Source organism: Euprymna scolopes, chromosome 26 (assembly GCF_053919585.1).
Source record: "Euprymna scolopes isolate OS-2025 chromosome 26, ASM5391958v1, whole genome shotgun sequence".
In the NCBI taxonomy this organism is placed as follows: domain Eukaryota; kingdom Metazoa; phylum Mollusca; class Cephalopoda; order Sepiida; family Sepiolidae; genus Euprymna; species Euprymna scolopes.
The window spans coordinates 6,120,971-6,193,059 of record NC_136507.1 but is presented as its reverse complement, the minus strand read 5'-3'; the positions used below and the strand labels follow the sequence as shown (position 1 = coordinate 6,193,059).

The 72,089-nt window shown below is 33.5% G+C and overlaps 1 protein-coding gene and 1 non-coding gene across 2 annotated transcripts; both read right to left on the bottom strand.

The window, feature by feature from the left end:
* Positions 1–22,337: 22,337 nt before the first annotated feature.
* On the bottom strand, positions 22,338–61,668 carry LOC145247908 (selenoprotein F-like). The gene is made up of 4 exons (XM_080109538.1): positions 61,512–61,668; positions 49,170–49,343; positions 27,968–28,031; positions 22,338–22,955 (listed from the first exon to the last, which is right to left on the bottom strand). Exons 1-4 carry the CDS (start codon positions 61,554–61,556, stop codon positions 22,780–22,782), a joined length of 459 nt encoding a protein of 152 aa, XP_079965664.1. The 5' UTR covers positions 61,557–61,668; the 3' UTR covers positions 22,338–22,779.
* On the bottom strand, positions 32,767–32,894 carry LOC145248554 (U4atac minor spliceosomal RNA). The gene has a single exon (XR_013863375.1). It is a non-coding gene; the product is annotated as a U4atac minor spliceosomal RNA (small nuclear RNA).
* Positions 61,669–72,089: the final 10,421 nt, after the last annotated feature.

The window sequence follows — 72,089 nt, the reverse complement described above, 5'->3', positions numbered from 1 at the left end:
ATTTGGGAAAATCTATGTGATCGGTTTTTGGCCAGAAATTTGGCGATTAAGGGGTCAAAGTTCAACGATTTGACCTTTGAGAACTCTACCAAACTCCTCCAACAATTACACACTTCAAATTTTAGATATAGTTTCCTTGTACATGGATGTTACGAAATAACTAGATTTAAGCCCAAAACAATAAATGTTAAGGGGTAAAAAAGGGGTCACACTTAAAAAAAAATTGACCTCTGCTGTCTCTTCCAAATTACTCAGACAATTTCTGGTCTAAATATTTGAAATTTTACATGAAGAGTATTCAGAGATAGGGCAAGCTTTTTCATCAGTTTGGGTCGAAAATTTTTAGTTACCAATATATAAATGTATGTATGTATGTATGTTTTCATGTCCACCTAAAATTTTCAATAAAGGCAACGGATTTTACCAAGATCAGTATCGTATTTAAGTTCGACGTTTCATACGACAAATATCGAAAAATTGGCTAAAAACATTAATATCTTCCCCTTCAAATAGACACTTTTCTACGGGGGGGGGTACTTTTTTCGCCGATATTTTTAAAAGTCATCCTCTCCTTTAGATTGTCGCTTCCGGTTTGGCGGTGGTCGTAACAGCATAGATGTTAGGTTTACCCCCCCCCCCGTTCTTTTGCTCCTTCGTGGTATGGGTTCGCGCCTGCCTTCCTACTACCATATATTTTTTTTTTTTTTTTTGCTTTTTTTTTTATTCAACAGACACAGCCAAACACCTGGCCATGGACGGGCTGAAATGCTAGTCTATCTATAAAAGTGAACGTATCTGTGTCTGTCTGTGTACATTTCCCTACGCTATTACTCTGTCAATTTTTAGTCTACAGACTCGAAATTTGATATACAGGGTACGGAGATTTGGGAAAATCTGTGTGATCAGGTTTCGGCCAGAAATTTTGCTGTTAAAGGGTCAAAGTTCAACGAGTAACCTTTCAAAACTCTACCAAACTCTTCCGACAATTTGGGGTCTAAACACTTGAAATTTTAGATATAGGTTCCTTAGGCATAGATCTAACTTAATAACTGGATTTGAGCCTAAAACAATAAATTTCAAGGGGTCATAATAGAGATCAAAGTTAAAAAAATTGTCAGTTTTTTTTTTGCTCAGCATAAACTTCCAAACGCCCCGGGCAACACCAGGCCGAAATGCTAGCATATCTGTAAAAGTGAAAGTGTGTGTCTGTTTATGTATATTTTCCTATGCAATAACTCTGTCAATTTTTAGTCTGCAGACTCGAAATTTTAATATACAGGGTACTGAGATTTGAGAAAATCTATGTGATCGGTTTCGGAAATTTGGCTGTTAATGGGTAAAAGTTCAACAATTTGACTTTTGAGAACTCTACCAAACTCCTCCGACAATTTTGGGTCTACACACTGCAAATTTTAGATATAGTTTCCTTGGACATGGATCTAACTTAATAACTTGATTTGAGCCCCAAACAATAAATGTTAAAGTGTCCTAATAGGGGTCAAATTTTAAAAAAATTGACCGTTTTTTTTTTTGTTTCGCTCAGCATACACCTCCAAACACCCGGGAACGCCGGGCTTAACTGCTAGTCTATCTATCTATCTATACTCCTATAAATTCGTTTTTCTTTTGTGTGTTTTGATATTCATATTAAAAACCCTATTTTCTATTTATTTAAAAAGAAAATACAATTTTCTAATATATGGGTTGTGGAATTGCATTCACTAGCAAAAGATCTAGCTAATTTGCATATTCTTTTAAACATTCATTTTAATTAATTCCCTATTATTTGATTCGGTTTTCTAATGGGATAATCATCTTTAGTTAATTGTTACATGTAATTATATTCAAGCAGATATTCTACAGGATTTATACTTGCATAATATTTGTGTAAAAAGTTTATAGTAAACACAAAGTTTTTTCCATATATATTTATGTATACGTATATATTTTTGTTTAACAAATGTTTCCTACCAAACTCCTCCTAGAGTGTTTGGTCTATAGACATTGAACTTCATATATAAGATATTTGAATCCATGCAAAACATTATATTTAGGTTTTAGCCCGGAAAAATCGGTACAAAAGTGTAAAAATTAAAAAATGAAATTTACCATGTGACGGTCGAACGCCGGCATTACGAATGCATGTCGTAGTAGCTATTAGTTCATGTTTTAAATTTTAGACTTGCAGTAAATATGTTTTCATAGCCCAGACATTGACGGCAGAGGCAAAATAAATCGTGAGCTGAACGTTTTGGTTTCGATTCTCGGTGGTGGCGCATGAGTCTTTTTTTTATATATACTTTTTAAATCATTAATGCATCCAATCTATCTATCTATCTATAAAAATGAACGTGTCTATGTGTCTGTCTGTGTACATTTCCCAAGGCAATAACTGTCAATTTTTAGTCTACAAAGTCGAAATTTGATATACAGGGTACTGAGATTTGAGAAAATCTATGTGATCCATTTTCGGCCAGAAATTTGCCTGTTAAGGAGTCAAAGTTCAACGATCTTACCTTTGAGAGCTCTAGCAAACTCCTCCGACAATTTGGGATCTAAACACTTGAAATTTTAGATCTAACTTAATGACTTGATTTGAGCACAAAACAATAAATGCTAAGGGGTCATAATAGGGGGTCAAATTTTTTTTTTAAATTTGACCTCTGCGGTCTCTTCCAAATTACTCAGACAATTTCTGGTCTAGATATTTGAAATTTTACATAAAGAGTATTCAGAGATAGGGCAAGCTTTTTCAGCGTTTTGGGTTGAAAATTTTTAGTTATAAATGTATGTTTGTATTCTTGCATGTCTGGCCAACACTTTCGACAGAGGAGACGGATTTTCTCAAGATCAGTATCATTTTGAAGCTCGACCTTTCAAACGAGAAATATCCAAAAATTGCCTAAAAACATTAATATCTTCACCTTAAACTGGGCACTTTTCCACAAGGGGGAGGGCGAATTTTTCGCCGATATTTTTGAAAGTCATTCTCTCCTTTCGATTGTCTAGCCTTAATTTTTTAGAATATCAATTCCGGTTTGGCGGTGGTCGTTAGAGCATAGACGTCAGGTTTTTTCCCCCGTTCTTTTCCTCCTTTGCGGTATGTGTTCAAACCTGGCTTCCTACTACCACTTTTTTTTTTCTCAACATACACTTCTAAACACCAGGGCAACGCCGGGCACCCATGCTAGTATGTCTATAAAAGTGAACGTGTCTGTGTATCTGTGTGCCTTTGTGTGTACATTTCCTTATGCAATAACTGTCAACTTTAAGTCTACAGACTTGAAATTTGAAATTCAGGGTACTGAGATTTGGGAAAATCGATTTGGTCAGTTTACGACCAGAAATTTCGCTGTTAAGGGGTCAAACTTCAACGATTTGACCTTTGAGAACTCTACCAAATTCCTATGACAATTTGGGGTCTAAACACTTGAAATTTTAAATATAGGTTCCTTGGACATGGATCTAACTTAATAACGTGATTTGGGCCCAAAACAATAAATGTTAAGGGGTTATAATAGGGGTCAAAGTTTAAAAAAAAAAAATGACCGGTTTTTTTGGTCTTTTTTGCTATATCTAAAACTAGAATGGGTGCCCGGCGTTGGTGTATGCTGAGCAAAAAAAAAAAAAAAAAAAAAAAAAAAACGGTTAATTTTTTTTTAACTTTGATCCCTATTATGACCCCTTAACATTTGTTTTGAGCTCTAATCAAGTTATTAAGTTACATCCATGTCCAAGGAAACTATATCTAAAATTGCAAGTGTTTAGACACAAAATTGGCGGAAGAGTTTGGTAGTTTTCAAAGGTCAAATCGTTGAACTTTGACTCCTTAACAGGCAAATTTCTGGCCGAAAACGGATCACATAGATTTTCCCAAATCTCAGTACCCTGTATATCAAATTTCGAGTCTGTAGACTTAAAATTGACAGAATTATTGTGTAGGGAAATGTACACACACAGGCACACGGACACTTTTATAGATATATAGATTAGATAAGTGCTATACTCAAAATTGTCGGAGGAGTTTGGTAGAGTTCTCAATGGTAAAATCATTGAACTTTGACCCTTTAACAGAACAATTTTTGGCCAAAAACGCATTAGAAATATTTTTCCAATTCTCAGTACCCTGTATATTAAATTTCGAGTCTGTAGACTAAAAATTGACAAAGTTATTGCGTAGGGAAATGTACACAGACACGTTCACTTTTTTAGATATATCAAAAGATATAATGTATATATATATATATATATATATATATATATATATATATAAACATAATAGCATGGGCGCCCGGCGTTGCCTGGGTGTTTGGAGATGTATGCCGGGCAAAAAACTTTATCTTTATTACCCCTTAACATTTACTGAGTATTTGACAGTACTGAGATTTGAGAAAATCTATGTCATCAGTTATCGGCCAGAAATTTGGCTGTTCAGGGGTCAAAGTTCAAGGATTTGACCTTTGAGAACTCTACCAAACTCCTCCAACAATTTGGGTTATAAACACTTGAAATTTTAGATATTGATGCCAGGAACATGGATCTAACTTAATAAAGAGATTTGAGCCCAAAACAATGTTAAGGGGTCATAATAGGGTTCAAATTTTAAAAAGCTGACCGTTTTTTTTGGTTTTGTTTTTTTTTTTGCTCCAATGCCGGGCTGAAATGCTAGTATATCTATAAAAGTGAATGTGTCTGTGTATCTGTGTGTCTGTCTGTGTGTCTGTCTGTGTGTCAGTGTACGTAATAACTTTATCAATTTTAAGTCTACAGGCTCGAAATTTTATATACTGGGTACTGAGATTTGGGAAAATCTATGTGATTGGTTTTTGGCCAGAAATTTGCCTCTTAAGGGGTCAAAGTCAACGATTTGAACTTTGAGAACTCTACCAAACTCCTCCGACAATTTTGGGTCTGAACACTAGAAATTTTAGATATAGGTTCCGTGGATATAGACCTAACTTAATAACTTGATTTGAACACAAAACAATAAATGTTAAGGGGTCTAAAAAGGGGTAAAACCTTTTTAAAAAATTGACCTCTGCGGTCTCTTCCAAATTACTCAGACAATTTCTGGTCTAAACATTTGAAATTTTACATAAATGGTATTCAGAGATAGGGCAAGCTTTTTCATCAGTTTGGGTCGAAAATATTCAGTTACCAATATATAAATGTATGTTTGTATGTCTTCCTAAAACTTTCAACAGAGGCAACGGATTTTACCAAGATCAGTATCGTTTTAAAGTTCGACCGTTCATACGATAAATATCGAAAAACTGGCTAAAAACATTAATATTTTCTCCTTCAACTAGGCACTTTTCTACAGGGGGTGGGTCACTTTTTTCGCAGATATGTTTTTAAAGTTATCCTCTCCTTTAGATTGTCTAGCCTTAATTTTAAAAAATGTCGCTTCCAGTTTGGTGGTGGTCATAACAGCATGGATGTCAGGTTTTTACCCCATTCTTTTCCTCCTTCACGGCATAGGTTCGAGCCTGCCTTCCAACTACCACTTTTGTTTTTTTTTACTTTTTTTTTTTTTTTGTTCAACAGACACATCCAAAGGTGATGATATTAATGTTTTTAGCCAATTTTTCGATATTGGTCGTCTGTAAGGTCGACTTAAAACGATACTGATCTTGGTAAAATCTGTCGCCTCTGGTGAATGTTTTAGGCACACATGCAAACATACATACATACATTTATATATTGGTACCTAAAGATTTTCGACCCAAACTGATTAAAAAGCTTGCCCTATCTCTGAATACCATTTATATAAAATTTCAAATGTTTAGACCAGAAATTGTCTGAGTGACTTGGAAGAAACCGCAGAGGACACCTTACATTTATTGTTTGGATCTCGTATCAAGTTATTAAGTTAGATCCATGTCCTAGAAACCCATATTTAAAATGTCAATTATTTATACCAAAATTATCGGAGGTGTTTGGTAGAGTCCATCAAGGACAAATGGCTGATCTTTGACCCCTTAACAGCCAAATTTCTGGGCGAAAAGGGATTACAAAGAATTTCCCAAATCTCAGTATCCTGTATATCAAATTTTGAGTCTGTAAACTTAAAATTAACAGAGTTATTGCATAGGAAAATGTACACAGAAAGACACACAGGCACACATAAAGACACGTTCATTTTATAGATATATCTATATATCTATAAAAGTGAACGTGGCTGTGTGGCTGTCTGTCTGTGTACAGTTCCCTACACTATTACTCTATTTTTAGTCTAAAGACTCGAAATTTGATATACAGGGTACTGAGATTTGGGGAAACCCTAGGTGATCGGTTTTCGGACAGAAATTTGTCTGTTAAGGGGTGAAAGTTCAACGATTTGACCTTTGAGAACTCTACCAAACTCCTCCGACAATTTTGGGTCTAAACACTTGAAATTTTAGATATAGGTTCCTTGGACATGCATCTTAATAACTTGACTTGAACTCAAAACAATAAGTGCTAAAGGGTCAAAAAAGGGGTCAAATTTTTTTTTAAAAAAGTGACCTCTGCGGTCTCTTCCAAATTAATCTGACAATTTCTGGTTTAAACATTTGAAATTTTACATAAATGATATTCAGAGATAGGGCAAGCTTTTTCATCGGTTTGGGTCAAAAATTTTTAGTTACCAATATATAAATGTATGTATGTATGTATGTTTGCATGTGTGGCTAAAACTTTTGACAGTGCCAACAAATTTTACCAAAATCACTATCATTTTAAAGTTCGACCGTTCATATGACAAATATCGAAAAATTGGCTAAAAACATTAATATCTTAACCTTCAACTACGCACTTTTCTACAGAGGTGTAGGTCACTTTTTTTTTGCAGATATTTTTTAAGGTAATCCTCTCCTTTAGATTGTCTATCCTTAATTTAAAAAATGTTGCTTCCGGCTTTTCGGTGGCAGTAACAGCATAGACGTCAGGTTTTTACCCTGTTCTTTTCCTCCTTTGCGGGTACGGGTTTGAGCCTGCCTTCCTACTACCACTATTTTTTTTTTACTTCTTTTTTTTTTGTGCTCAACAGACACATCCAAATACCCTGGCAACGCCGGGCTGAAATGCTAGTGCATCTATAAAAGTGAACATTTCTGTGTATCTGTGAGTCTGTGTGTCTGTTTGTGTGTGTACATTTCCCTACGCAATAACTCTAAATTTTTAGTCTACAGACTCGAAATTTTATATACAGGGTACTGAGATTTGGGAAAATCTATGTGATCTGCTTTCAGCCAAAAATGTGCAATTAAGGGGTTAAAGTTCAATGCTTTGATCTTTGAGAACTCTACCAAACTCTGACATTTTTGAGTCTAAACACTTGAAATTTTAGATATAAGTTCCTTGGACATGGATCTAAGTTAATAAATTGATTTGAGCCCAAAAGAATAAATTTTAAGGGGTCATAATAGGGGTCAAAGTTTAAAAAATTGACCGCTTTTTTTTTCTTTTTTTTTTTTTTGCTGAACATACAACTCCAAACACCGGGCAACGCCGGGAACCCATATTAGTATATCTATAAAAATGAACGTGTCTGTATCTGTCTGTCTGTATCTGCCTATCTGTGTGTGTACATTTCCCTACGCAATAACTCTGTCAATATGAAGTCTACAGACTCGAAATTTGATATACATGTAATGAGATTTGGGAAAATCTATGTGATCCGTTTTCAGCCAAAAATGTGTGGTTATGGGGTCAAAGTTCAACGCTTTGATCTTTGAGAACTCTACCAAACTTCTCCGACAATTTTGTGTCTAAACACTTGAAATTTTAGATATAGGTTCCTTGGACATAGATCTAACTTACTAACTTGATTTGAGACCAAAACAATAAGTTTTAGGGGTCATAATAGGGCTCAAAGTTTAAAAAATTAACCACTCCCCCCCCTCAACATACATCTCCAAACACCCGGGCAACGCCGGGCGGAAATGCTAGTATATATATATTTATATATCCCTATCTTGAGTTGAGAATATTGGAAATCATATACAAACTGCCATTAGCATATTAAGCGATGCTCTTTGTGTAAACAAATCGAGTGGAGGCATTTGAACTATGTCAAAACATCGTTTATTCATTACCCACACAGCAACAGCTGTATAGCGTAATGGTGAGAAGCCTTGACTGTCATTTGGACGGTTGGGTTTCGATTCTGGCTTGAGGCAGTTGCCTGTCTAGCCACTTTGATAAGTATTTGGATGACTATATATTTATGTAGAAAGGAATCACCACTTATCAAAGTCTGGGCCCACTCGAGGATAAGGCTCAACGAGTGTATAGTAGGCAATGGGAACATGTCGTAGCAATCATTAGTAGTGGATATTTTGTAAATTGGATTACTTAAGAGAAATTGATCACGTTGGACTTTAAAACCATATTGTAGTCAATTGAAAAGCAGGAAAACGGAATAGAGTTCCACAATCGTGCAGTTCTAAGAAATAAGCTTTGTTTATGGAATCTTGGTTTAGATTTAGACACAGATAAAAGGTGTGGGAAATAATTGATAGTGGTTTCAGCTAGACAAGTTTTTTCCATGAAAGTCAGGCCAGGGGAGACTATAGATTGGAGCTAAGATGAACACTTGCCATGAAAATAACGATAAAGCTGAGACAGGCTCACAAGGTTTCTTCTGTGGAGAACTTTATTTTGAACTCTGTCAAGACAAGATAAGCTGCTTCTAGCACCTCCTACCAAGAGGTGGCAACAGTACGCCATCCTTAGACATACTTGACTCTTATACAGGTAGAGAATTGCATCAGCAACTGGAGCAATAGAACGATCCCACCATTTTTCCAGCAGCCTTGGCAACAGATTTGATGCAGGTGTTCCATCTCAGATCAGGAGTTAAAGATCAAATCCAAAAGCTTGTCAAAACATAGAGCCTCCCCAAGACGAGAGTCATTCATTTCAGTTAATGCCATACGGGTATTAGAGCGTTGATGATGGAAAGATAGAAGCTTGGTTTTAGATGCATTAAAATTAACCAGCCACCTCTTTCCCCATTGTACCATGTGATCAAGATCAGAGGAGAGGGAGTCAGAGAGACTTTGGTGGTTTATGGCCTTTTAAGTGTTGCCATCGTGTCATCAGCATAAATGTCTACAAATGATCTTAGGATGTGATTTAGGAGATCATTGATGTAGATCAGGATGAGAGTTGGCCCCAGGATGGATCTCTGAGGGACTCCAGAATTAATACTAAGAGCTTCTGATTTCTGCTCATCAACCAATACTCTTATGAATCTATCAGTGAGAAATGATTTAATAATTGAAAAGATATTTTCAGCTATACAGTAGCTGGAGGTTTTGTGGCGAAGACTTTTATGCAATACTCTATCAAAGGTATCATATATTTCAAGGACAATTGCCCTAGAAAGGAAGCCTCCGTCGAGAGATTCACTAATCCTATGAGATATAACTGTTAGCACATCTGCAGAAAGAAAACCATATTGCATGTCACTAAGGAGGTTATTTTTGCTGAGATGGTTGACTACTTCTGTTTAACACAGATTCCAGCAACTTACTTATGATGCACAGCAGACTGATTGGTCTATATTGAGAGGGAGATGACCGATCATCTGAATTTTTAAATACGGGACATACTGATGCGATTTTCCAGTTGTTGAGATTTGGAACTTATAAAATTGCCTAAAAAAGGTGGTATATCTATATATATATATCTATATATTATATATATATATATATATATATATATATAATATATATATATAATATAATATATATATATGCTCATAGCAAAATTAAATATTGAAATGCTCATATCTTTGGTTTTATTGGACAAAACTACAGTGAAATTTGCTGGCTTTTTGGAGATTATAATACTATTCTATGGTTAAAATTTATGACAATTAGTAAAAAAGAATCAATATTTTCCAACCAATAAAATGTGCCCAAATTTTCTTAAATTTGTATATATAGCATCCTAGCAAGCCAACTTCACTTTTGTTGCTTTGGGATGAATTTTGCTTAGAGTTTTTTTTGTTTTTTTTTTTTTACTTGGCTGTCTTCCCTGTGATCTTGCCAAGCCACTTATAGATATAACACCTTTCTGGCAATTTTATAAGTTCCAAATTTCAGCAACTATTAAACAGAATTTAACAAATAAAGGCTCATTGGAAAGGTAATGACCTGAATTGTGTAGTGGGCTACATAAAATTTGTCCTTAAGGTCAAACATTCAGGGGATCATCCATCACTCAGAGCCTATTTTTGGCACTTTTTTTACAGCTATAAAACGTTTCAATCATAGTCATTTGTTTTCCTAGATTTGCATATGAATTACAAAATATTTTATATTTCCTCAAAACCTCTGGCCTTGAATGAGGTGAGATTTAAACTTGCTGCTATGATTCCAAATGATCTGAAATAACAGCAAAAGAAGACTTGATTCCAAATATTTCTCATGTGTTATATCTCTTCTCTTTGGTTTTCATACATAAAGTAAATGTCAGCGTATAACAGCTATTCGCTACTGGAGATATTCATAACCGTACCCTATTTCTAAAAGAATGGAGATATAACATATCATAACCGTACCCTATTTCTAAAAGAATGGAGATATAACATATGAGAAATATTTGGAATCAAGTCTTTCCTTGCTGTTATTTCAGATCACTTGAAACCATAGCAGACACTTTCAGTCTCCCCTTCATCAAGACCAGAGGTTTATGAGATATATATATATATACACTGGTAGACAAATTAAATATTGAAATGTTCATATCTTTGCTTCTATGGGACGAAACTATGAAAATTTGCAGGCTTTTTGAAGATTATAATACTATTCTATGATTAAATTTGAATTAAATTATAAAAAAAAGAATTTATGATTTCAAACCAATAAAATATGCCCAAATTTGCCTATATTTATATATATATATAGTGTCCTGGAAGCCAGCTTCAGTTTTGCTGTTTCGCTCCTTTGTAGCCTTGCCAGGCTACTAATATATATATATATATATATACCTGCAAGCTGCCTGGCATTGCCCGGTCGTAAAATACACTTAAATATGATATTTTTATTAATGCCGACTTTGTATTTATTATTATGTTATATTAGGCCCAATATATAGTAATGATCTAAAAAGTTTAAAAAAAAAAAAAAAAAATTATTTAGTGCACCACCACCAAGAATCAAAACCAAAACGTTTAACTTATGATTTACTTTTTCCTTTGCAGTTATGACTGAGCTATGAAGACATGTTTGCTAGAAGGCTAAAAATTAAAACATGAACCAATAGCTGTTACATTACGCATGCATATTTATAATGCTGCCATTCAACCTTCACCTGGAAAATTCCATTTTCCCCCCCCCCCCATCGATTTTACTTGGCTAAAACCCAAATATAAAGTTTTTGCATGGGTTCAAATACCCTACATTAAGTTTCATGTTTGTAGACCAAAAACTGAAAGAGGAGTTTGGTAGACAAAATTTTTTAAACAATATATACGCATACATAAATATATATAGAAAGAGGTTTGTGTTTACTATAACTTTTTTACACAAATATTATGCAAGTATAAATCATGTAGAATATCTGCATGAATATAATTACACGTAATACTTAACTAAAGATGATCATCCCACAAAAAAAACGAAAAAACTAATAGGAGATTAATTAAAATATTTAAAAGAATATGCAAATTAGTTAGATCTTTTGCATATGAATGCAGTTCCACGACCCATGTATAAGGAAGTTGTATTATTTTTTTAAATAAATAGAAAAAAAGGTTGTTGGCCTTTGGGCCAGGATTGAAGTATGGTATCTGTTCTGATGCTACACTTAAGTTAATTTGTTCTTGGTCAATGGAGGGAAAACCTCTATACTGAGACAATTATTTTTGGTCTCTACCAGAGTGCCTCTTTTGCCCTTCTGTTGGGGGACTGGTTTTCCCCCCACATTAAAAACGATCTTGTATCCCATTTTGCTTTCATGGGAAAGCAAATAAATACCAATAGAAAAAAAAAGGGTTTTATATGAATTTCAATACACAAAAAAAAAAAAAAATATAGGAGTGTATATATATATATATATATATATATATATATATATATAAGTTTAGTGGTTAAAGTTAAATTCTGAAAAATCAAAATATAAACACATATATTCGAATTAAGAATTTATTGTTTGACACAAGGAATATATTATTATTATATATATATTCCTTGTGTCAAACAATAAATTCTTAATTCGAATACATGTGTTTATATTTTGATTTTTCAGAATTTAACTTTAACCACTAAACTTATATTTTGCTCTATTTTTAAATATTGAATTTTACCTTTTTGGCTAGGATCACTCAGGAAGTATTACCTCAAAGTAATATCTATCAGGATATTTCACCTGATCTTTAATCTGCGTCTCATCTCGCTTATATATATATATACACTGAAAACCTATTGCAATGTTTTGTCACCCTGGGTAGTGTCTGTGTCACCAGGGTATTGGCTAGTTGCTTGCGACGGATGCAAGGACAAAAACATTAAAATCGATTCACTGACGACTCTTTTGTTTTCGGGTAATTCTCTTCTTTGTAATCAATTCTTTGTTATGATAATCCTAAGGTGTGTCCTTATTCGGTATGCTGAGTAAAGTAAGAACGGCGTTATTTTATGAATATGTTAGTACAATGTTGCCTGTCTACTTTCTAGTGCCAATGGCGTGTATGTCACTGATACGGACTATGAAATCGGCAAACCGAGATAAATTTCAAAATGACAATTAGATTTTACTTATGCACACAGGGTTCATTCTTTCAGCTCAGTGTCGTTTTTCATTGGTGCAACGCATTAAAAACGCTATTAACTGAAGCAATTTCGTTTCTATTGATGTGAATTTAGTATTGTCTCCTCTTCCCAATGTTAAGTCAATTTTGTATTCAGCAATGTAGCAGATATTTTTTATTCATTAATCACAAATATTATTTTTATTTGTATTTATTTATTTTAATCATGTTTTTCTTTTTACCTCAGTAAATTATTTTTCAAAACATTCCAATAAATATTTGTTACGCGTTTTATAACCAAATCTGGCAGCCATTACTAAAATTGCTGATAAAAATACACTGTACACTGTCCTAAAACGCTAGAAATTACCCGGAAATGGGTGATTCATTTATATTAAATTTAGATACGAAGCAGGTACCCCACTATAAATTCTGAAATAATTTACTTTTTATTTTTCTTTGCTAAGTTTTGCAAGGTTTTCACAAGTAATCGCCAAATCACTAAAAGTAGGACCAAGGGATCGGAAGGGGGGAGTTTGTTAACCTACAAAGTACTAAAAGTCTTGTTGCGGTCTTATTTTTTTAAGGTGAAGAAAATAAAATAACACCATCATGTAGGTTTTCCAACTACTCAACAGGACACAAATGATGAGTCATCACTTATCAAGGCTAAAAGCAACTCGGGGATAATGGTTAATGAAATAGCCAGTTGAATGATGAACATTATAATATGAGAAAACATTCAAAACAGTAGATAAAAAGGTAGAATTTGATTAAGAAGATAGTTCAACAAGTATTTTCTGATATTTGACTTGAAGGCGACAATGTTGTAGTCAACAGAGATGTAGTTTCATGATACTGTGTTCTACAGATGAGAAGTTTTAAGAAAGGACCTTTCTTAATAGAAGTTCCATTTGGATTTACGTACACAGGGAATGAAAAGTGGTGGTGAGTAGATGAATTTTTGCTGTGAATGTTTTCCAGAGGATGGATAAAGAGAGATAAAGAAAAGCATAGAGATGACTATGAAGCTTGGCTTATCCTTATTACAACCTGGATGATGATGGCTACCAGGAACTGAAGAGGTATATCATGATTCAGCTGGTGATGATGAGTGTTGAATTAATAAATTAATATTCAAATTATTGACATCGTTCATGGTCATCGATTCCTGCCGAAGACAGGTTCCAGAAAATAGTGTAAAATACAGTAAGACGATAACCATGACAACCTGGTCAACACATGGAGAATCCATATAAAACCATTTAGATAACTATAATAAAAATTATAGATATAAAAGGGATGTATCTTAAAGTTAGCTTCATTACATAATAATAAGATCACAGTGTAGTATCTGTTCTGGTGCTATATTTAAGTTAATTTTTATTTTTGACTACTTCCACAGTGCTTTTTTTAGGGGAGTTGGTTTTCCACCACATTAAAAACGACCTTGTGTCACATTTTTTTCTCATGTGGAAGCAAATAAATAGCAATAGTAACTATCTTGGTTGGCTTTTAAGCAAACCTTGATTCAATGTATAATTTTCTCAATTTTAAATAAATTGTGAAGAAAAAAAAGAATAAGAAAATCTGCCTATAGAAAATAATTTGTTATTGCCAACGAAAGATTAAGTGTTTGTACAATACAAAAATGCAGAGAATCTCAAGAACGTTCTGCTGAAAGAGAGATTGTTTTGTCTGTAAAATGAAGTTAAGTACACATGTTTGTTTCTTTTTTTTTTTTTATGGTGCCACAAGAATGATGTGCTGCTGTTTTGTTAGTTAGAGAATATATGTTCATTTCAGCTGGTGCCATGTGCTTTTACATGTGTATAAATAGGATAGGCATATGAAATTGTGCATATGTATATTAATGTGCCTTTTTTGTTAGTGAGAGTTATCTATTAACTTGTGAACAAGAATGTTCAGTTAATGGTGTATACATGCTGCTGTTCAGTATTCCATGAGTCATTATGCATGTGTTGCTTGTAGAGTTAAGTTGGATTGTGACATATACACTGTGTTGTCTCTGAAAGAAAAATAGAAAAAAAAAAAAGAAAATCTGTGAAGCTCAGTTTTATGATATGTGTTACAATTCTCTTATTGGCAGAATGAAATTGCTGATTGAAGACTTTGTCCAATCACAAGTCGATACATAATAACAATATTCACTCCACTGTTGCTCTGAATAAAACTAATTTCGCCATTTTCTTTTTAACTTCATGGTTTCTGGAAAAGGAAGAAAAGATCATTTTCAATTTTTGCTTTTCCACGAAGGTATTAAAAAGATATGACCTCTTCCATTTATCAAGTTGGTGCAAAAAAATTATTGCTAGTGTATAGAAGGGGCATTTTAAACCATTGTTATTTTATGCATATTATCATTAGCTAAACATATCACATTGATTAATTTATGAGTTTTTCCTTCACATTATTAAAGCATCATTCATATGTTTTTGCAATATTTTCACCCATTTCACTCGAAAACGACTTTCTTTCGTCAACAAAAAGAGAGTCATATTCCTTGATAACGCTTGTCGCCACAAAGCACTACTGACAAAGATCTCCTATCCTGCATGACGCTAACCCAATCTAGTTCCCTCGGGTTATTATTTATTTCAAAGATTACAAAACCATTTAGATGGCCTTAGGTTAGCATCATGGAGGTGAGATTGAACATCATTTAAATCTATATTTCACATAAAAATTTTAAGAATTTTACAAACGAGGTACTTATCAGCTCTATCTATTTATTTCTCTCTCTCTCTCTCTCTCTCTCTCTCTCTCTCATTTCTTTTCCTTTCCTTCTTCCCTCCTGACTAATTTGGTTTTTGGTGATACCACCCCCCCTAAAAAGGAATATTACAAATATCGATATTCTGACTGCCGCAACACTGAAAAATAACATATCAGTGTGCATCTTCTGTAGTTTCTGAGTTTTCTGACAAATAAAAATGAACAACTGGCATTGCCTTAGGAATTGCCAGAGCCAGATGATGAACAATTAAACTAGAGGAAAAGCTTAGTAACCCCATGGGGGGGGGTACAGAAAATGAGGCTGGAGGAAAGTCTCAATCTACCAAAAGCAGCAATAAAAAGAGTTACCATTTCTTTCCAAAGAGTTGTCCCATCCAACACATGTCTCAAAGAGCTGAACCAGATTTCATTTGCTGCAGGACTCTACATTGTCAGAAAAACACTTGCTCAATTCTAAAAGCAATGTGAGTCCAGAGCACAAAACAAGATACCACATTGGAAACAAAAGTGTCAGATCAAACAATTCCTTCTCACATCTGAAGAACATAATCTGCAGATTCAGATTAAAATATGGGACAAAAGAAGAGGAACTAAAAACAGCAAAAGAGCCTGTAAGCAAAATATCAGCACTTACCAAAAGAACAAAAAAGCCGGAGAGCAAAAGAAAGATCAAAACCAAAAATAAAGTTTAAAGAAAATGCATGACTGTTATACAGAAATTTAATACGGGACACAAGGAGAAGTGCTTTCCGACTCCCTGGAAGACCTCATCAGTTTGCCCTGTATTTAAGAATTCAGGTGATAAGTCATCTCCCTCTCAATACAGACCAATAAGTCTCCTGTGTGTTATGAGTAAGTTGCTGGAATCCATATTAAATAGAGAAATAGTCAACCACCTCAGCAGGAATAACCTTCTTAGTGACACACAATATGGTTTCCGCTCTGCAAGATCTACCGCAGATGTGCTGACGGTTATATCCCACAGGATTAGTGAATCTCTTGACAAAGGCTTCCTTTCTAGGGCAATTGCTCTCGACATATCAAAGGCCTTCGACAAGGTATGGCATAAGGGTCTACTTCACAAGATTTCCAGCTACGGTATAACTGGAAATGTTTTCTCAATCATTAAATCATTTCTCTCCGATAGGCTCATAAGAGTAGTGGTAGATGGACAAAAATCGGAGGCCTGCAATATTAATGCTGGAGTCCTTCAGGGGTCAATCCTGGGCGAAACTCTCTTCCTGATCTACATCAATGACCTCCCTAAACACATACTTAAATCATTCGTTGACATCTATGCTGATGACACGACCATCTAAGGCAACACATCAAAGGCTGTAAATGACAAAGTTCTCTCTGATTCTCTCTCCTCTGATCTCGAGCGCGTGGTTCAGTGGAGGAAGATGTGGCTGGTTACCTTTAATGCATCCAAAACCAAACTGCTATCCTTACATCATCAACGCTCTGATCCCCATCTGGCATCAATTGTGATGGATGGCTCTCATCTGGGTGAGGCCCCGTGTTTTGACAAGCTGCTGGGTTTGACCTTTACTCCTGATCTGAAATGGAACACGTACATCAAGTCTGTTGCCAAGGTCGCTGGAAAGATGGTGGGATCCTTCTACCGCTCCAGAAGATATCTCACTACGGATGCAATTCTCTATCTATATAAAAGCCAAGTACGTCCAAGGATGGAATACTGTTGCCATATCTGGGCAGGAGCTGCTAAAAACAGCCTATCCTGCCTTGACAGAGTACAAAATAGACTTTGTGGCTTAGTGGGGGATGCCCTTTTCTCTACCCTGCAACCTCTCTCCCACAGAAGAGACGTTGCGAGCCTGTCCTTGTTTTATCGTTATTTCCATGGCAGATGCTCGTCTGAACTCCAATCTCTGGTCCCCCCTCGCCAATCTTTCACGAAAAACACCCATCTAGCTGAATCCACTGTGAAAAATTTCCCCCACTCTATATCTGTGCCTAAATCAAAACGCAGATTCCATGAACAAAGCTTCTTTCTTAGAACTGCACGCCTGTGGAACTGTTCCGTCTGCCTGCTTCCCTCCGGACTACAACTTGGACGTCTTCAAATCCAATGTTAACAAATTCCTAATGAACCGCCCCCTTAAGTAAACATTTCAGCAAATCTCACTAACGTAATGTACTTGCAATAACCCTTATCCCTGAGTGGCTTCCGGGCCTTGATAAGTGGTGATCACTGTGTAAAAAAAAAAAAAAAAAAAAAAATCATGCGAGAAAAGCAAAAGCTGGAAGATTACTGGACGCCTTTGTTTGAGAATAAGTACAATCAAGAGGACAAGTGGATCTTAGGTGTGTCTGAAAGCAATAAAAGCAAGTCAGAAATGCCAGAACCAAATATAACAACTGAAATGCTAAAACCAAAGCTGAATAGATTCTAGAATTACAAAAAGTCTGGCATAGAAAATCTATCCAATTTCTGGTTTAAGCAACTAACAGCACTTCATAGTCATTATAGTTGTTGCTTCAGACTATTGAGCATGGTTGTCAAAAGGTGATACAATCGTCATACCAAAAATGAAACAACACCCGAGTAAGTGCAGACTCATCAGCTGTCTCACTACAATCTACAAGCTCTTCGCTGACTTGGTTGCAGACAGCATTTATGAACACCTCTCCTTCGGAGTATACCTGGAAAAAAGAACAAGCAGGATGCAGGAGTAAATGTGTAGGAACTAAGGACCAATTTTTGATTAATAAGACCATTCTTGATGACTGTAGGAAGAGGCATAGGAATCTAAGCATGGCTTGGATTGATTACCAAAAGGCATATGACTAGACTTCAATGCATTTATTTATATAAAATCCATCCAGTTATCAATGTACATATAAAAATGTGACAAACAACCATAGCATTAAGAATAATAGAAGAATCACAATTCCTGACATCAATATGCGAATAAGAATTTTCGAAGGGGATAGCTTTTCTCCTTTATTCTTTTACTTGGCGATAGATCCACTAAGTAAAATAGTGAATAAAATCAAAATTCCTACAACCTGAAACAGGGCTGTCAACAAGACCCGAACAAAAGATTCAACTATTTGCTCTTCATGGATGAGCTCAACCTATATGCCAATTCAGATTTTACTCTTACAGGTCGTACATAACCTCTCCAAAGATATTGGAATGAAGTTTGAACTGGGCAAATGTGCCAAAGCAGAGAAGAAAATCCCAACAGAAAACATACAGCTTGATGAAGATACTTGTATTAAGGAAAAGTAGAAACAATAAAAATACCTTGGCATAGAAGAGAACAATTCAATTCAGCATGTTAACAAAAATTGGCACGTAAGAAAACAAACAAAACAAGGTAACTGTCATTAACCAAAAGGGCAATAAAAGATATGACACCAAAACGAGGACAATGTTGACACTGTACAAAGTAACATACGGAAACCAGTGTCTTCCTAGGCTGTATCTGCCCAGAGGAGCAGAAATTGATCCTCAACATTGTGCTACTTTTGTGAGGACCAAAAAATATCTGAGCAGCTCTCAGAATCCAAACCTCATGATGGCACATCAAGAAACAAGAGCCAGAAGAGCAACATTCATAATGAAATTGGCCAAACATTTTGGAAAAGACTTACAAATGAGGCAGAAAGCAAAACAATCCTGCTATGGATATAGCCGAAAAGAAACTAAAAATACACCAAGACTTTCCATTGCAAAAAACTGGAAGAATGGGCCAATCAACAGCATGCCAAGTATTTTCTGGATGAATTGACATGGGAATATATAGATAAGGAAGGCTTTGTAAACTGACTAAAAAAAGGATCACTCCATTGTGATCGCAAGAGAGTTGTCCAAGATCAAGGCTTGATGACCAATGCTTTTAAAAAGATGAGTTGTCTCAGTAATGACAAGTACAACTTCTGCCATGCAGAAATAGAAACTTTGCTGTTGTGGGAGTGATAGAGGGCAAATATGAACACGGTGATGTGAGCAAGTACTACTCGGAAGCACATATAGGGTAAATTTGGGTCTTCTCTGGAGATGGAAAGCCATCTTTAATACAGGCACATATTTCATACTCGATATTTGGGGGTCACATTTTGATGTAAGTTAGAGTATCCTTTAATCGCAAACTCATTTAGGGAAACAGTCTGTCCAATGCCAGTTTCATACATGAACAATAGGTCAGGTTTAGTCTCCTATAATTGGATTTAAATCTCTGGAAGGTTAGAATGTAGATCCCTGATGTTAGTGGAGACATGGTAGTGGGGATCTACATTGGAAATTGGAGTTCTGAGTTTACTCTTGTATTGTTTCTTGAGACTTTTCATGATGGAATATGGGCATTTGTGGAAGAGGCCGGCAGAGTTGGTTAGAGCAGGGCAGAGAGGGAAAGTAAGGGAGAAAAAGGGGTGAAGAAATTTTTTTTTTTTTTGCAAATCATGATAAGATAATGTTGTAACATTACCCATTAATTCATGATATAATTCATATTCAAAAAAGAAAAAAAAAGTGATGAAGAAGATATCGTCATCCACATGGATGGACTACTATAACTAAGTAATGCACATGATACGGTGTTTATGAGAAAAGAAAGATAGCCCCCATCTCTGTGTGTATAGCAAAAAAAAAAAAAAAAATTAAGAAAAAGTTAAGTTAACATTTATCATATGGCACAGAGTAATTATTGTAAAAACAATAATTACTCGATGTCATATGATTTTTAGAGAAACGGTTTAATTTATTGGTTTTCTCTTCCCATCTTACAAATATCATAATCAAAAAATACACCCAGAATAAATAATGAGATAACTAATTGATTTTGTTGTTTTGTTTTAATATTACAACTAACTTATATTCGTATTAAAATATACATAGGCACACAAAGAAACGCTACATTGACTGCATCAATCTCACCCTCAAGTACTGCAATATTCCCCTTCAATCTTTTGGAGACTTTAGCAAGAGACAGAGACACTTGGTGCTCCACATGTGATAGCGGAATGACCTTCTACAACAGAGCACGAGCAAGCAGCTACAGAGCGTCACACACTGAGAGACTTATGACCAGCAGTCACTTACCATCAAAACACAAATCCCATTTTCCTGTGCTCTATCTGTGCAAAGCAGTGTAAATTACGCATCAGGCTTCACAGTCATCAACAGAGTCACAAAGTCAAGACAAAAAAATGATGAAGACGTCATCCACATGGATGGACTACCATAACTAATACACACGATACTTATGAGATTGTTTATGAGAAAAGATAGAAAAGAAAGACCGATCCCTGTGTCTATAGCAAAAAAAAACAAAACAAAAAAAAAAGTTAACATTTAATGTAAAATCAATGTTACCAAAGGCAAGATAATTTACTCTTCTATTGTAGTTTCATAGATATAAATTCACTGAAACTCTGGTGTTCAGCAAAAAAACAGTGCACAATGACAAGAGTATAATTATAAGATGTTTACTTATACAATAATTATTGGCTACATATGTGCATACATGTTTCTGCTGCAATTTAGAGAAGCAGTTTTATCAGGTCTCATAACTTTTTGCCGAAAATGAGGCCTGATGAAGCCGTCTAAATGTGGTGCAGCAGAAATATGTACGTATGTATGTAGCCAATGCCAACATTGTTTATTCATACAAACAAACTACATATGCATACATATATGCCACACACACACACACACACTAAAGTTTTTATTTTGAAAAGATATTAAATTAATAAAATCTCGGTCACTGAAATGTTCGTTTCCTGGACTAGGTGCTAGTCTATCTGCACTGAAGTGCTGGGATACCGCGAAACAGTTTGTAGGTAACTATAAACCCCCTATTCTCGGATAGAGCAGTCTTTAAATAATATCAAGTTCTGCTTACTTAATGTCATACAAATGTCTTTATTTGTAAAATACAGGGTGAGACATGGGAAACTGATGTTTTTAATAAACAACAAACTAAATGGCATCGTAAGCAGGTTTAAAGACTACCTTCCACACTCCCTATCTCTTACTCAAAGAGCATTCTAAAAACATCAGTTTCCCCATGATTCATCCTGTATAAAAGGAACTTTATATGTGTGTGTGTGTGCATAAGTTCATTCCCTATGGATTCAAAAAAAGCTGGGTCGATTTTTATGAAATCTTGCACGAAGGTACTTTATGTGCCAGGCAGCATTCTTAAATACGTTTTGTATCAGAATGTCTCTGGTAAGTATCGATAATCAAAATAATTTGATGAAAGAAAGAACAGGCTATTTTGACCAAAGTTAATATTGCATAGATGATTATCCTTGTTATAATGTACTATTTCCATTTTTTTTTATTTTTAAGTTTTGTTGCTTTTGTATTTCATGTAAAACTAAGTTGTTTGAAAGCAATGAAACTCTACAAAGTCCATTTCACTGAAAATCATTTTTAATTACAATCTTATGCAATTCTTCAGCCAATATCTATATTTACACATTGCTGCAATATTCAGAAAGGCTCAGCTTTTGCATTAGTCAGCCTTCATTCAGCCTCACTAATATTCCTGGAAATTTTTAACTGAATGAACACTTTATATAAATGGTTCAGTCTTCAATTCCTGTCAGACTAGTGATCACTACAAGATGAAGGTTGAGAGTAAACATGAAAATAACAATCACTAAAACGAGGAAAAGTTTGAAACAAGGAAATAATAAAAACAAGAATAGCAAATACTATCCAAAATTAACTTTTAAAAGGTTTTAATTGAGGTTTCATTGATGAATTTGGAAGTTGCAGATAAAAACATGGAAACCAAAATTTAGACAAGTTTTGCAAAAATTACTTTTTGCTTCATTTAAACAAAGAAAAATAAATCAATTTCTTTTTAATAAATTTTATTCATTGTATATGCAAAAAAAAAAAAACAAAAAAAAAAATTTGAAATTTTAATTTCAGAAAAATTAATGCAATGAGAATTATCTTTCAGTTTAATTTTGAAAAAAAATTATTTTAAAAATTAAAAATGTTTAAACTTTCATTTGTAAAGTTTAAACATTTTATTTTTACCTTAAAATAATTTATTTTCAAAATTAACTAAAAGAAAATTATTTAACTTTGGAATTTATCAAATATTTGCAGTCTCGGGTAACCATCAAATCTTCCACACCTCAACGGAGGTTTTTTGTAAGATTTTCATCAAGAGACAACATATATATCTACAATCCAGAGATTGGCCGTCTTTGGTCAGCTTCTGACTAAAATCTGGATGTTGATAAATGGCAAAGTCAGATGATAAAAAGAAGCCTTAATAAAAAAGCTTCTACTGCAGACGTTCTTTGAAAAAGGCCTCCACAGAGTCAGTGTTCCATTTTTCAATTCCAAGAGTCTCTATGACCTCGTGTTCCTCGTTTAGGAGCCGAATAGCAGGATCAGCACCACGAGCATAACGAATAGTAAGACCAGGGAATTGATTAGGACGACTGCTTTTTACAAAAGCTAAAAAAAGAGAAGAAAAAAAATTGTTAATAAAATAATGTAGCGATAGGGAGGGGGATATTTAAAAAAAAGAAAAGAGTTTAGGCAATGTACAAAAATAACATTTTTTTTTATATTAAATTTTTGTAAAATTACAATATAACGATTTGCTTGTGTCCATTTTAGGACATTAAAACTCTTTAAGGAAGCAGAAACTATAAGTAAACATTCATTAGATCAAGTGCACCCACCAACACAATATCATTATTTAAAATTCTAATTAAAATGGGATGTTATATATATATATTTTTTGTTAGGGCTTGGTTTGTCTGTTTTTTATGACCTATCAACCCTTTTAAAAGACAAACAATTAATAGCACACAAGTTGCTATTTTATTCATAACTGGAGAAGGAATAGATTGATAATGCGGTTTTAAAAGAAAAAATTTTTTGAAATAAAATAAAAATATATTCTCAAAATTGAGTTCAAGTTTTAGTCATTTTCAAAACGGTTAATACCCGTTTTGACAAACCTAATGTAGATTGTACTCCAAATTTGAACCAACATGTTTTCTTTTGATGAATTAGATGCAAAAATTGCAGATGAAGAAATTTGGAAAACCCTTTAACATATCTGGTTACCTCTCACTCTGCCGTACTGACAGATACATGCACAAATTTGGAGTCTATATTTGTAACAGCAACTTCTTGACTTATATTTTCTCTACTAGTCTTCCTCAACCCAGGACTGTACTCTAATCAACCAAGTCTCCAACATCTTAGCTACCAGCGCTCTCCCTAGATACTAGCCCGCATGTACATGTATTTGGTGACTTTAATTTCCACTACAGTGATATGGTTCGTCTAGTTATACAAATGCAGCTGGTAGCATCACACATTGCTGTACTATATCCCATTCCCTGAAACAGACCTTCACGTTCCCGATCCATCTCCTAGATCGGCAAACCTTACTTTTAGACATATTTCTGACCATAGTAACCAAGGATTGTGTGACAAATGCCAATAGTCCACTCGGGAATGCTGATCACGTTATATTGGTAGACATCACTCTAAACCACAAGTTGATGAGCCATTGTTCAAATTGACAAGGTACTTCATAAAGGAAGCCATCAGGCATTACATCAGAGATGCCTCATGGAGTAGTATCTTTTCTCTTCCTGCAGAACAGTGTCTAAATAAGGCTGCTGAATGGTTCAAAGCTGCAATTGAAGCACTTGTTCCCACACAGCTCCCTTCTATTTGTGCAACTGTCATCGCTCAAAAGCAGCATGCATTCCACAGATTTGACATAAGTCCAATACAAACAGACAAAAGTATATAAAAACTAGAAATAATTGTGAGGGTCATTACAAAATTTGACCGAAAACGCTGTTTTATGTTAACATTTTTATCACTTTATTTGCTTAAAACTCTTAAAATATATAATGTACATTATTATTTATTAATTCATTTGAAAGTATATTCATTTTCAAACAAAACGGTGATATTTTGAGGACTTAAAAGCGCTTTGGTTTTTAAAATATGACGATTTTAGCAGAACCCACTTGAAATCTGATTATCCAAAGCATTTTATTGTTCATGTGTATTGCTAATATATGCCACACACTGGATAAGACTGATGAAGCTGGGGCAGTAGTAAAAGATATATCTAAAGGTATTGACTGCCACAATGATCTTCTCATTAAAATTATATCATATGATATTAGTGAATGAATACTTAATCAAATCCTTCTTAGACAAGAGAAAAACCTAAGTTGTCGTCAATGGTCATACGTCAAAACATGATATAAATGCAGGTGTGTCTTGGACCTTTATTATTCCTGATATTTATAAATGACCTCCTAGATAAAATTGGCTCAGAGATGGGTACATTTGCTAATGACACTATGCTCTATAACAAACATGAGGGGAAAACAAATGAACGCATACCTAAGGCAATGGCTAACACCTTAGAGGAAGACCTTCAGTCTGTAGTGGAATGGTGCCAAAAATGGATGATAACATTCAATGCTACCAAGACTAAACTTCTTTCCTTTAACAATTACAAGAAATCTTCTCAACCACTGATTGCCATGACTACCTGAAAGCTATTTGTTCAAACTCCTCAGCTTAACATTCACAGGCAACATGAATTGGAACAAATACATTGAGGACATTGCCAAGGTTGCTGCAAAGAAGGTGGGTTCTCTCTATCTTGCTAGAAAGTCACAACTGAGAGTATCTATTCGCCAATGCATAAAGTATTGTTGCCACATTTTAATGGCAAGTGCTCCAACAAATTCAAAGCACTTGTACACCCACCTTGATCTAAATACCCCCCAACTAACTTGACAAGCAGCAAAATCCCACCCCTACATTGAAGATATTCCTAGATGCTGGAAAGTTTTCTACTCTAATAGTTTCTCGAACTGCTAGACTTTGGAATTCCCTTCCAGTTCCCTGACTGTACCAACATGCAAAAGTTAAAGTGTAATGTCAACTCCCTATTTGGTCCCAAATAGTGGCCTCGTATGTCCAAGTGGCATTGTGCGTTGTTTGGGATGAATTACAGTGAAAAAAAATTTTTTTTTTCAAAGTCTCTGATAGGAGGCATCAATGCATCATTAAAACTTCTAGTAAAATGATCCTACTGATGAAACCGTTCATAACCTTTAAAAGTTTTTTTTTTTTTTTTCATTTGTATACAGTTTTAACAATCAGTGTGCAACAGTGTAAACCTTTGCAATTTAATCCAGATTTACATTGCATGTTAAATACAAATCCAGATTTACATTGCATGTTAAATACAAATCCAGATTTACATTGCATGTTAAATACAAATCCAGATTTACATTGCATGTTAAATACAAATCCAGATTTACATTGCATGTTAAATACAAATCCAGATTTACATTGCATGTTAAATACAAATCCAGATTTACATTGCATGTTAAATACAAATCCAGATTTACATTGCATGTTAAATACAAATCCAGATTTACATTGCATGTTAAATACAAATCCAGATTTACATTGCATGTTAAATACAAATCCAGATTTACATTGCATGTTAAATACAAATCCAGATTTACATTGCATGTTAAATACAAATCCAGATTTACATTGCATGTTAAATACAAATCCAGATTTACATTGCATGTTAAATACAAATCCAGATTTACATTGCATGTTAAATACAAATCCAGATTTACATTGCATGTTAAATACAAATCCAGATTTACATTGCATGTTAAATACAAATCCAGATTTACATTGCATGTTAAATACAAAACACAAAATGAAATTAAAAATTCAATGAAAAGGAAAAAAAATTACAAAAATTTGTTCTTAAAAAAATTGTGGAATCATTTTTATTTGTGTACAATCTATGGCATATTTTTACATCATTTGACTTTTTGTACAGCAATGAATGTACATAAAATGTTTACATCTAAAATACTAATTAACTTAATTGAAAAATGCTTTTGTGACAAGAGTGCAACCAAGATATGTTGCGATTTGTTTCATTGACTGAGACATTTCGTCAAAGGAAAAAAATAGAGAAATGTTTATCAAAACTAGAAACAATAAAATCGGTTTCATCCCTAATTCAAACCAATGGTACGACAGGCAGATTCCAATAGATCCCTCCTTAACACTCCCTCCCCCTAGTAAATCATCTTAAATAGATATAGAAAAAGAAAAATGTACTATCGCTTTTGCTTTTAATATATAACTTTCGAGTGGTATACCTGGCATTAGTAAGAAGAATGGATAGAGATACCCCCTCCCTATGCACTCCTGTTCCAAGCAGTGAACCTTATATTAACATTTGGGAAATTTTTATGTTTTCAGTTATAAATAAAAGTACTAAAAAATAAATAATTTCACTTAGACAACATTTTATGTAAAACGTTGTCTTATCTATTGGGTTGAGGAAGAAATCATCAACTTGTGCCTTTTTTTTTAATTTACATCCGCATATTTGAGTGCATTTTAGTTACATTTGATTTATATTAACCAAAGAAATTAATTGAAAAATACTTCAGTATTTTTTATTTCAAAAATACAAAATGCACAAAAATAAAACGCATTGACAACAAATTTTCTATTTAAAGGAATTTTTGCTCTTATTTTTGTTTTGATTTTTTTAATTTGATTTTTTGTGATTTTTGTTTTTTTAGATCTGTAAACTTGAAAACTGAGTCAACACAGCAGCATTTGAGAGTATTTGTATTTTTCATTTAATGTGTAGAGATTGCACACAAGATTTATGTTGTGGATGGAGAAGAACGAATGTATGAAAACATGGTGCACGTTTGTTTTTGCACTTCAAAAATGTCATGTTTTATCTTAGCAGATTACAAATCAAAGTTTGTGTAGTTGATTTGTTCTTCCACAAAGTCAAAAGACAAGAATAAGCACAGAGGAAGATAGAAATAAACATTTTTGGGGGATGAGGAAACAGTGTTGTTTAATTGTTAAGGATCTGACACACTTAGGAATTATTCTTCAACCAAATACAAAGAATAAAATCTAAGTATTAAAGAAATATTGAAAATTGTATTGAAAAATTATTTTTAAATACTGATATTGTTTGATATTATGATTGCCTTGAACATTGGATATTGTTATTTAATATGAAGTTAATAAAAACAAAGATAAGATGTTATTTAACAAATAAAAAAATAAAATAAATTAATAGAGTTTACAAAAAATGAAAAGAAAAAAAAGAAAACTTTAATATTTCAAAAAAATGTTTACAAATGATTGACAATTTTAAAAGGGAAATTTCAACAATTTCCCAATACATTCAGATTTGAATAAAATTAAATTTTATCAATATTTGCACTATTAGTAGAAAGGAAGAAATAAAAATATAGGAACATTCAAATATCTTTATTAGTATCACAAATAAATGGTAAAAAAAATAAAAGGTTTTCTTGGTAAAATTTGATGAAAGATTAAATTGGTGATTCTATGTTTTTTTTTATTTGTAATTTTAGTTCCAAAAAGGAAATTGTTTTTCTTACCTTGGACCTGTGGATACCTTCCCAATTTTCATCCACATACAACTAATTCAGCAAAAGGATATGTCTGCAAAAAGAAATATATAAAATATAATTTGGAAAAAGACAGAGCAAAGATTCCCTGGCAACATTAGATAAGTATAGGTAGCTTGAAATTGATCTGTTGCCAGTGTCTGGTCGGCATAGATCACAGCAAATTGTTTCTTACATTCTCACGAAGAGAGCACCTGGCAATCTGAATTGGTCATTCAAGTTGGCGTCAGTTTTATAGATGGCTACAGACTCGTCAACATTTTCCAGTAAAGGAGTAATGCCTGGGAGGATTGCCCATATAAGCGTGGATTAAGCCTTTAAAAAGACGGTGGTGATTAGGCTCAATGTCACTTAACTTTAGAGATCTGACAGACAATGGTAATGATTAACAAAGCAATAAAAATATAAAAAGTTTGGTAAATAAAATCTTTGTTTTAAATTAGTATAATTAGTAAATACAAATCTATATATTAACACGATAGTGTGTGTTATTTTCTGTATCACATCTGGGTCGTTTAATTGTTATGTATTTTCCATTTCTTGTAATAAATAATTTTATCAAGAATTCCTCATAAGTTTTGATTTCGGTTATAGCTAATGGCACTCCAATAATTTATGTTTTAAAAATAACTTAATCAAGAATTCGTCATAAGTCTTGGTTTTAGCTGATAGCACCTTAATAATCTATCTTTTTTTTTTATAAATAATTTTATCAAGAATTCTTTATAAGTTTTGGTTTCGGTTATAGCAGAAGGGACTAAAGTTCCTATATATGTTTGGGATTCGGTTTCGATTCAAGCTGATGAATCCAAGTCATATAGATATATTTTTTATTTTTGAAATTGCAACTTTACAATATATAAAAATCAATAGAACATTAACTCTTTAATGATATATTTGAAATCGGCAAGAATTAAAATATCACATTTAAGTGTATTTTACAACCTGGCATTCCTGCTAGCTTGGATAAATACTTTTGCAGTTTTAACAAAAATAGCTACAATAATATCAGAGCGTCTCGATTTACTCTGAATATCTACACAATGCCAACATCAATATATTACATATGAATCAGTTCTGTGGAATTTCCACACATCCCACTAGTCTATATTATCATAAAACTCTGTGGACCTTACTTGCATTTGTCTTTGTAGATAAGGAGAGTTCATCTTTTAATGATGACAGGTAAATAATAACAATAATATATATATATATATATATATGCGTATTGGCCTGGTTCAGAAATTAGGGTGGGGAATTATAGGCTTGGTTTCAATTCTAGCTGATGGCACTCAAGTCATAGATATTTTAGTTTTCATCTCATTTTGATATATTAGGTTTAATATAATAATCAATAAAGAATTGCTTCTATAATAAATATGTCATCTGCACAAATAAAAATATATTTAAGCGTATCTTATGACCAGGCAACACCGGGCGGCCTGCTAGTAATTAAAAATTCACAGTAGAAATTAAAATGCTTCTTCGGTGAATAAACTTTTGGGAAAACTTACAGAGAACACCGTTTTACGGTTGTTTTAAGAAATGGAACAGAAATTTAAATCTTTTTTATTTTTTTTAAATTGAGGAAAAAAAAAAAAAAAAAAATCAAAAGTAATCGAAAGACTAACATTCAACAATCGTACTTTGTATATATAAAAAAATTATTTTAACAAAAACGAAATTTCATTTTTAAATGCAAAAAGGTCAATTTGGTATACCTTTTTGTAGGTATGGGCAAAAATAAATGAATAAGGATAGGCGGACTTAGTTTTGAAAGCCGATTTATCATTTTTTCGTAGGTTTCTGAATACTTTTTGATTGTATTTGAAGGATTAAGGACTAAACTTAATTTCCCAAAGAAAAAAAATATTTGTATATGTGAAAAAAAAAAAAAAAAGTTATGAAAAATGTTTTCATGGTGAGCTAACCAATTCAGCTAAATTTTGAAGTTAAATAAATTCATTGTAAAAATCCTTTTAGAGATAAATATTAGTTTTCTGTAGGCACCGCCAAAAATGGCCAAAAAATCAAGTTGTTGTTTTTTAAAACAAAATTACATTTATTAAAATCCATTATTTCTGAGTAACTTTTATTTTCCAGAAAGATAAAACCCTGAATTTTATCATATACAAAACAGAATAATGTAAAACTTTTTCTATTTTTAATTAAATTTTAAATGTTAAATTTTCCCAAAAAGTTAACAATTGACATTTTTTGTCTTGCACAAAAAACGTACATAAATATTTTTAAAAAAGGTTTTTGAAATAATTAATTTATTTATTTATTGTCTAACTAAGATTTAGGATGATTTTCTATGAGAATATGCAAAAATATTATAATATAAGTACCTGGATTTCAAATAATTCCACTTATTCATATAGGCAACCAGTTACTTCGCGTCGATCTAGAGTCTAGATCGACAATGTTTACGTTTGTAGTTGATAAAAAGCAAACTATGGAAGACCAAACAGGCCAAAAAAACTCAGTTTTCAGTGACGAAAATTTCAATGTATTATTAATGCTGAGGCTGGCCAGTACCAGATGGGTGATCATTTGTATGAGTTTGGTTTTTAATGTGTATGTGTGTGGAGGCCAGGCTCCCCAAAATGGGGGGGGGGGGGCAATTTAAAGCAGAATAAAAAAAAAATTATTTCAGCGCGTTTGGTCCACCGTAGTCGAAAGGCGGCAAACGTTTTCAAACGGGATCGAAAAAATGCTATTTTTAACACAAAGAGCACAATATTTATCGAATTTTTTTTTTTTTGTATCGATTCTTCAAAGTATGCCCTGTTTAATAATGGTCATGCATTATTCGGTTCGCTAAAAAAAAATTGTTAATTTATTTATCAACGATTTTAAAATGGCTTTTTTCGTATAAATATTAAAAAAATTTTTTTTTGCTTAACTTAAATTAATTATTTTACTTAACATATTCACCGAATTTCACATTTCAAAACTCAAAAGCGGAATAATTAAACACAATTGAAGTTCTGATATTCAGACGTCAATTAAGGTATGCAAACAATTTTTTTTTTTTTACCTATATTCTGTTCCTTACAACAACACAATGTGTTGTGTTCAGTTTCAGATGATTATTTTAAGCATATTTGTACCCCCTCAAAACAAAGGGAGGTTTTGTAAGCAAAAAAATATATATATATAAATATCGTTTATGAAAAATAAGTACACTGTTATAAAGTTCATTCTTCTCTTAATGTCTGTCAAAAAGTACTTACCTGCCCCCCCAGTTTTGGCGGTGCCTAGTTTTCTGGGTCTATTTCAAAGATAATTAGTAAAGTAAAATCCCAAGATATTGAATTAAATAACAAAAAAAAAAAAACACCTGTTTGTACAAAAATAGCTGAATTAGACCTAAAACCGAGTGTTTTTGCCGTTCACAAACATAACAACAAACCATACTTTTGGAAATACAGAATATACGGAGGCCCAAAATCTGAGACAGTCGAAAAGCTGTTTCAGAATGACGTCATGTAATTAAAAGGAAGGAGGGGGTGCTGGGTTTCTCCCTCCCCCCACCAGACGGGCATCCGTACATTTCTATTGTAAATGTTTGTATAAATTTTACCATTTTTTAATTTAATTATTTTTTTTTTAATTATTGGCCAATATTATATAAACATTATGTTACGCCGAAAGTTTCACATTTCTTGCGAACAAATCTTGCGAAATCTAATTAAAAAAAAAAAAAAAAAAAAAAAAAAAGTAGAAATATTTTTGCTATTATAATTTTTTTGTGTGAAAATATTGAATAAACAAATATCGGTAGTTCGAGAAATTCATTTTTCTTCGAGTTATATCGAATTCATTAATACGGACTTTAGGGGCTTTTTTCGTAATGTTCCTTTAAAAAAAAAAATTTTATTGTTACAAATTACGATGCTTTATTTATATAAAAAAAGCAAAAATAAATTCTTGCGTTTTTTATTTAATACAGAAAACTATAACTTTAGTAAAGGTAGTTTTTCGTTTTAGACAAATAAAAAATAATCATTCCGCCATCATTATTTGATAAATACTGAAAATGTTATTAAAATTGGGTAATTTTCTGATTTTTAGTGAATTTTTAAGTAAAGAGAGGAGTCACAAAATGTTTATACATTTTGAGCGTCGGCATTCATTTTTTTTTTTTTTTTTCCAAGTCCAACTCACCGTTCACATTGGAAATGTCGACTTCTGGGTTTTGGGGTATGCTTACAACGAATAAACACCCCCAACCTCCCTATATACAGAACGGATTTCGGAATAGACACCCTCAACTTCTCCATGTTAAGAATGGCTTTCAGAATTTGGCACTTCGAACATGACCGTTTTGGGCAAATGAAAACCTACTTAAATTTTTTTTTTTTACAAAATTTTACTATTGCATAAAAATTCTTATATTTGCACATATCGATGATCGTGCTCTCATTTTTTTTTTAACTTTATCAATTACTTTCGATTTTTTAGGGGCGCATGCGGAATTGAAAAAAAAAAAAAGATTAAACCGGAACGAAATTTAGATTTCTGTTCCATTTTTAAAACAACCGTAAAACCGAGCGTTCTCTGCAAGTTTTACGAAACTTTTTGTTTTTAGATGTGTATATATATTTTATTTTTCACAAAACAAAAATAGGTGCAAGGCCAATAAAACAAAATGGGAAGAGGGATGGTCTTTGTCACAGTAGTGGCAACATTCACACAAGGAGAAAGATTCTCAAATTATTTGTTCTGTTTTTAGATTTACAAATTCTGAATCTCTGACGAGAAATTCCAAAAATTGCACTAACGTCCTCACGGAAGACGCCGTGCGATAGATTAACTTGCATTGGTGTCAGCAGTCTTGCCCTCAGTTAAACTTCCTTGAGCAAGCTCCCAACCCCGAGACAAGGACGGTTGTAGTCGTAACGTGTACATTAGCTTATAGCTTATGACCGGCTTCATAACATCGATGGTCTCACTTTAATAAGAAGTTATCAAACACAGCAAAACAGAGTAAAATGCTAACTATTTTCATTTCGTCTACTTTCTAATCATATAGGGAACCTGTTTAGCCATAAAACAGGATTAGAAAATTATTGTAGATTTTTTTTTATGCAGTTTTATATACAACATAAAACAGTAGAATGAGCGAGAACGTGGCAATTGTCTCCCTTGTCCACGTCATTTCCGGATTTCCAAACATAAGTTAACATGAGTTACGCCCCTTTAATTACGCAAAAAGAAAATCTTTACGAAAAAAAATGAATGTTTTAGATATTCCCAATGTGACTAATTTCTTTTTCAGTCACCTATATTATATAGAGTGAAACAATTTCGATTGATCCGAATCGGAAAAATCGTAACTTTTCAGGGTATCGGAATCTGTAAAATTAGTGCTTATTTTCCAATGCCAAAAACGGGTGCGAGTGCATTTTAAATTTTCACTACATTTATTGAACCACACTATTTGTAAATAGTATTTTCAAATCAAATTAAAATTTTACGAAATCTTTTTTTTTATCTATATTAAATTGTTAGGTGAAAGTACAGGGCAAAACTGGAGTTTAGGTGGAAAAATAATCTCGAATCCTTTAATTACTTAAAAGAAACAAAACTCCCTAATCACCGTTAAGTTTACTTTGCCAACAATATAAAAGCCATATCTTTTTTTTATATATACAAAATTGTTAGGTGAAAGTACAGGGCAAAACTGGAGTTTAGGTGGAAAAATAATCTCGAATCCTTTAATTACTTAAAAGAAACAAAACTCCCTAATCCCCATTAAGTTTACTTTGCCAACAATATAAAAGCCATAATATCGGTATTTCACAAGTTATCAGTTTTAAATAAGCAGAACTTCTTTTTTAAAAATAAACATTATGAAAACAACAATTTAAAAAAAAAAAAGCAGAAACACTAATTTTTTTAGCAATATTTACAGAACTTTTTTAAATTTTCCACTATTTTAAAAGAATAAACAATTTTATTCATTTTAAACAGTACTTTTTTTTTAGAGGTGAGGGCTTCTACACTATCAGAACGAAATTTCGCAAATCGTGCAATTGAGTTTTAGATGAAAACAATGATATCTACGTTTTTCTCGTATTTTAAAGATAATTATACACCAAAATTACGAAAATCGACAAGGTGGAAAATTATTTATTAAAGAAAAAAAAAATATTTCCAGAAACTGATCGTATTAGCTCATAAGACAAAGGAGAGTTCAAAAAGGAGGTAATTTTCCGTTTTGATTAAAAAAAAAAAATGGCTGCAATTTTTCACCTGCTTACACGATTACAGTTGTTTAAGTTTAATAATTCACTTAATATTCAGGTAACTTTGACTGCATAATTTACAAGAAGTAGTTTTTTTGTTTTTTTTTTAATAATTTGGAAAGAAATATTGTTCACGAAGTTTTTCAATTTTAATTTTTAGCAAACAATATAAACCTTTTTACATCTTAATTTTGAAAGAAGGAAAAAGTAAAAATTTCAATTTTTTGGAAAAAAAATTAATTGAAAGACAATACACATGAAAATTAATAAATTGCAGTAGAATAAGCGTGTTTAAACTACTCATGTGATTTAATAATAATCACATGATTCAATTTTGAATTAAAAAATTTCACATTACTTAAAATTCTAAATAGTTTTATTTATATTGTTTAAAATTAGAAAAAAGTTCTTCATAGTTTAAAATTAGAAAAAAGTTCTTCATAGTTTAAAATTAGAAAAAAGTTCTTCATAGTTTAAAATTAGAAAAAAGTTCTTCATAGTTTAAAATTAGAAAAAAGTTCTTCATAGTTTAAAATTAGAAAAAAGTTCTTCATAGTTTAAAATTAGAAAAAAGTTCTTCATAGTTTAAAATTAGAAAAAAGTTCTTCATAGTTTAAAATTAGAAAAAAGTTCTTCATAGTTTAAAATTAGAAAAAAGTTCTTCATAGTTTAAAATTAGAAAAAAGTTCTTCATAGTTTAAAATTAGAAAAAAGTTCTTCATAGTTTAAAATTAGAAAAAAGTTCTTCATAGTTTAAAATTAGAAAAAAGTTCTTCATAGTTTAAAATTAGAAAAAAGTTCTATTTATATTGCTTTTAATTAAAATAAAAAAAGGTTTTCATAGGTTACAATTATAAAAAGTTTTATTCATATTTAAATTTTTTTATATGTTCCAATAATTTAATATTTCTATTAATATTTTTTATCATTATAAAAAAAAAAAAAAAAAAAAAAAAAAAAGGTATTTCATTCTTTAAAATTAAAAAATTGTTTTCATGGTAACATAACGGTAACTAAAGTAATTTCGTTCCTTTTATGCGATAAAGGGTTCGAGATTATTTTTCCACCTAAACTCCAGTCTTGCCAAGTTACGAAACACCCATGTTAAGAATGGCTTTTTAAAGAACGTTATTATTTAAGAACGGAGTGAAGCCGAGATAAGTAGGTCCTGCAGACGAGCCTCATTCTGATATTCAGAAAATTTAAGTTAACAACTGGTGAATCTATACGTGTCAGAAACCGACCTTACGAATGCGTGAAAAAATATTGAATAATTCGACCTCCTATCTTTCCAAGCTTATAACTACTTGAAAAATGTAATTCAAACCATATTTTTTTCAATTAAAGGAGCAAAGACCAAATTTTAAAAAATAACAGGTTTAATAGAAAATTATGCAATATTTGTTTGTTTTTTTTAATCGGTTTTCTTTTAAAAGAATTGGAAGAAATAAAACAAAATGTGACTTACGTCGATTATAAAAAAAAAAAAAAAAAAAAAAATCGATATAAATTCCAAAAATCACTCACCTATAAAAATTACTAATCAATGTGTAGTTCTATTCTTGATTGTTAAGAATTTATCCATATTTATATTTTAAAATCCATTTATTTTTTAAATAAAATAATTTTTTTAAACGCTTATTTGAAAAAGGCACCATGACGCAAGAATTTTACGTTTTTATCGAAAACCAGAAGTAGTTTTTTTTTTTATTATTGTTTTGAACTACAGATGGACAGAAGGAACTAAAAACCACATGTTCGCATTAGTCGTCTAGACTTGTCCGTGAAGAAATATGTGTTCCCATAGTTTAAAAATAGTCAAATTTTACTTATAAGATTTTTCCTTAAAAAAAAAAAAAAAAAAAAAAAGACACTCAAGAGAAAAAATTGCCGTCATCGTCCATTACTTACTGGACAATATAAGCAGAACATAGGCTTCCAGTTGGAAAAAAAAAAAGGTTTTACACTTTGGACTTTACAGGTAAATTTCCAAAAAACACTTTTTTGTTTTAATTTACAATATATTATTTATTGATCTTTTATCTTCAATTTGTGATATATAAAACTTTGGTACATAAATTAATTATTAAAATTTTAATAGACATTTCAAAATGGGGGGGGGTGAATTTAAAAAAAAAAAAACCGTTTGTCTAAAATATTATATTCAGTTTATTGGAAAGATCATAAAATTTTACATGGACCCTGAAAATATCGTAAAAATTTAACCAATAGAAAAATTTTGATAGATTTTTAAAGTTTAAAAATTTAAAAAAAATTAACTTGTAAAATTCAATCGATTTCATTACGTAAAAAAAAAATGGCTGCATGAATGTGCGCCGGCACTTTGTAATCACTGTTTTTTAAAAAGTGAAAAAATAATATTTCTATTATTTTTTAAACAACTTTAATAGTTTATTTTGGAAGTATATTCCATAAAGAAAATAAACAACCCATTTTTTAAAGAGAAATTACGAGTTTTTTTATATTTTATTCGCAGTTTCGTGTTAGAGGTGTCAAAAATTCCCCCAAAATTCTGATACACCTAGTGAAGCTACCAAAAAGTAACCCTTTTGAATGAAGATGGACATAAACAATATTTTTTAAATTAATTTCTTAATTTTACTTAAAAACAAAATGTAAACAAAATATTTTAGAAAATAATTTCTTAATTTTAAATAAAAATTGATTGTAAAGAATCTTTTTTTTAAATATTATTGAAAAATATTGCAATGTTTACATAGTTGGTTCTTTGGGATAATAGGGGCGCCTGAAACCTCCCCTCCAAAACGAAAAAAGCTTTAGCATTTTTACTATCTTAAAGCGTTTTTTTTTTTTTAGTTTGAAACACAAGTAGTAGCTAGTTAACTTAGAACAACAAGTGCAAATGGCGGAAATTCTTCAGGTTTAAATGTATTGTAATGCTTTTATGGTGGTTGAAAAACGTTTTTCAGCCGCCAAATTACTTCCTATTGACTTGCCTCCCCATGAGGGCAGAGTTAGACACAAGGTCGGTTTTGAATATAGAGAAGCATTTATTACTAAAAAAAAAAACGAAATGGTGAAATATAAAAATTGTCTTTTTTTCGTTGTACTTGACAAATGAGACACGCTGGACCTTCTGCTTGTAAAATATTTTTTTCTCTTAGAAACGTTTTCGCTTCCTCATAAATTTACAAAATTGGCTCATACTTTCTATATCCATCATTCAAAGGGTCAATAATGATAGAAGCACCGGTGTCACATTTCACGTGACCTAACTGTTCAGGTTTTTAGAACGAGGCTCGTCTGCTGGACCTACTTATCTCAGCTGTACCAAAACTTAATTTTCCATTGTTGGTACTAAAGATAAAATTATAAAATATTGATTTTAAACTGCCAGTAAAATTAAAATCTATAGATAACTGAGAAATTGTATGTTTATTCGTTTGCGAAAATATACACATATAATAATGCATGGGTGTTTCAGGTAATCTGAAAAGAAAATAATAAAAAAGATAACTTTACAACTATATATTAAAAGATTTTTTTAAAAATCATAATTGGTAATTGTATCGGAATCGGGAAAATACTAGAATCGTCCCGTTATCGTATCATTACATATTTATAAGTTCAGAACACTGGAGAGCTTCTCGTTAAATGTCCTTTATGCACCTTCAACCCATTGTGTAAAACGTCATCATTACTGTGAGAAATTCCATATACAACCGCCATCTTTCTTTACGCCGGCCACACAGTTCTAGTAGCCGGACTGTGATTGGTTTAAATTTGAATGTGTCAGGTGATTTGACTTGGCGTCTTTTTGTATTCTTGCATTTATTTTTCGATCTGAGAAAGAACACGGAATGGTAGAGACTCAAACCAGCGGTTCCTTCACTAGGGAACCAAGACAATTCCTTCATGGACACCAAACAGTCGGTGAATGAAGGACATATCTCTACAAGCAGAGACATCTTATTTTGCTGAACCTATTCAAATCAAGGAGGACATTCTATTACTGTTCGGCATGTTATAATCTAAATATTGACTAGCTGAAAAACATTATCAATAATTTTCCCCACTCTTTATCTGTGCCTAAACCTAAACATGGATTCCATGATTGGGGCTTCTTTCTTAGAACTGCACGCCTGTGGAATTGTCTTCCGTTTTCCTGCTTTCCAGCTGTCTAATAATATGGTTGTCTTCAAGTCCAATGTGAACAAGTTTCTGATGAGCCGTTCCACTTAAGTTAACAAATTTACCGAACTTCCATTACTATCGATTACTATATTGTCCTTTTGACTACTCTACACTCTTTAACCCTTATCCTTGAGTGGCCTATCGGCCTTTATAAGTGGTGACGCCTATGTAAAAAAAAAAAAAAGCAACATAAGACTTACCTTTTGTAAAACAGATTTTTAATAACGAACTACACAGATAAAATTAATTTTAACCTGTTCTGTTGATACATGTATATAAAGATGCTGCTTACAGGCCTCCATACTTTTTTGAAAAAAGGGCGCAAAATTTGATTATCACTGTCTTTTTAAATAATCAAATCCAAACGAATTTTTTTTTTTAGTCGATTTTGCTTTTGCAATTTTTATTATCTCAAGAGTCATATATTCTATTATATGAATATATTTTTTTATTATTGGAAACCTGTTATAAACAAAATCTGTTTAAACTTCATATCGCGTAATATTTGAATTTAATATAATTCAAAGCTTTTTAAAAATAATTATTTTTTTAGAATTCTGTTTTTTTTTGTTTTTTTTGTAACCTAAATAATTATATTACTGAAAAAAAAAAAAAAAAAAAAAAAAAAAAAAAAAAAAATCAAGAAAAATCGTTGATTTTATTTTTTTAACAAAATATTGATTTTATGTCCAATTTTATTTACAACTAAAAGGTAAACGAAAAAAATAACAGGATTTTATATATATAAATAACTTTTTTTTATTTATTTGATCTTTTCAGCTTTAAAAAATGCTGAAATTTTGATTGACCTACATTTATTTTTTTTAGTTTTTGTAACATGAAATATAAGGGGGTAGGACACCTAAAAAAAAAAATATTTCCTCTAATATATTTAACAAAACATACTTTTATTATGCAAGTTTATTTAATAATGAATAAATATCGAAAATTTCAGGAAAATATGACTTATTTGATTTTTGCTAGATTTTTAAAACATGGGTATGTCTACAGCTTAAAAAACGTCACTAAATAGGAACGTTGTTTTAAAGCATCAACTAATGGAAACACGATTTTTGTCTCGTATTTTCATTATTTTTGTATGGTGTAAAAATTTTTTTAAAAATATTAGCAGTTTATTTGAAGCCTCTTTTAAATGGTAAAAAAAGTTAGGATAATATTAAATTAAATTACAATTACATTGTGTTACATACATAGGGGGTTAAAACTGGTGCGCATTGAATGTTCTTTCAATACGAATTAAAATATTAAGTTATGTATTATTTGCTCCAAATAGAATTCAGTAAACAAAAAGAAATCAAAATTTTTTTTTTATTATTATGATTTTTTTATATTTAAAAGAAAAAAAGAAAGAAAACACAGTAAAAGTAAAATTTTTTAAAAAAAGTAAAATTTAAAAGTAAAATTCTAAAACATAATTGCAAAAATTAAAATGAGAATGACTGTAATAAAACTAAAAAACTTTAATGTCTTACTTTGGGTTTTAATACATTTTGAAAAAGCCGGGGGGATTATTTCTCAGTAATCATTCAACATTTTATTTTGTTACAATTCTTGTTTTTACTTGAATACCCTATATTTCTTAGAATAACAAGGCCGATAGCCATTAGTCATGTGCTCTCGTGTAAGGAATGAATGCGTGAATGTAGGATTGACATGAAATTCTTAAAGATAAACTAAAATGACCGAAAAATGGGCTGAAATGACTTAAATAAATAAAAAGTAAATGACTTAGAATTACTTTAATGAACTTAAGGATGAATTGAATGACCTTAAGAATGACTTGAATGCTTAAAAAATAACTGGAATCCTTCAAAAACAACTTGAATGATCTGGAGAATGACTTGAATGGCTTTGAGACTGACTAATTGTAAAGTGGGTGATCATTTTACATTAAATTAATACAGAAAAGTGATCCCCCACTTCATATCACAATAAGTACAGCATGTAGTAAGAACAGATACTACACTTTGAGATATTAAATCTTTTATTCATGTTAAAAAAATACAGAAAAAAAAAAAAAAAAAAAAAAAAAAAAATCAACGATGAACAAAAAACTTAGGCACATGGCCAACTCAAAAGGGGGGATTTTGGGGGTCGTTGGTCATCCTTGTCACTCCAGAACTAAACAAAGTCAAAAGTTTCTCCCAGCTAGTATCTTCTTTCACCATAATACCGCATTCACCCTTTCATATTGGGGGACGTCCTAGTAACTCCCAATTTTTAAAACATTTTTTATTGACGTGTAAAAACAAAAAAGATAACAATAAAATGGTAACAATAATTCATTTGTGTCGAGGGAGGGGGAAGAAAAAACAAAAGGTGATTAGTAGGACCCTCCCAACCCCGTCTAGTTGATAGACTGCCCGTTCCACTAGGTTTGTAAAAGGAACCTCGCTTCTGCGGGTCAGTCTCTAGGTGGGGATGCCCTCTAGATGGGGGTGAATGGAGAAAAGAAAATTTTGTAGGTAAGGGATGGAGGTTAGATTGTATTTCTTTTTCTCCAAGATGGGTAAAATTTAGAGGAAGGGGTGAAAACAAAAATTGCAGGTAAAAGGGGATGGGGATCTTGGAGGCTTCCTAATCGGGGAGGGATGGAACACACACTCAGCTAGCTGAGAGACTACTTGTTTAATTTAACTTTACAGAACTGCGCGTTCCACACCTAGGCGGGGAACACGTATTCAAATTTGGCTCCTCTTCGTACACACAGACTTGCCACATGTATCCATCTTCTGTCAAATGCCGCGCGATGCAGCCTTCTTCTATCACATCTGATCTTCACCCGTAGTTGGTGTTTAAAGAACGCGATCAGATCTTGATCAGAAAAAGACAACACCCCCCGGCAACCTTGCAGACGCGACGTCTAAATCACCATTCTCGCCACGGCCAGAATCGTAACGTAGACCATTTGTCTTTCCCGGTCCCACGGCGGCCTCACGTTGTCCACAACATTGGATACAGTAATTGGGTGAGGATGCTCAGGATCGATGCGAGCCGTCACCCCACTGACATACGACCAGTACTGGCGGAGTTCGCGGCAATCGAAGAAAGCGTGATCCGTAGTTTCCACAGCCGTTGTCCCACAACGGGGACAATCAGGCGACTCCAGAAACCCAGAACTGCATTGTATGTTGTTGAGTGGAAGTGCATTTCGGGCCAATCGCCAGGTCAGAGAGAACTCCGAATTGTTCAGATGACTCGAACCTGGCGCCCAGCTCCACGCGGAGCGGATCTCACTCTGCTGCCACCCCAAACGCGCGCATAGCGGGTCGTCAGCGGCCCCCTTCACTAGATCCCTGTGGAGTTCCCTACGGGTAGCAGTCACAAGGTCACTGGACATTGGTAGTCGTTTTAGCGCGGCTCGGCACTCTTTCATGTAGGCAGATTCTCCCCGCGGCCTGCGACGGCTCTCGATGGAAGGGTCGAGAACGAGGTCGGGGAAGGCGGCAGTAACCACGGGGTGCCACGGTTGGTCCTCCTGCATATAGTGGCTCAGGAAGGCCAGCCTCTCAGCATCTCGATGACACTTCAAGTCCGGCATTCCCAAGCCTCCCTCACACGGACGTTGAATACAGACTTGTCTGCTCACTCAGTGTCTTCCTCTGTCCCAAAGGAGCGAGGACAAGAGTTCGACAAGAGCTTTTAGGTGTTGTGCAGGCAGGGGAAGTACGGCCAGTCGGTAAAGGATGAGAGGAAAGACGTAAGTGGCGCACGCCTCAGCTCTACCCTTTAAGGAAAGTTTCCTAGGAAGCCACGAATTGACTGCAGCCTCCACCTTTGACCGTACCTCCAACCAATTCTTGTCAAGCTGGAGACCCGGTCCGAACCACACGCCGAGGATCCGGACCGGGCCATCTGTCCAGCTGAAGGGCGCAGGGAGGTTTGCGTTGCCACTCCATGCGCCCAACCGCAGTCCTACCGACTTGTTGCGGTTTATCTTGGCCCCTGTAATTCTTTCGTACTGTGTGAGTGCCTGCGACACGACCTCAATGTCTACACTTTGATCTTGGTCAAAAGGCCAAGAAAAGGGTATTTATTTTGTCCCCCACCAAGCAAATTAGGCATAAGGCTGATTTTTAATGTGAAGAGTGAAGGGGAAATGGGGATCAACTCCCTGGGGAGTAGGAGAGCTGGATAGTGACAATTGGTATGAAGAGCTGGATAGTGACAATTGGTACAAAGTCTTATATGTGGGGCTGGTATTTATTTGCTCCCCTACCGATTTTTAATGTGAGGAGTGAAGGGGAAATGGGGACCCGCTCCCCGGGGAGTAGGATAGTGACAATTGGTATGAAGGGTTGCCCCTACATTGACCAAGGTCTTATATGTGGGGTTGTCCCCATATATGGTCTTTGCTTGCAGTATCTGCCAGAACAGATACTACACTTTGATCTTCATATTTAATTTATTCCGTTTAAAGAAAAAATTTCAATATAAAATTTAAAAAATTTAAAAAAGTAAAATCTCTAAAAGATAAAACAAATTTAGGCACAAGGCCCTATAAGATCTGGGGAGGGGAGTGTTTCAGGGTCTTTGTAACTAAAGTAAAAATTGGAGTCTTTGGCGACTTTACTCTTGACTGGCAACATTTACCACAATACCTCATTTACTCTGTGGAATCTAAACTAACTAATGAAAACCCCCAGCGTTTTTGCAAGAAAGGATATATATACAATTTGTGTGTGTAAATTTTTTTTTTTTTTTTTCCTTTATTATTAAATTAAAAGAAGTGTGTGTGTGTGTGTGTGTGTGTGTGTGTGTGTGTGTGTGTGTGTGTGTGTAAAAAAAAAGTTCAATTCATTGGAAAAATAAAAGTTCTTAATTTGGTAACAAATACTTTGTGTTGGGGAGTGGGCACAACAACCTAGAAAAAAAATGATCAAATAAAATTGCCTAGTGCATTGTTAGTAAGGTCTCTCCCTGAGCTAATCTAAGTAGTTAGATTGCCTACTGTTTTCCGGGGCACCGAAAACAAGTGGGGATATCCCTAGTGGGGATTTGGGTGGATTCTTATCAGGTATTGGGGGAAAAAATAAATAAAGCATCAAAAAACAGAAAGAGGGGGGGGTAGAAGGCGACCTTCGAGTAAGGGTTGACCAGGGGTGACAAAACAAAAGGGGGGGGGGTAATGGTAGGGTAGCCTCGGAAGGTTCTCTAGTGCCAAAACAAACAATCAGGGGACCGGATCTCATTTGTACCACCAGTCAAGAGTCTCTTTAATTTTCTATTGCTAACCGTGTGCCATGCCTACGAATTCAAACTTGGCGCCTCGTCGGATGCACAAGCTAGTGTCATGCACCCACCTCCTGTCAAAGACCACTAAAGGCAACCTCCTCCAATTGCATCTGATCTTTACTTTAAGCAGATGTTTAAAGTAGACGATCAGATCCCGATCCGGAACAGATATCCCTTTGCGGACTTGCTCGAGGTGTGTGATCCATATGACCATTCTCGCTACTGTTAGGAAACCCATTCTTTTCTCCCTAGGCAGCGGCGGATCAAAGTATGACTTGTCGAGTTCAAGCAGGCGCGTGGCATCGATGCAAGCCGTTATCTCGTTGATGTACCCTAGGAGGGTCTTAAGCCTGCTGCAGCAGAAAAAAGCATGACCAACCATTCCCTTCATGCCTTCGTCGCAGCGCAGGCAATAGACCCGGGTCTCTTCTTTGTGCAAGTGGAGTTCGTCAAAGAGGGGCAATGCGTTCTGGACAAGTCGCCAGGTAAGGGAGAATTCCAAGTTGGTAAGAAAGTCCCGTCCCGGCGCCCAACTCCACTAGGAACGGACCTCTTCTAACCACATCCCCATCCGCTTAACTAGCAGACACTTTGATCTTGGCCAAAAGGCCAAAAGCTTAAAAAGCTAAGAACAGCATCTATTAACAACAGACCTTTGATCTTAACCAAAAAGGCCAAGCACAAACCGACCGACAGAGTGACTTATAGAGTCGCTTGCACGTGACTAAAAAACCATTTGTCGAGGAAATGGAGTTTTTTCTATTTGAACATTCTTGTTCAAAAAATTTTTTAATAAAAATTTGTGTGCAAACTTTTTTTAAAGTTATAATTAGATTTATTAATATGCTCAATTTCATATTATTGAATTAATTTGGAATTCTCATCTGAAAGATGAGTAATTTGTATAATTTAATTATTATATCCTTATCTTTGTATAATTTAATTATTATATCCTTATCTTTGTATAATTTAATTATTATATCCTTATCTTTGTATAATTTAATTATTATATCCTTATCTTTGTATAATTTAATTATTATATCCTTATCTTTGTATAATTTAATTATTATATCCTTATCTTTGTATAATTTAATTATTATATCCTTATCTTTGTATAATTTAATTATTATATCTTTATCTTTGTATAATTTAATTATTATATCCTTATCTTTGTATAATTTAATTATTATATCATTATCTTTGTATAATTTAATTATTATATCCTTATCTTTGTATAATTTAATTATTATATCCTTATCTTTGTATAATTTAATTATTATATCCTTATCTTTGTATAATTTAATTATTATATCCTTATCTTTGTATAATTTAATTAATTATATCCTTATCTTTGTATAATTTAATTATTATATCCTTATCTTTGTATAATTTAATTATTATATCCTTATCTTTGTATAATTTAATTATTATATCCTTATCTTTGTATAATTTAATTATTATATCCTTATCTTTGTATAATTTAATTATTATATCCTTATCTTTGTATAATTTAATTATTATATCCTTATCTTTGTATAATTTAATTATTATATCCTTATCTTTGTATAATTTAATTATTATATCCTTATCTTTGTATAATTTTTATAATTTAATTATTTGTGGATTATTATCTTCATCTTCTAGTTGTTGTTTCATGACGTTTTGGCCAATTATTCCTCAGGTCTTCATTGAAATTCTTTTTGAGATGAGTAACATCATAAAAACCACAACTAGAAGGATAAAAGTTCACAAATAATTAAATAAAATAAATTATACAAATTACTCATCTCAAAAATGTTTCAAATCATCAATATTCATTTTTGAAATTAAATACTTATAGTTATAAAGATCCTAGTAAAACTCTAAAAAGGTTGATTAGTCATATCTATGGAAAAAAATAGTTCCAATGAAAAATCACAAAACTTTTGTTCAGTTATGGCTCAGTTTGAATATATAGTGTTGTATGTTATCTATACACATTGAAATAGAGACATCTCATTACTTTTGAATGCAATTGACAACCGTGTCTTCTACCATCCTGTGGAAGAAGATTATCAACAACAGGCAACCAATACAGATTTTTTCCTACTTTTGTTTAATGCATACCGCCACTGAAGCAGAATGGTAACTGTGATAGGGGCCAGATTTATAGGAGCAACTTGAATGGGCTGCAATATGTTCATTTACATTAAATTTAAATTTCTGCAGGTTGGTATGGTCAGAGAAACAGGAAGCAGAGAGAAAAATCCAAAGGCAAGCAATCTGAGGAAAGAAGCTATTAAAGTATACAATTTTCCAGTATCTAGGGACCGCAGTCGGTTAGGTCAGAATACTTATGCTGATAATACTTATGCTTAATAAGCACAGTAATATCAGAGCACATGGAAATTCTTGTAAAATCTGCACAGGAATGCAACACTGATGATGCCATTGGGATGCAGAATCTATTAGGTTAGAAACTCTTTGCTGCCTGTCCAAGAGGGTGCAAGCCCAAGTGTGGCAATAATAGGCCATGCACCAGTTAAATTATTGCTTTACTGGTAGGTGTTAAAGTTTTCTAACTCAGTAGAGGGAACCTACCTTCTTTTCAGCATACTTGGCAACATCTTCTATGTACTTATTTCACTTCATGTTAGCTCAGAATGTTAGGCCAAGGATTCAATGAGTGTCACTTGTTAGATAATTTTTAAAGAAAATTAGAAAAATATATTTAAGCTATTTTGACACTGCTCACAAATGGGAATCATTTTGCGTGAAGACAATCATCATTTTTACACAAAGTTAAAGGTGTTCTTTCAAGCAGGAAATATAGGCATCTTCATGGAGTAATTAGCATATCTCCAATGACATGTCCATCTTATTAGCTACCACAAACAGCCTAGTTTAGAAACATGAAAATGGCTAAATATAGTGAAATTCAATTAAATTTCAACTTGTGAAGAAATTTTAATCAAAATTTAATCTTTTCTCTTTAAAAATGTACAATCTTTGCTTCTTTAATCATTTTTTTTTTAGGCTACTCCAAGTTAGATTGCTATTTCCATGAAAAAAAAAAAAAAAAAAAAGTCTTACAAATTGTAAACATGTTTGAAAATTTCACTTGTTAAAGACAAATCTTTCACAGCTTCTCACTAAATACAAGATATGCCGAGACACATAATGATCTTTAACAAAACTTTTACGATATGGATTAAAAGCTGCAATTCATTCTTAGATGAGAAATCTGCCAATAATTTGAGATATTCTCAATGTTGTTTTATCTTTAATTCAATAACAATTAAATATTTTTAAGTAAGAATTAAATCATTTTTATATTACATTCTTCAGTTAAAATGGATGCTAAATGTTTACATAAGTCAGGAATGTGAATAGCAAATGTCAAAAAAATTAAAACAAATTTTCAAACCAAGGGGATGAGGCATGGGAGATATGTATATGTAGAGAGAGGGTAGTACACAAAAAAAAACTTTTCAAAAACAATTCAAATCAGTTAAACTAAGAAAATCAAACAGGGGAAAAAACAATAGAGTGGATAATATTTGAGAAATGTACAGGAAGTGATTTTTTTGATGAAACAAGTCATCTAATTCCTCTACCCTCTTCAAGAACCGATTGAAATCTTCACTTTTGGGGCAAAATTAACATTTGCAAAAAAAAAAACTGTTACAATAGAGAAAATTTAATTGGATTTCAATCAAAAAGTTGAAAACCCATGTCTATTAAATCTACTTTTTTTCTGGATAAAAAAGCTGGATTCCCGATAAGTTTCAGAATGGAAAACTACTTAGACATTTTGTTCATATGGATGTGACCGACATTCAGTGACAATTTCAACGCATTCCAATAAATATTACAATCAATATTGAAAGATATTTAAAGCTTTGACATTATTTGATATCATGTGGAAAGTGTAGCATAAAATAAACTTAAAACAACTTTGAAGATTGTAATAAGTAAAAAAAAAAAAAAAAAAAAAAAATCACATCTAAATGAATAAATGTAAAAGTTTTTTTTTTCATTTATTATTCTTATAATATGATCCAAAAGACTCATCAGTACTTAAACCAATAACATAATTCTTTGAACTACTTTATATATAGCAAGTGAACAAGAAGCCACACACCGCTATTTGCATAAGTAATTTTTTTTTAACATTTTATAATAAATTGTTTGGTGTTAATAATCATAATTTTGTCATTATATATATATATATATATATATATATATGCGATAGTTTCCTTGATAATTAAATTAAAAAAGGATAAATTAAGAAAATCTTAATCATACTTTTCAAGGGAGGTAACCCAAATGAAAACAATTACAAGAAATGTTTATTAAAAACGTAATGTTATAGTTAAACCAATGGCTACTGGATAGTGAGTAGTTTTGTTTTTTGTTGTTATTATTATCAATATTAATAATTTAAATATGTTTTGATAGTGAAATAGACATTTTGATAAACAAAGTCAAAATGAAGATATCGAGTGTGCATAGGAAGGAAAATAGAAGTCATTTTTCCATTAAACAAAAGTCATCATACTCGTCTACCCACTTCATGAATTGTTTAAAGTTCTTAGCAGCAAAATCAACATTTGTAATTTTCACAGAAAACTGTCCTAGGAGGGAAACGGAAAGTAAGTCAGGAAAAGAGAAAGAAAGAAATAACATCCAGCCAAACAGCAAGTAAAAATAAGGATGCGGCAAAAGTCAGTTTTTTTTTTTATTTTTTAAATAAGTAGATTGCATCCAAAACAGATCTGGTGATTTAAGCAGAAATCCGCTATTTACTGTATAAAAAAAAAGTTGAATTTTGCTAAACAGCAGAGAACTCGCATGACTGTATAAATATCCTTAGTTTATATAAAAAAATATTAATTTCCACATCATTTGACATTGAAATAAATGCACATCAATATTCTTTATTCTAACACGTAGAAGAAATGTGATAGTGCACCGTTATTTCTACATATGGAATAGATAAACACTAACCTTCATGGGTAAAATAACATAAGCCTGGTGTTGCCATATACACCAATGAAATCATGAAAAAGTAAATAAAATGACACTAAACAAATTATAAAAGCCATGGGACTCAGAAGAAAAATCTAAGCATCATGATTGATAGGTGTTCCTTTGAAAGCCAAAATGGAACATTCGATCAGCGTCCTGCAATTGTTGGCCATTCTTACTTTAGATAGCAGAATAAAATAGACTAAACACAGTTAAACAAATGATAAATCAAAGAAGAGGGAATAATGGACAACAAAGAAAATTATACAAGTGATGTGATCGTACAAAAACAACCTTTTTCCCCTCCCTATAAAAAGGTTTGTTTACATATATAGAATATAATCATGTTATGACCATTGTTTTTCAAACATCTTGTCTGTTTAGGCTTGTTACTTTGGTTACCATTGTAGACAAATAATTTAGATGCTGATAGATGCAGATGCCAATTCCAAGCAAAGAATGGAATTACTTACCCGTTGTGGCTTGTCTCCATCTTTGTCAGCTTCACAACAACTTTGACAATTCGATTTTAAAGGTGAAAGTTGAAATTTATCAAGATCATTGCACGAATGACACATCAACCCTGGTAACATACCAAAGTTCATACATTCTGAAGGTGACAGTTCCAAACAGTCGATAACATACATCTGAAAAAAAAAAAAAAGTTTTGAATTTCTATATTTTTCAATCTCAGAATTAATGTTAAAGGCACACTAAACAACATCAGTAATTTATCTCTATATAAATAAAATGAACTCATTTTTTCCCGTCGGATTTTGACATTAATAGGATTAAAAATCAAGATATTTCATGCAAATATAATATGCACAAACGGCAGAACAATATCTGAGGTGTGTTATAGGCTTATTATTTCTCAAATTCCTCGATAATCTTAGATTTCTATACTTTTTCTGCTGAGAAGTCACGGCCAAAATCGGTTAAGATCAATGGAAGTGGTAAAATATTTTCTCTCTAATAAATTCCTCCTCCCCCTGCCACCACTTAACACCGTTTGGGGATCGTTCACAAGGAACAGTTGAGAAGAGAACACCGGTTTGGCTTCGTAGTTCTTTCATGTGAAGTTATTTAAAATCACTAAACTAAGCTGCAGTGCTCTGTGGCGTAGTGGTTAGCATGCTGGACAATTAACATTATATTTTCACGTTCGCGCCGACCTACCGTAGTCGTTTTTTTTTGTTTTTTTTTCCTAAACAACTGGAATGGACTTTTCTTGGTGGCCGAACTGTTAACGTTGCAGATGTATTTTTTTTTCACACTTTATTTTCCTACTTTTACTCATGACTCCGGGTTTGATCCTTCCTACTTACCTACCATAACATTTTTTAAAACTCCCCCCCGTCCCGGAAACAAACACTCGGGCAACGCCGGGTACCCCCGCTAGTTTATAATAATGTTGAAAGTCATTTCACTGTAAATAAATTACTGATCCTTAAATTAACAATCAGATACACAATTATGTCAAAATGAAGTCTGTAAGAATCTTTCATCATTCTTTTCGTTCACATCAAAATTATTTGAATCTTAAACTTTTATTTAATTCTTCAGATCAATTATAATGTAAGGATTGCGAAATATCTCGTTTAAATACATAATAAAATCGATTTTTTATCTCAAAATAAAATTCTAGTTAACTTTTCAATGCATATAAACTTGAATTTTCACCGTCATTTTTTTCCCCCAGTACAGTAGAACCCTGGGATACGATGGCTCCAGTATACATTTTTATCAGATTATGATGTGGAATACAATGTTTTTCCAGGCCTTGGCTTCGATATTTGCCCTGCCTTACAGTATTATCTCCATATATAATAATTTGATTGCAGAAAATCCCCTCTGGTCCAAAGTACCGTAGGTTTGCTCCAACAGATGTCACATACAAATTTATAATGTCTAGAATATTAGCCACTATATTATGTAAACTTTTAACGTCATTTTACACACATTCATTCGTAATAATAAAATCCTACATTACATCCTAGGAGCGACATCACAGTCGCAACCATTTTCAGTAAAAGTAGTCGCTATTTTTTTCTCTAAATAAAAAGTACTACTGCTCCCAGTCAACACCAGGGGCTATTCTACATTTTGGGCAGATATGAGGTTGCACCCTTAATATCTGTCTCTTATGCCTATATACATAACAATCTTTCATTTCCCGATTCCAAAAATAATGACATGTTCCTACACGCATTCTACCAAATCTCATTGACTGAGAACTGCCTATTCATTCATTCCAGAATGTAAATATTCTAACAAAAATGAATGCTGTGCAGATTTACAAACATGGCTTCCCTCTATGCAAGATGCAATACCCCAATTAAATACCCAATACCCAAATAAAATACCCCAATTAAAAACATTACCACATCGAAACATGTTCATGGGTAAAATACCGTTTACCAAGACTGCTTTCACTGTTACATTAAATATACCGTACATGTAAACTTTTCTTATACAGCTACGCTAGCGTGCTACATTTTTTGTGTATACATACACCGTACATACCGTTTTCCGACACATCGTTAAAAGCAAGATACACGTTTTTTTTTTTTTTCGTTTTTTTTCAATTATAAGTGACTAACATAGTTTATGCGCTAAATAAAGAATTTTAAACAACCGATTACGCGATTATTAAAATTGAGATCCAGCTTTTTGTGATTTGGAACCCTTTAAATGGGTTAAAAGGTTAGATTTTGTCTTCCTTTTCTAACAGCTAGATAAACCTAATATTCTTTCTTTATACGGTAAATCAAAAAAAATTTTTAAAAACGATTATGTCTGTGTTTTGTTTCATAATTAACAATAAGGATAAAATGTTCGTTTAATTTTACAGTAGATAAACTTCTATTCACATTAAGCGAGTTACTAGTGTAAGTCATTCATCCCACCTCACTATACGTACGCTTTAAAGGTGTTATTTTGAAGCTTGTGAAGTTGTAAGTTCACCGCAGACCAATCGACTAAAGCATTTTCTTATTTTACACCTCCTTTTCCTCTTTGCATTACAGGTTCGAGCCTACCTACTGCAGCTATTTTTTTTTTTGCGCACGCACAGGTACTCGCTGCTATTTACATTTTTGGGGGGGGTTTGTTTAATTTTTTTTTTAATAGCTCGCATGGGTAATAACTATTATTACATGTTTTGTTTTTATTTTTGAATGCAAATAGGTCACAAACCAAAATAATTTGTTTTTGCCATATTTCTTCCAATTGTATTTTTTAGGGGGGTATATATATTGAAATATGTTTTTGCGTACTTTAAGCAATTATAATTACTACTAAATTTTTTTGTTTTTAGTTTTACATGAAAATAGGTCAGAAAACATAAGTTCTTTTTGCCTATTTTCCCCCAATTTTATTATAGGTATACATGTATTGAAAAATGTCTGCGAACAAAATTTCTTTCAAAATTATTAAAAAAAAAAGTCTATTTCTGTTGTTGAACATTTCAATTTAAAAAGGTTTACATCGTTTCAAATCATACAGGGTTCTATTCCATTGTTTATAATATAAACAAAATTCTGTATCTATTGTTTAAAATAAATAATTGTTTATTATTTAAAGAAAATGTTCTGTATATATTGTTTCTTTTTTTCTGCTTATTTAAAACTGTCACTTTCTGAAATACCGTTTACATGTTTACATGGTAACGTACAGGTGACTACAGGAATTTAGTTCCTTGTAAGTGATAGAAGGCTTGAGAGTATTTTGTCACCTAACCTCCAGTTTGCCAACAAAAATACCATACCCTGAAGCATACCCTGCCCCTCAGATTAGTATGCATGTGCCAAACGATACTGTAACCACCAAATTTTGTTGTTCGTGAATATTATTTGCATGTGGAAATCCTGACAGCAATTATCAAGGTTATATTTCGGGCAAATTTTGTGATAATCTCACCCCACTCACAAAATGGAGTGTTAATTCTAAAACCCATTCTTAACATAAGGAGGTTGGGGGTGTCTATCCCACCAGCCGTTCTTAACATGAGGCGGTTGAGAGTAGGCAAAAATAACAACAGCCGTACTTTAATTTTTTTATGCTGGGAGCGGGGGGGGGGGGGGGGCTACTACCAGGCAACACCAGTTAACAGGTCCTGTTAGTTTATAAGGTTGGTGCAAAAATGTTACACGTTACTTTTATATATAATTTCTGAATTAATGTATTGATATATATAGCCATGTTATATATCATTTTAAAGCGTGTTTTTCGCTCTATCAAATTGTGTTATTCGTAACTCTTCTAAATCTCTTCATTTTTTTGCAGGCGTTTTGACAGCATGGCAAAATTTCAAGCTGCATGATTTTCTTGTTCCAGCTCAAAATAGGCAGAAAAGCTGCCAAGACAGCTTGTGATTTCAATGATGCATTTGGCCTAGGAACCACTAACAAATGTGTGGCACAACGGTTGTTCAAGAAATTTTGCAAAGGTGATGCAAGCCTCGAAGATGGAGACAGTCGCAGCCGGCCGACTGCAGTTAATAATGAACATTTAAAAACCTTAATTGAAGCCAATCCTCGCAAAATCACACGTAAAGTTGCAGTTGAACTCAAGGTTGACCACTCAACAGTCGTTCACCATTTAAAGCAAATAGGGAAGTCAAAAAAGTTGGATAAATGGGTTCTGCATGAATTGAACGATAAAAAAAAAAAAATTGTCGTTTTGAGACGTCTTCTACACTCCTGTGCAACAAAAACGACCCATTTCTCAAGCGGATTGTGACGCGTGATAAGTGGATTCTCTACAACAACCAGCAACGTTCGGCACAGTGATTGGATGCTGGAGAAGCTGCGAAAAATACTTCAAAAGCAGAGATGATGCTGAATTTGCTTTCAAGGACTTCATCACTTCCAGAACTCCGGATTTCTATGCTAATGAGATAAATAAATTTGTTTCTTGTCGGCAAAAATGTGTCGATTCTAATGGTTTTTATTTCGATTAATAAAGTTTATTTGAAAGGAGTTATGATCTTTTGAAGTTGAACATCAAAAAAAAAAAAAAAAAAAAAAAAAGATTATTTTTGCACCAACCTAATATTTGAATACATGCACGTGTACTATATCTTGTACTGTATTTTGTTACTAATTTTTAATGCTGTATCTCAGGGTTCTTAAATTATCAACTTGTATATTCATTTTTTTCATTTAAATTGCATTAAACTTGTTCCTCTCAGAATAACATTTTCCAATATTAAAAATATTGGTATAAGAGAAAAGGCAATGACCACCAGCAATTAAGAATGTGAAAGTTAGATTGTAGAGACTTTTAAAAAACAAAGGAAATTAGGATTTTATTTCAGGACAAAGAATTCAATTTTCAGTAAATCAGCTGAAGGTGTTACTACAAATGAATTAAAGAAGTTTGCGTTCAACAATAAATTCCTTAAATAAGAGAATGAGTGAGTATTATTTAAATAGTGGCATAATTCAATGAAATTAATTATTACACAAGAGAATGAATAGTTTCCTTAGAGAGAAAATACTAAATAAAAAATAGCAAAACAAAAACATTGATACCAAAATTAAAATTACCATACCATCCAATTATATAAGTTAATGCAAACACATAGAAAATATAAAATATTTCAAACAATTTTTTTAATAAAAATAGAGATACAAAAGAATCATTTTTTTTAATCGAATTATCAATACAAAACATAAAATTGCTATATACTTATACTGAAAATCTTGTCCTCTACAACTTTCCAACTCCAAAGGACAACTAAACAATCACTTATTCAAATGTGCTTCATTAACTTCACTCCACATATTGATCTCCTTACATCATTTTGAAAGAGTAAGTTCTTCCATGATTTTAACTATTCACTTCAATAATTCAAGAACATCTTGTCACTATGAGTAGGTGCTTCTATAGTATTAGACATAATTGAAAATCACATTTCCAGTAAAAGCACTTTGATGTCATGTTGAAATAATTCAAAATTAGAAAAAAAATAATCAAATCATAGCCCACCCGGGAATGCTGATCACACTGTTATAATGGTACAAATCACCCTAAACTATCGACCCAAAAGCTGAAGAGGCATTGCTCCAAACAATAAGGTACAATAAATAAGCTGACTGAGAAACCATCAGAGATGCCTCATGGGGAAATATCTTTTCTCTTCCTGCAGAACAGTGTACAAATGAGACTATTGAATGATTCAAGGCGGCAATTGAAGCACATGTTCCACACAGAAGTTCTATAGCAAACCCCAATCGTTTGCTTCTCTTTGTGCAGAAATTAAGAACACGTGATTTCTGGAAAATCTACAACAGTGTAGTAAATAATGGGCAATTAACAATCCCCCAACTATCCAACAATCATGAGGTTGTTTGCATGGCAACTGAGAAGGCTAACATGTTGCCTGTTGGTTTACCTCAAAATCTACATTGGACTCCCTCCCGGATTTTCCTGTGCAGACAGAAACCATACTAGAGGATCTGAAAATCACCCCTTCTCAAGTGCATGGTATCATAAAAAATCTAGACATCTCAAAATCATGTGGACCTGTCTCATCCCGGCTGTACTATTAAAAAAATGCTCTGCTAAAGTTGCTCCAGTTTTCTCCAAACTTTTCAACAAATGCCTTAACGAATCTTGCTTTTCTGACTGCTGGAAAACTACTTCCGCAGTAGTAGTTTACAAGAATTCTGGCGAAAGAACGGAGCCATTAAATTATCACCCCATTAGCCTCCTCCCTCTCTTTGCCCAAATATTTCAGCCCATAATCAAGCTCTAGTCCACCACCTTACAGTTGCTAAACTTTTATCAAACCAACAATATCGATTTAAGCAAGCCTGTTCTACTGCAGATATCCTAACTAATCTCTGAATGTATATACCATGCACTGGATAAAGCAGGGGAAGTTAGGGCAGTAGCTCTAGATATATTTAAGGCTTTTGACAGGGTATAGCACAATGGTTTTTTCATGCATGAATACTTAACATAATTAAATCCTTCTTAAATAAGAGAAAAATTCAAGTTGTCCTTCGTACATCTTAACAATAAGATATAAATGTGGGTGTAGCTCAAGGGTCAATCCTTGGACCTTTATTATTCCTGATATTCATAAACAACCTCCCTGATAAAATTGTTTCTGAGAGGAGTATATTTGCTGATAACACCACGTTCTACAACAAGCATGTGGAGAAAACGAATGAACACATATCTAAGGCAATAGAGGAAGACCTGCAGTCTGTAGTTGAATGGAGACAAAAATGAATGGTAACATTTAATGCTGCCAAGACTAAGCTTGTTTCCTTCAATAATTACAAGAAACTTTCTCAACCACCAATAGATATGACTAAATATACATTACCTGAAAATACTTCATTGAAACTTCTTGACTTAACGTTCACGGGGAACACGAGTTGGAACAGATAAATCAAGGGCATTGCCACAGCTGCTGTGAAGAAGGCAGCTTTCTCTACCATGCTAGAAAGTTACTTACGCCTAAACGTGTCCTGTACCTGTACCAGGCCACAATTCGTCTATGTATGAACTATTGTTGTCAAATTTGGGCTGATGCATCTGCTACTAATCTTTTACTCCTGGACAGGGTTCAAAAAAGAGTCACCAACCTAATAGGTCCTGAACTGTCAGCTAGGCTTCAGCCTCACTCCCAATGATGAAATGATGCATCCCTCTGCCTGTTCTACAAGTATTTTAATGGTAGGTGCTTCGATGAACTACAAGCCCATGTACCTCATCAATGTAAATACCGCAGACAAACCTGATAAGAGGTAAAATCCTACCACTATACAGTAGAGATCCCCCGATGCAGGAAGGCCTTCTACTTTAATAGCTTCTTCCCCAGAACTGGTAGACTTTGGAATTTTTTTCCAGGTTCTTGCTTCCCTGACTGTACTGACATGCAGAAGTTTAAGTGTAATATAAACAGACATCTTGCTGCTTAACTCCCTACATAGTATTCCTGCAATTATGTCCCAAATAGTAGCCCACTACATCAAAGTGGTACTGTGCCTTGTTTGGGATGAAAATGCCATAAAATGAATGAATCATATAGACGTTTTTATTAAAAATAAACATTGGTTTTATATTGTATTTTCTTGATACGTTCTTGTAAAGTAGGGGAGATAAATCATCCTTCTATTTAAGCAAATAAAAATGAACGACAATATTATACACTGCAATTTACAATAGAATTGATTTTTTTTATTTCGAATTAACTTCTATTAGATCACCTCTTTTCTTATTTTGGTGAGGATAATTATTTCAGCATGATATGCAAGTATATCAATCACATTTCAAATAAAATACTTGAAATGCGATTTTCAATTGTGATTAATACCATAGAAAAGTGTTATCCAATAAATATGGTTTGAACTGAGAATTAGGTCGTGTTATTCAAAATCTGCCAATTCAAACTATGCTGTTGTAACATTTCATCAAACTCATTTGTACTGAAACAGAAATCACATCTTAGATAATTAAATGCATCAACCTGCGAGATATTTTCTTCATCTACCGAGAATTTCAGAGTTCTATTAGTTTTGTTTGTATTTGGTCTTCAAGCAATTTATTTTAAAACCTATTTTGGCTAGATGTTTCGAAACTTTTGAGATGAGAATTGAGAATTTGTATTATTCAGACTATTATTTTCACGTTGGATGTTTTTCTCATGTTTTGGCTGATGTAATATCCGAGTGTTGAGATGAATGTTGTTAAACACTCGAGTCTATACGGAATTTCAAACCTTTTGTTTTATCTATGGAAATCGTTCTGGTTGTTTCCGCCATGACTGGGTAGAAAAAAAAATTTTTTTGTATCGCATGTAGTCAGAATCTCTAAAAGATTGTTCGAGTTGAGTGAAGGTTCAAAATAATACTATCTAAAAATAAAATAAAAATTTAAGACTTCAGACAGATTTAGAACAATGTATTCTATTTATTAGTGGAATAAATAAAATATATAAATTCCTAAATTCCATAAGACGTACCTGAAGAAGATTGGAGGTTAACATTTGGGCAAAACGAATCCAAGATGAGAATACCAATCCGAATAATACAAAAAAAAAAAAAAAAATACTATTTTTTTCCTCTTTTAAGTTTAGGAGACCAAGAAATATTTGCAGATTATCTTGGGACAAATGGCCGCAAGCAAGAGTAATTTCCCTTTGTCTTCGTCCATTATTATTTAGAAATACATTTTTAACATGAGGAGAAGAGTACTATTCTGTACTTTCACCTAACAAAACAAAGACAGTAAAAATTTTAATTTATCTTGAAAATCATATCTAATAGCAAGGTCCATATTCTGCATAAATACCATACTTTAGGTACCTCCAATGCACACCACAATTTTAACTCCCCCTCCTATATGTAACACTATGTAATTTAATATTATCATCCTAACTTTTTTACCATTTAAAAGAAGAAGCTTGAAATAAACTGCTAATAATTTTTTTTAATTTTACAGCATACAAAAATAATGCAAATGTGAAGCAAAAATCGTATTTACATTATCGACGCTTTAAAACAACGTTCCTATGTAGTGACGTTTTTGAAGCTGTAGACATACCCAGGTTTTAAAAATCTAGGAAAAAAAAATCAAATAGTCATATCTCCCTGAAATTTTCGATATTTCTTCATTATTGAATAAACTTACATAATAAAAGTGGGTTTTGTTTAATCTATCAGAGGAAATATTTTTTTAGGTGTTCTACCTCCTTCCCTATATTTCATGCTATGAAAACTAAACAAAATAAATGTAGGTTGTGTAAGAAATTCTTCAGAAATAAGCAGGTTCTTTATTGGTCGGTTTGTCCGCCCACTTGAATCTATCTGATTGTTTGTTCTTACTAACCTACTATTCTTGGCGCTAAATTTATCTTTTCAGCTCGGTAGTTTTCCCAGAGACAACAGGTCGGAATGGACATACGAAAACTCACTCAAAGCTGGTAGCCTCGAAACCCTTTTGTCTAACCGAGGCGCATAATGCCCTAATGTGGGGCAAAATGTTATTATCATCTGCAAACAACAATGCCCTAATGTTGGCCGAAATGTTATTATCATTTGCAAACAACAATGCCCTTATGTTGGGCGAAATGTTATTATCATCTGCAAACAACAATGCCTTAATGTTGGGCGAAATGTTATCATCTGCAAACAACAATGCCCTAATGTTGGCCGAAATGTTATATTCATCGCACACTTGTGCTCTGTGAACTTTGACTTTCATCATTACTTATGTTTTTCAGAGACAAAATTAAGGTCTACATTTTGACCTGTCCTTTGCCCGCTATTCAGGCAGTTATGCACAGTGAACTCCATGAGGACTGCTGGATTAGCAGCATTCATCTTTGGAAGGCATCACTTAACTCAACGATCTGTTGCAGCTTTTCTTTGACAGCGCAGTATTGTATCCAGCATTACGCGAAGATAAACTATGTACTATTACCCTTAGATAGCTAAAGATGACACATCTTTTGCAATTTGGATCTTTTTAATTCAATAAAATTCACAATGAAGTTTAAAAGGTGAGCCTGCTGTAATTTCTGATTATTTTCTTTCATTCTGCCAAGGGCAAAACCGATGGGAGAGAATATCTAGGTGTGTCAGAAATTTCGTGAAAATAGTGAATAATTCCACCCCGTCTTTCAAAGTTTATAACTCCTCGAAAAATGTAATTCAAGCCCTCATTTTTTTTTTTTTTTTTTTTTTTCAATTAAAAGGAGCAAGGACCAAGGTTTCATTAAAAAAAAAAAAAAAAAAAAACAATGTGATTTAAAAAAAAAAAGTTTTAAACTTCAAACTTTACAGGTAAATTTCTAAAAAAAAAAATCACTACTTTTTTTTGTTTTAAATTTGAATATATTATTTATTGACCTTTTCTCTTCAATTTGTGATATATAAAACTTTGGTGAGTAAATTAATTATTTACTTTTTAATAGACACTTGAAAATGGGGGGGGTCGTGAATTAAAAAAAAAAAAACTTTTGTCTAAAATATTATATTCGGTTTATTGGAAAGAGCATAAAATTTCACATTGACCCTGAAAATATCGTAAAAATAGAATCAATAGAAAAATTTTGATAGATTTTTAAAGTTTAAAAATTGAAAAATATTGAGTTCGTAAAATTCATTACTGCTTTTTAAAAAATAAAAAAAAAATATTTCTATTACTTTTAAAACAACTTTAATAGTTTATTTTGGAAGTATAATCCATAAAGAAAATAGACAACCCACTTTTAACAGAGAAATTACAAGTTTTTTTATATTTTATTCGCAGTTTCGTGTTAGGGGTGTCAAAAATTCCTACAAAAATTTTGATACACCTAGAGAATCTCAGTCAATAAAAATTTCAACATTTTTTTAAAGATCAAATAATTAAAAAATATTTCTAAATATATATATATATATATATATATATATTTCTGTAAAAGTCTGAGGATGCTCAGACGGCCAAAAAAACGGCCAAGTAGCTGAAACAATAATGTAACTTAACAGCAAGATACGGTAATAAAAAATAAAACGCATATTTGCTCTACAACAGTATTGAACACTTTCTTCAGTTTTTATTAATTACCATTTCCACTAATATATATATATATATATATATATATATATATATATATATATATATAAACCCGTTATTTATTTCACTTACCTTAAAGTTGTAAATAAAATTGGGCATAAAAATAAAAAATAAAAAATAAAAAAATCAATATTATGTTAAGTTTTTCTTGATAATTTTTTTCTCGGTAATATATTTGAATTACAACAAAAAACAAAATTCTAAGAAATAAGAATTTTTTCAAAGCTTTAAATGATATTAAATTAAAATATTATGCAATATGAATTTTAAACAAAGATTTTTTTCTATAACAGGTTCCCAATAATAAAAAAATATATTCATATATTTTAATATGACTCTTGAGATAATAAAAAAAAATTGCAAATTCCAAATCGGCCAAAAAAAAAAATTCGGCACTTCTGCAATCTGCATGACAGTGACATATTTTAGAAATAAAAGAGTTATCGACCCCTGTTCTTTGGCTGATATGTGACATCTGTCGGCGGTTCTTGAAGCTAAAATATACACATGTAGATTGTAGAGGTGCCAAAAAACAAAAACAAAAAACGTTACTTCCATTAACTATTATAACGCAAATGCCCATCCATAGAAATTGACACAAACGAAATGATGTACAATGCTGACGTTTTACACAACGTCGTGCGTGGAGATACTTACATTGGATTTACAGAATTTAAAATTCTAATTTTAGAATTAGAAAAATATATTGATTTTGAGACTTAAAAGTACATTTTGCAACGCAACCGTGAATTATTTTAAGACAATTTACTTTAAATTCGATCACAAACATTTTTATGCTTGTGTAGAATATGGATCGTGCTATTTATTTAAAAAAAATTTAGATATAATTTTTAAGTCGAATTCAAGTTTTACGGCATCTTTTGTTAGGTGAAAGTATAGAATAATTGCAAAACGTTCTCCCTCTTAAACTGGGTTTTTAAATAATAACGCGCGGTTTGTATTCTGTCTAAATATCTAACGCGGATAGTTTGTGCCGCATGATTGGAATTGCAAATCTGGTGTTCGTAACGAATGTTGAAGTAATTCATTAAAAGGAAGTAAACAAGCGAATAAAAATTCAGTTTGGAAGACGATTTGACACATCTGAGACGCGGACTTCTTATAATTTCGCTTTATATGCCTGATCGAAAGAAGATAAACACTGTAAAAAAAAACAACAGACGCTTACCGACTAAAATGATTACTGTTGAAAACTAAAGTATACTTTAACTTACCAAAGTGAAGAGTAGGAAAGAAAGCAAGGGTTTCAAGTCCGCCATCTTGATGGTGGCGGCGCGGAAGTGACGTCACTTTGGACGAGACAATTCAAACGTGGCACGCTGCCAATGGCAAGCTAATATCTTTAAACTCTCGACACGTGTCTTTCATTTTTATTTTTATTTTTTACTGTAATTTACACATTTTTACGTAAATACTATCGCAAGTAGTAGTTAAGATATACTGTGGCAGAAATTACGTTATATTTAAAAAAAAAAAAAAGTGTTTGTACAGTAAATAAAAGGCATTTTAAATTAGAAATACTATTACGTAATTAAGTGTCAGATTGAAATTGGTAAAAATTCCAAAAATTTCGAAAAATGATTGAATAGAAAAATAATTAAAAGAAAAAATTATATAAAGTATGCGGTTTTATCGGTTTTTTTTCTTTTGCGTCCAATTCCGTATGGCAAATTGACTTATCTCCCTTGTTTCAGTTCATATTTTTTTCAGGTTTAAATTAGAAAATAGTAAGCCTCCAAGATCCCCATTCCCTCCTATCTGCAATTTTTCTTTTCATACCCCCCCCCCTTCTAAATTTCACCCATCTTGGAGAGAAAGAAATCAATAACTAACGCCCCATCCCCCACCCACAAAATTTTCTTTTCTCCCTTTCGTCCTTTCTTATAGAGCATCCTCACTTAGCAGGAGCTCAGGTTATTTTATAAACCGAAGTGGAACAGGCGGTCTATCAACTAGACGGGGTTGGGAGGGCCCTACTAACCACTTTTGTATTTTTTCTTCCCCCGCCCTCGACACAAATGAATTATTGTATCATCATTATTGTTATCTTTTTTGTTTTTAAATAAAAAAAAAATGTTTTAAACAATTGGGTTCTAAGTAGGACGTCCCCCAGTACAAAAGGGTGAATGTGGTATTATGGTGAAAGAAAATACTAGCTTAGAGGAATTTTTTGTTTAGTTCTGGAGTGACAAGGATGACCAACGACCCCCCTTTCACCCCTTTTGAGTTGGCCTTATGCGTAAGTTTTTTGTTCAGTTGAAACTTACATTGTAATTTTAGCTTGAATAAAGAATTTAATATTGTAAACTGAGTTATGTACCCTTAACCCGAGCTCTCCAGGAAGGAGAGAGAAAAGGACTGTCATGGCACACCCAATGAAGGTACACATGTACGTCGCTTATCGAGATTAACTACCGTGTCTTGTTGTCTTTCCCTTATGAGTGAGGCCCTTCCCTCTTAACTATACATGGTGTCAGAAGTGGGATGAAAACAAAAAATAACAAAACAAAGGAAAAATACAACGACCCATCCTAAATAAGAAACATGAAAATATGTACGAACGACAAAGGACAGTCCTTTTCTCTCTCCTTCCTGGAGAGCTCGGTTTAAGGGTAACGCAACTTACCGACCCCACAGAAATCCAAAATGAGCTACAGTCTGCATGCAGTTCATCTGTTTACGAAATCTTGTTCAACTTCATTGGTCTGGATGCCCTGAATAATACCACAGAGGAACAACTGTTAGAATATATTAAATCTGTTGCAGTGAAAACCATCCATCCTCAGGTATACAGTCAGTAATTCTTTGTAATGAAGCAAAGTGATGGGGAGGCTATCACATCCTTTATTTTCTGATTGAAATCACAAGCGATGCTCTGCACTTTCCATTGTGGCAACCAGCATGTGCAATGTCATTTTCTGAGGACATGATCAAATCTCAAATCATTGCCGGATTATGGGACACCTCCCACCAGAGCAAAATTTATCAGAGATTACGTTTCTGCCAACTCTAAATGATTTAACTAGACGTCTCTTGACTCTACCGCCAAAGCATCAAATCATTTCTGACCAGCAGAGATCACACAAGTGGCTCAATTTAAATCTGCGTCATCAAAAAAGTTTCCACAAACAAATAAGATGAAACATAATGATGGCAAATGCAAAGGTTGTGGACACAAGACACACCCAAAAGGACGAAGACAATGCCCCGCTTGGGGCAAATCATGCTACAAAGAGAACCACTTCTCAATTACATGCCACGGCACAGCATCGTCAAATGCCATAATGGGAGACTAATCAAATGACAGCCAGGATGAAGATTCTTCATTCATATCAACAACGACTGTGCAACCTGAATGACTAGAGGAAAAAGAGGGGATCCTGCATGGTGCATGGACCAACAACAAGTTTACACCAGGCCGACAAGAGCCACCTCCATTTTTCAATATTACCATCACATTAGATACAAAGGCCCACCAACACCTCGGACGATTCAAACATACAAATATGAAACCCCAACCTGTCCAATTGCCCGCTTTGGCAGACATGGGAGCTCAGACAAGTACAGCTGGTGTGGACTTATTAAACAATCTTGGGTGCACTTCTGAACATCTGCTGTGCTCTAGGCACTGGTTACATGCCATTAATGATGACAACCTGCCCATCATGGGGGCCTTAATTGCCACGATGTCACTCGGTAAGGCAGCATGTTCAGAGGTGATATACATCAGCCCAAGGGTGAAGTGCCTGTGTATATCACAAACGGCCCTGAAAAACTAAAAATTATCAATAACAACTTTCCAGCACAACTTAGTAGTCTGGTAGCCACAACGAAGATGGACCCAAACCAACTGACCAAATGCCCATACAGATCACCATGCCCATTATTACCAGACAAGCCGCCATTTACCGCCACACTTGAATATCGAGGAGAAATAGAAAGCTGGATCAAATGCCACTTTGCCAGCAGTGCATTTAATACATGTACGCACCAGAAATTGCAGAGCATGACCAGAGAACCACTTACTATCACATTCCACGACAACCACCAACCTAAGGCTATTCACAAACCAATCCCTGTCCCCCACCACTGGAAAGAGGCTGTCAAATCCCAGCTTGATGCAGATGTAGCACTGAACATCATTGAACCAGTGCCAGCAGGGACACCAATGACATGGTGTTTGAGAATGATCACAGTGCCCAAAAAAGACGGCAGCCCACTTAGAACAGTCAACCTCCAAAATTTAAATGCAGCGACAAGACGAGAAACACACCACACACCCTCTCCATTCAATCTTGTCAACATGATACCCCCAGGAAAAAAGAAAACTATTCTGGATGCCTGGAACGGATATCACAGTGTTCCTCTGGCTGTGGAAGCATGGGATGCCACCACTTTCATAACAGAATGGGGCAGATACAGGTATTTGCGAGCCCCTCAAGGTTTCCAAGCATCCAATGATGATTACACAAAGAGATTCAACACGATTACAGAAGGTTTCCCTCGTGTGGCTCGCTGTGTAGATGACTCTATCTTGTGGGATGATGATATGGCACTGTCCTTTTGACACACCATTAGATACATGATATTATGTGCTGAAAATGGAATAGTATTTAACCCAGAAAAATTCCAATTTGCAAAAGACAATGTACAGTTTGCTGGCTTCGACATCAGCCTAACAGGGTACAAATCATCTCAAAAATTACTTGAGGGCATCAGAAACTTCTCATCACTGACAAACATTACAGGAGTTAGATCTTTCTTTGGACTGATTAACCAACTTTCATATGCGTTTGCCCAACCAGCCATCATGTCGCCCTTCAGAGAACTACTGAAACATAACAGCAGGTTTTACTGGGACAATACATTGGAACAACTCTTTCTGCAATCCAAGGAAACAATCCTAAAAAGGCTTGTTGTCTTTCCCTTATGAGTGAGGCCCTTCCCTCTTAACTATACAAATATCTCAATATCTTCCTCGTTGTTATCAATGTTTTTGTAAAAAAAAGTTTAGCAAATCTACGTGATCATTTTTCGTAAATTTTGGAATTTTTATTATTTTTGACATGGCACATAATTACATAATAATGTTTTTAATTAAAATACATTTTTTGATATTCAATGATAAGTACTCTTTTTTTTAAATATATTGTAGCAAACACTATGCCCGGCGGGAATAAATCCCTGGCAGGAATATTTCATAGCAGTCACCGCTTCAACGCCAACGCATATGAAGAATGCATAGGATGTCGTGATGCGTCCACCGCCACCACATACACAAAAGAAAAGGAACTATGTTACGCTCCCTCACGTAGAAATACAGTGAACAGGCTGGAACATACGAGAAAGCCAGTATATAAGGGCTTGCTCGCCAAAAATCAAATCAGTTTCCCCTCCAAATTCTCTACTATAGCACGTGCTCAAGGAAACTCCATCTATTTAGACGTAAAACAACATCGCCAAGAATGGCACAAAATCAAACCAGTTTTTCTCTTCTCCAGCATGGAAAGTTACAACATGCAACGAGGACTCAAATCTTCTTTCCAAACAATCTTATTTCGAACTACTGTTCTTTTGATACGAGCACACACACACCCATGTATTCACTTATATAGATTTTGGGACTGTTTTTCTCAGAAAAAAGCCACATGAATGTTAAACCCAGGTGCTTTAATCATACAAAAAATCAGTAATTTCAAGCTTCGTGCTTTTCTCACAAAATCCTCATTTGATTAATCCTTCATTATGAACATTGAACACAAGAAAACGCTTATGTTGGAACAATTTAAACTAATATTTCTAACACGTAAATAAATGTTGTTTATTTCGTGTTAATAAAGTGATTTCGTGTTTTTTTGTCGAGTGTTGTTATTTTCAGGATTTCATTTTTATTCATGTAAAGATGTGGATTGATTAAACCTTTCTATTAATCGGCAATCCCGCTAAATTTACCGTTAATGGTCCCGCGGGATACACTCCTACTTTCAACTTCAATAAAATTGTAACACATACAACCTCCGTCCCATAAATTGATAAATCCCGATTATAAATTGGTTATACTATTGAACCACATTCCTACAAATGGGTGACTCTGCCGGGAGTCTATTCCACAATATAAATAATTTTGATATCCAATTATAATACAAACGCACCAAAAATTTTTAAGTGTTTTTTATTACTAAATATTAAGCACTAAATAACAAGATTATCAACAAATTAGATTTTTTTTTGTTAAAAATGGATAAAAGTTATAGCACATTGGCTCATGAGTGCTCTATGTCAAATTGATGATTGAATATAATTAAATGTGAGCTCATTTTTTGTATTAAATACTAATCCCTATTAATTCCTATTAATACCTAACTGTGCATCAAACAGATACCATAGCACTTAGTTCACTGCACCTTATCATAGAAAATTACAACCAGATCCTTCCAGTAGTTTGTAGCGAATTGTTATTTCACAAACACATCTGCTATATATTTTCAAAGGGAAATAACTCAATTGAAATTATTTCAAGTTTTAAAATAGGCATAGATTTAAAGGAACACCATTTCACCCACACAAACAAATGGCGGATTATTCATTGCATGCTTCATCTCAAAGTCATGTGACTTCTACAGGGACTAGTTTTTTTTTATGTTTTCTCGCATATGGATACACTAAATAGGCAAGGAAGATAGCAATTTCGATTATAAATACAGTATGCAGAAAAAATCAAATCAGTTTAGTGAGGAGCATCTGTCTTCCTAACAACATCGCAAGATGTAAAAATTATTTATTAGTTAATACGCATGCTGAGATAATTCATGCTAATGGATAAATACCTTACCAAGAGATTTCTGTTTATGCAAGTAGTAATAATTTTCTCTAACCTTTGTCTTTTATTCCGACATATGGATTTATACGTAGCTGTCTACATCAAAGCCTACTCTTACAAAACATCTAATTGCTTTTAATTCCATATTGATGAATATCAACCTTACTAATTTCGTAACGGATTACCAGGATTACCAGAGAGTTAATACTTCACATCCCTAATAAAAAAAAAACTATGTTAAATAAAACTATTTTTTGATATATATAAACACTGTGTTCGAGTTGATTGCTAGTTGTTGTTGTTTGAGTGATGCATCTTCTTTTATTATTTGTTTTATTATAAAAGAGTCTATGATATTTAAATGAATAGTGAAATGTCATGCTCCTTTATTAATTGGCGACCCCACACGGGAATACTCAAGCAATATCGATTTTTAGCCGTCATTCTTTCCATAGAAAATATGGAGAACCATGTCCTGTCCTCAACGACGGCCAATCAAGTAATATTTAAAATATCACCATTTTGGGCCGAAAATCCAACATTATGGTTTACCTACATCGAAGCACAATTCTTTACGAAATGTATACGCAGCCAAATAACAAAATTGAACCATGTTGTAGGTTCATTAACTCATGAAATAATGACTGGCGTCAGAGACCTGATAATGGCTCCCCCAAATCAATTTCGTATATTTTTTAGAGCCAATAAAAGAAAAAAACATCAGAAACACTTTTCTCATCTACTCATTAAGGAAGAGGTAGGCAATAGAAGAACTTAACTTCTAAGAAGAATGACGCAGTTGATGGGAGAGAATCAACCCTAGTCTGATATTTTAAAACTAATTTTCATCAATTGATTACAGTCAAACACTCAAATGATAATAGCGTCTGCTAAGGAAATTACTTCGGTTGTAGAGTTAGCTGACCTAGCCAATAAAATCCTCAAAATAACAACTACTGTAGCTTCAGTGGGTTAAGCACAATCCTCAACCAACCCTTTTCTTTCATCTTTAGATGATAATGATGCTTCACACTTCCGAGATTTAATGAAAAAAACAATCAAAATAGATTCAGGATCTGAGTAATAGATTGCAGAATTGGATATAAGAGAGCTTTAATAATACCAACCTCGATGATATAACTTTCATCACCAGCATTTTGACAGTAAATACCGATGTTTTCAGCAAAATAATATCCGCTTGTGTCATTTCCATTATCATTACAGAAAGAAAGCTTATGAAATACCAAAAATCCTGTTCATTCACAAACTCTATTACATCAGAATCAGAAAACGATTCAGCTAGGTAGTAAAAGAGACTGACACTCCTGGCGATATCCGTATGTGCCACATCTTTTATGTTAAAGATAATAACACTGGTATTCTTTTTCATTAAATGAACACGACTTGTGCCCCTTCTCAAAATTAAAAAATACCTTAGTGAATACAACAATGTTGTGTTTTTTACACAGACAGATGCACCCCTATCATTATAAGCAGATGCATTTAATGACAGCATCGGAGGGGTTTTGCAACAGTTTGTTAATAATATTTGACAACCATCATTCTTCTTTTATAGAAGACTTTAAAATATTGAAATTAAATACAATACCTTCCGCAGAGAACTTCTTGCAGCTTCTTCTGCAGTTAAACATTTCCGATTTATGTTAGAAGGTTCAAATTTCACTATTTTTACTGATCATAAACCATTATCACGTACCTTATTTGCTAAGCCTGGACATCCTCAATTGGATTACATTTCACAGTTTAGTTCTGATATTAAATATATTAAAGCCACTGAAAATGTGGTGGCTGACACATTCTCACACATGCATATTAATGTCATAAAAACTACTTATAATACTGATCTTCATCAGATTGTTGCAGATCAAAAGAATGACAAAAAACTAACTAACACAAAATTTTTCTAATCTAAAATTTAAACAAGTCCCCTTGCCTTTTTCAAATGAATCCATTTGGTGTGATATTTCAACTCGACATGAACGTCCATATGTGCCCCGTAAATACAGACAAACCATTGTCCACAATTCCAAATATCCGTACAAAATTTGATGATGTCACGTTTCATGTAGACTGCCATCAACAAAGCAATTGGACATGGAGTTGTATTCCTTGCCAAAAATCCAAAGTAATCATCATATTAGAAGTCTTTTTGCAAAATTTGCAATACCAGAGGCTAGTTTTAAACACATTCAGATTAACATTGTAGGTCTACTTCCTCTTTCAAAGAGCTTCACATATTTACTTACCTGATTTTCTAAATGGTCTGAAGCTTCTTCCATTATGTATATTTTGACCGAAACTGTTGCTAAAACAGAGGCAGACAACTTCATTCTTATCTTTTGGTTGAGCTTACACACCGACTTGGATGTAAACACATAGTACTATGGCTTACCACCCTGCAGCGAAAGGCATGATTGAATGTTTCCATCATCGATTAAAAGCTTATTTATTTAAAAGCATATTCTGATCCTAATAATTTGACAGAATTTCTTCCTTTTGTACTTCTTGGTATCAGATCTACTATTAAATTAGACATTGGAATTACACCTGCTGAGATTGTATATGGAATATCACTGACATTACCTGATACAAAAAACATACAAGTGCTATACGACTCATTTGAAGAAATATGTCACACCTCTTGAATATTCATCCACAAGCTCAAAACAACTGCTCACATCCCCTAGGATATAAATTTGTGAATACATGTATTTTTATGCAATGACAGAGTACCTGCTCGCCTTCAACTACCATATTCCGGTCCTTATAAAGTGCTGAGTATTGCAATATTTTTTAGCTATAATGAGGGTATGATCCCGCACAGTTGGAAGCATCTATTTATAAACGATGCTGCTAGAAACTGACAAATCAAATTAATTCACGTTCTGCTACCAAACAATCAGAAACCAGAATTGCTCCATAAATATTAAACCTTTTCTGTAGCAACTTTGTATATTTTTTCTTCATGTCAACACAGAAAAAAATCTTTTGCTCTGTGGCTTCCAACTCAAGAACTGTCTACTGAGAACCAGTCAACTCCAGGACTTGTATAGAACATCTAACCATCGGAAACTGTTCTGAAACTAAACATGGCTTTCAACTCAAGACTGAGAAAATATCCCAAGTATTTTATAATTGATATTAATGGCAGGCACGACACAGTCAGTATAGATCGACTAAAAAAGGCATTTTTTTATAGTGAAACTCATTGTTCTACTGCTGACAGTATTAAAAACTGAACCTCCGTAATGGGAGGGGGGGGTCACCTCAAACACACAAAAAGGATTATAATTTCATAAAGTATCTCCACTCCCATTGCTCCTACTCTCCTGCCCGATCTGGAATCCCCCAGCAACGAGAAATGAAGCTCGTTTTGTAGTTTCCAGCTTCACGCGCACACGAGATTATGTGAGAACGCACGTAATAAAATGCTGGCCGCCATCTTTGTTTTTCCTTTTCTCGGCCTGAACTCACTCGCTGAGCACCCACGGTAAGACTTGTTTTTTCTTAGCTTCTAACCATATGCCTCCCTGATCTCAAGATCATATTTCGTAGTCTCTCATCCACTGTGGTGGTCGCCTCTCTCTACTTGGCCTCTGAGGTGTCTCGTCCTCCTCTTGTTGCTGCACATTCCCTTTCATTGCTTCGCCTTCCACTGGTCTGATGTCGAGAATATGCCTCGGTACTCCGTCCACCACAATGTTATTTCTAGTGTTCCTCCCAGTCATGCGACCTCTACTCCATTGTGTGGTGCATCACGTCTCCGGTGGCTTCACCCATACTTCATCTCCGAGTTTAATGGTCCCTGTGGCCTCTGCCTCTCTGCTTGCCGGCTCAACCCTGGGATGTCTCCAAGAATATGTGAACGTTGACAATTGCGGAACCGACTCTGGCACTTGTCCCAATCTAGGCGACATATTATACCAGTAGACAGCTTGCTCAGGTGAGGTGCCTCCTCTTTCCACAACTGCCTTTATGGTGCGGTGGTTTCTCTCCACGATCCCGTTGCCACTGGGTCTGTAGGCAGCTCTGAAAAATTGTTGTATATTCCACCTCCTCATTACTTCCGTCACTGCTACTGACTTGAATGCGGTCCCGTTGTCGTTTAACAACTCTTCCACGGGACCTCACTCCAAGAACACCTCATCGAGGATTGCCACTATTTCATTGCTTGTTCCTCCACATAGCTTCTTCCATAGGGCAAATCGCCCGGGCCCGCAGTCAATCATGGTCAGGTAAAGTCCACCCCTGTAATGGGTGACATCGCATGCCAGTCTCTCCCAGGTCCCACTCACCCCCAATTGACCAGCTTCATGCGTGCTTGGAGCAGGATCAATCGACCGACATCTGTCACATGTCCTGACCACTTGTCTCACTTGCTCCTTGGTAACACTCGGGTCGACTTTCTTCACCAAGTACCACGTCCTCTCTACCCCCATATGGTGCAGATTGTGCAGTTTTCGCACACCAACATCATCTAAATCCGATGCAGCAACAACATCTTTCTTTGGCACAACCAATTCTTCTTCACTCTTGTGAGAGCGTCTGCTCGGTTCTTTTTTTTTTTTTTTTTATTACCTTTTCACCCCAAACAAGGCACATTGCCACTTTGGTGTAGGGGGCTATTATCAGGGTCAGCAACTACTGGGGAACTATGTAGGGATTTGGGCAGTAAGATGTCGGTTCACATTGCACTTGAACTTCTGCATATCGGTACAGTTAGGGAAGCAGGATCCTGGAATGGAATTCCAGAGTCTAGCGGTTCTGGGGAAGAAACTACTGGAGTAGAAAGATCTTTTACATCTAGGGATCTCTACTGTGTGGGGGTGGGATTTAGCTGCCTGTCGGGTTTGTCGAGGGTGTCTGCGTCGTGGGAGCACAAGTGTCTGCAGTTCGTCAGAGCATTCACCATTAAAATACTTGTAGAACAAGCAGAGGGATGCAATGTTTC